The sequence below is a fragment of the Lissotriton vulgaris genome, chromosome 4_1, assembly GCF_964263255.1.
Source record: "Lissotriton vulgaris chromosome 4_1, aLisVul1.2, whole genome shotgun sequence".
Lineage (NCBI taxonomy): Eukaryota > Metazoa > Chordata > Amphibia > Caudata > Salamandridae > Lissotriton > Lissotriton vulgaris.
Genome location: NC_141691.1, coordinates 786568200 through 786640288, shown reverse-complemented (window position 1 = coordinate 786640288; position 72089 = coordinate 786568200).

Sequence of the window (72089 nt, the reverse complement as noted above, 5' to 3'; positions counted from 1 at the left end):
TACCACATGTATCTTTTTTACAGAAAAACAAAAAAAAAGGAAAAAGATGAAATAATCAAAAGAAAAGAAAAACAAAAGAAAGAAGGATTAATCCAAAACATAGTCATCAAATTTCTTGGGCAACTTAACATATCTCTTGGGAGTAACATGAGAATCTAGAATAGGAGAACTAGAAACAACATCATCAACAGGAACAGGTGAATCCAAAACAGGATTAGGTAATGGACTAGGAGATGAGTCACATGAGTCCTCAGGTAAAAGACTAGGACACGAATCACATGAGTCATCAAACCAAACATCATCCTCACCATCTCCCTTTTTATCAAAAAAAAAATCCTGGCCAGGTTTAACCCCTTAAGTGCTGCTGACGGCCAATGGTCGTCAGCAGCGCTACCTCCCCAGTGCTGCGCATGACCATTGAACGTCCATTCAGCACTAGTTCTAATGGACAGCGCAGCACTGGGGAGGAATGTGTAATAGCAGCTATGAGGTTAAGAACAACCACAGAACTTTTACACCACCACCCTCTGCCCTTGAGAAAAACAGAGGAATCAGAAACTTGTTCAACCATGAAGGGCTTACTGAACCTGGACAAACCTTTGGGAGTGTGAGAGGGATTAACAATTCTGACCCAATCACCAATATTTATAACTTTGCTCTTACAATGATGAAACCCATCATGATAAGATTTGCCAGACAACCCCCTGTACAGGTATTAGGAGTGAGATGATAACTCCAAATTTTGTCTTTTAAAAAGTCAAAAATGTCCAAATCACTCTCCAAAGCAGCTTGTATCCCCTCCTTAAAAAATCTGTTGGCCCTCTCAACCTGACCATTAGAACGCGGACTATGAAGAGGAGCCCTCTTAGCAGACACACCAAACTTTTTAAGAAACGCTCCAATTTTACTAGAGGTGAACTGAACACCATTGTCGGACCTAATGGAGATGGGTGCCCCCTCAATTCTGAAGACATTGTCCAGAAAACCAATGACAACATCAGTACTAGGATGCTCCACAAAAGAATATTGTAACCACTTAGAAAAATCATCAACCAGGACAATTAAAAATCTATTCTCCCTGCCAAGACAATCATAGGGTCCAGAAAAGTCAATAGAAAGCCTTTCCCATGGACCAGTAGGAGCCTCACAAACAGACAGAGGTTCAGTGGACACCTTCCAATGCTTGTCAGACCTGACACAAACGGCACAGTTGTTGATAAACTTCTCGACAAAAGAATCCAATCCCGGCCACCAATAGTGACAATTAAGAATCCTCTTTGTACCAGAAACACCAGGATGACCAGAATGTGCCAACCTGACAATCTTTTCTCTAAGGCTACCAGGTGGAACAAATAAATCATTCCTCAACAGAATACCATTTTCAATGGACAACTCGTTCGCTACCTGCGCAAAACTCCTCAAAGAAGATTCAATATTTTTAATGGAAGGCCAACCATTAACCACATAAGACTTGACCTTAGCTAATAAATTATCTTTACAAGCATGATCATTCCATTCACTCACATCAATACCAAAATTGCTAGACTCCACCGCATCCACAGCAGCCACAACACACTCATGCAGGTCAGTGACTTCATCATGGGTATCACCAAGAGGAGGCAACCTGGATAAACAGTCAGCAGCAAAATTCTTACCACCAGGAATGTGCTGAATCTCAAAGTTAAACTCCTGCAACCTTGCAATCAACCGAACCAACCTTGAGGAAGCGCTACCACTCCTGACACCATCCATCATATAGACTAACGGTTTATGGTCCGTCAGCAAAACAAAAGGCCTACCCCACAAAAATTCTTCAACTTCTCCACAGCCCACACACAGGCAAGAGCCTCCTTTTTGATCGTGCTATAATGAACCTCAGCACCTCTAACAGCCCTTGAAATAAATGAAATTACTCTCTCCTTGCCATCAACCATCTGCGTGAAAACAGCCCCCAAACCAATTGCGCTGGCATCCACAGTTACAAAAGACTTCCCCTCAGGATCAAAAGTTTTAAGACCCGGGGCATTGGCGATAAGTTTGATGACACCCTGAAAAGCAGAATCATGAACATCAGTCCAAATAAATCTAGCACCTTTTTTGAGTAATTGTCTAAGAGGCTCGACAACCAAAGCATATCCTTTGACAAATTTAGCGTAGTATTCTCCTAAGCCAAGAAAGGAACGTAAAGCATCCTTGTCCTGAGGCTTACTGGCATTTTCAAGATTACTGATGATGTCCTTTTTAGGAAAAATCCCTTCCTGAGTGATTTTATGACCCAAATAGTCAATTTCTTTAACAAGAAATGTACATTTCTCCTTGCTCACAGTCATACCTTTGCTGCTGAGGATTTTTAAGACTGTTTCCAAAGTGACATTGTGTTCATCAATAGACTTTGCAAAAATTAAAATGTTGTCTTGAAAAGACTGGACACCTTTCACACCATAGAATACATTTTCAATCAATTTCTGGAAAACGCTGGCAGCCGATGCCAGGCCAAAAGGCATCCTCAAGAATCTAAATAACCCAAACGGAGTTATAAACGCCGTCAGATCTTTAGAATCCTGATCCAGAGTGACTTGATGGTACGCTGCCTTTAAATCAATAATTGAAAAAAATGTTGCTCCATTTACAGCAGCCTTTTTTTTCGAGAACAAGGGAAACCCAAAGGTATGTCACTAGGGACCTTGGGCAGTTACGTATTTCAAAAGACAGTGGTCTGTCACAAACAGCTCACAAATGGCACAGATGATCACCGGTCAGATACAAATACATGCCTAGTCTTTGTCATTGACTAACTTGTATGGTTTGTCTCTTTTCTCCCATTTTTTTATGTTTTGTCTCTTTTCTCTTGTTTTTCTCAATATAAATTGTATGTATATGTGTAGTCCCCATAAAATGTTATACTCTCAAGACAAACAAATGTACTCTTTGTCCTGAAGATGATGCCTTGTATCTGTGTATAGGCATCGAAACGTCGTCGACACAGTAGCATCATATGTACCCTGCAAATGAATAACTGTTTACAATGATACTCTACATTTTATCATTGTCTGTTCAATGAGATACTAGCACAGACCGCCTTTGTTTGCGTCAAGTTTACCCCCCTGTTTTGTCTTGTCCCCTGTGGGTTACTCGCTGTACCCACTTTGTAAAAAATCCTTTTATGTTTTCAAAATCTCATAAAATAAAAACCTGTCCGGCTAGACAAAGGTCATACTGGCTACTGAGCGTATGTCTATCAATTTTGTCTAAATCCCTGAACTACTAGGGACCACTGTCTTTTGAAATACCATTTACAGCAGCCAACATTTCCTGTATTCTGGGCACAGGATATGTTTCTACTACAATGTTTTTATTGAGAGATCGAAGATCTACACACAGCCTAATTTCTTGATTCTTTTTAAGGGCAATAACGATAGCCGAAACCCATTCAGAGCTATCAGTAGGTTCTATGATACCTTGAGAACAGAGACCATCCAAATGCGACTTAAACTTGTCTCTCACACCCAACGGTACCATGCGAACTTTATATTGTACAGGTAAAGCTCCTTTTTTAAGTTTGATCCTGTGTGAAAAGCCTTTGACCTCACCCACAACATCTTCAAAGACATTCTTATACTTATTGAGAATAGGAGAAATAGGATAATCTAAAGAAATACTGTGAACAGGCATTTCTCTCAACTGAATAGGATGATCAGATCCAGGGCATACATTGATGCCAAGCTTACCAAGATCATACCATCCAACAATGTTCTGCCCATCAATTGCGACATAAATTTTGGTACAAATTACACGAGACTCAAATTTTAAAGAGTCTTCAAAGAAGCCTAGCATTTTGATCATAAAATTACCAAAAGCTTTTGGATTAATATCAGATTTGGCCAGTTTGACGCCTTTCCATTTTTCATTAAAGAAAACATCCGATAAAATGGTTACAGGCGAACCGGAATCAGCCATAGCTTCAAAGGCAATTTTACCAACATGAACTATCCCTAAGGGAGCTTTGAAGGGAAGAGAAACACTATTTATGTAACTATCAAAGGAATTATCATAAATAGTAATGACCAAATTCTCCAAATCATCATGAACACAAGAAACACTGGTAACTGGTAACCACCTTTCTTTTGAATCCTGCAAGAAGATGGAAGATGGCCAACCTTACCACACTTGGTACATCTTTTCTTGAGAGCAGGACAATCCGGAGAATTCGCCAAATGTGCCTTTGAGCCACACCTAAAACAGCTTAAAATTCTACTAGACTGAAAATTATTCTTACTAAGCATCTGAACAGCACAAACAGAGGTGTCATTAGAACTCTTATTTTCATTAGCAGCAATGACCTTAGAAGACTCAATAGATCGTTCAATCCCTTTGGCCAAGTCAATAACTTCTGCCAGGGTAGGATTGCGACAAGCTAAGAGTTGTTCTTGTACTTTTTTAGCTGCACAATTAAAAACAAATTGATCTCTTAAAGCAATATCAACATAGGCACCAAATTCGCAATTTGCAGCTAACACTCTCAGAGCCGCAATATAATCCTCAACGGATTCATCTGCAAGTTGTTTCCTCTTATGGAAACCAATGAACTGAAAATATTATATGAGTAGGACACAGTAGCAATAGAATAGCAAAGTATATATATCAAAACAGATAAAGTGTGCACATCACTGAAGTAAATAAGAAAGTGCACTAGTCAAAATAAATAAAGTGTGCACATCACTGAAGTTAAAACTAATATGCACCTGTTAAAGCAAATAAAGTGTGCACATCACTGAAGTTAAAAGTAATATGCACTTGTCAAAGCAAATAAAGTGTGCACATCACTGAAGTAAATAAAGTGTGCACATCACTGAAGAAGGGACAAGTTTACCAAACTTTCAGTTTCCGATTTTCAGAATTAATGTTTAAAAAGAAAAAGTGATGGAATCACTGAATTCGCCGAAATTCTCAAAGAAATCGAGTCTGAAGCGCTAGTTGTAGCTTGACAGGCGTCGGAAGTAACTAGCTGCTGAGACTGCACTTCAAACGCTGACGCCGCTAGCACAAACAGATGATCGTCGGAAAAAAATCAATTTTAAAATGGCCGTGGTTTACGTGCAACGTTGCGTTCCAAATGCGTTTCAGCAAGAAGAAAGGTAAACTAGAAATGGCCGTGACATTGCGTGCTCAAAGCGCTGCGTTTCAAGGAGGCAATGCGTTCCAGTAGTCCGTTGTAAAAGACAGACGTCATCAGACTGGAAACGACTAGGAGCGCGAACAGACCAACTGACTCGGAGACGCTTCGGTAAAAGCGATTCAGAGTCCTGAAATTATTTAAAATCACAGTACCTTTTGAGTCCAAATAAAGCACCACTGTCAAGGCACCACTGTGAAAAGCTGCACGAACTGCTCCAGAAGAAGATCACGAAGAAGATCACGACGTAGGTTCGATTCCTTAAGTGGTTTTAATTAAAATTAAAACGCTTAGCACCGCAGTGGGTCCAATTAATTTAAAAATGTCCTCGTCGCCATTGTAAAAAGCGGAGGAGGCAAGAGAAGTTTTAAAAGGGATTTATTTCAAGTGAAACCCAAGGACCCACTGGAGCACAGAGCAAAGCGTCTAAATCAGATCAGCTCCAACCGCTTCTCTGATTTAGAACACCTGCTCACAACACATTCTCCATTACATGGGTAACACTCTACACATAAAAGAATTCCATCAATGACATGTTAAGACTCAAACACAGAAAGAGAAGAAGGATATTACCACACCAAGCATTTCAGAAGCTTTTATTGGATCAAGGGCTAAAAATGTTCTGGGGCGTCTTTTTGGTTTTCGATCCGAGGAGCCGCTCGTAGTTAAGGAAATGTGTACCTTGAGGAAAACACAATATTTGACGCCACCTAGTGATGTTGGTGCAATAGCTGCATCTTGAAAAACTGGCAAGGCCTTCTTTTATTTAACCGAATATATTATAACATGAGCGTGGGACCCAAAAAAGCACAGTATCATGGCAAAATCGGTCCAGTAAATAATACCTCAGGTCTTGCATATGCGAGAGGAGCAAACGGAAATCACAGCTTTTCTGCCACTTAAGGCTGTTATTCATTCCAGATGGTGCTTTAAAGTGGGACAGACGTGGGGGTCCCTGAAAGGAGCTGGGCCTGTATAATTAAGTGCATTGATTAGCATATACAAAAAGTTCGCATAGAGTGCCACCCTCCCCACACTTTTGCATAGATTCACAACTGCAACTAACATACGTGACTATTTCTCTCTGCGTTTTGCAGAGAGGCCAAGGATTGAATGATGACCTATTCGGAAAACCCCTTTGCCCCTAACAAGCACTGAGAGATACGTGCACTACCTTCAGCCACAAATCGATTGTGCCCCATTACAAACTCCTGGATGCCACTCAATCCAAAGTAAGTACTAGACAAGAATAATAAGTTGCCTAAAAAAAAAAGAAAAACGTAACACAACATCATAGAAAAAGCAAAAACTCAAATGGAATGCAAAGTTAAGTAAGGCATGTGAAATATAGGAAGGAAAGACATGGAGTACCTAAAAAGTGTTTACACTCATTGTTTAGAAATCGATCAGTGTCCAATTTAAGTTACTATTGGGACTGAGAACTGGAGGGACCTGGCCCACTTAAGGCCCTGACTCATCAAAAGATATTCATAGGCTAGTGATTCAACGAGGCACAAACTCGCATGCGCACTTGCCTCAATGATGAACTCTAAGGAGAGGACAGCTAGAGATAGCACTGTGCATGCTGTAGCCAGCAGCTCTTCCTGGGGACCCTGTATCTCTGGTTTCCATGTTTGCAACACCACACATGAGATTGTTCATTCAATCCAGCATAGATATCACTGAAATAGCTGATTAAATGCCATCCTTCTCATTTTAAATTGTTCTATAGTTTTGTCAAAGTATTATACCAACTGTGTTGAGGCTCCATGACACATTGTGTAATTCATAGTAATAATTCATGAAAGTGATTTAGTTTTGATGCAAGTGTAAAACTAGTGTGTACTTCGGATATTGCTCCGTATAAATGAACAACTTTCAGTGTAAATGCTGCATTTGTCTTAGCCCTACTTTATACTTAATTTTACCACGCTGCAAGGTGTCTGATTTCTAATTTATTCTATTTACACTAACAGTCCTCACTACTTCACAGTAAGACGAGTATGTGCTTCGGATTCTGCTCTGCATAAATGAACAACGTTTGGTGTCAATGCTGCATTTTCTTACGTAGCCCTACCGGATACTAAACTCTATCAGGCAGCAAGGTGTCTGATTTCTAATTCATTCTATTTACCCTAACACTCTTGCCGCATTAAATCTCGAACACTAGGTGAAATTTTATTTTTATATTACTCATTTTTAATCAGATTATTGTTTATTGAAAAACACAATGTTGCACATAACATTGTACATCTGTGATCTGAAAATAACAACCCCACAAAGAAATATTTTGGATTTTTGAATTTTACCAGTCTCTTTCATGTTATGCTACATCAATAAAAACAATGGTTGTTTGAACACAATTTTGCAACAAAAGTCTTGAATGTGAATAGCACTCAGAGCACAGGAAATTAAAAAATATGAGCTTAACGGTAAGACATTCACGCTGTGTATATGCATTTCATTAAAATGTAAGTGTTTTCTTAGCTTGCATTTCCTCAGCCTGCAGAGCTCTTATCGGTGAGTTCCTTCATTGCCTGTATACTTTTTATTATTATGGAATTTCATTTTTTTGTTTTTAATAAAACCTAGACGGCACTAAGAAAATACTGTTTGTGATTTTGTATTGCAAATTTTATAAGTACTGCTTTATAGTGTCTCATAAAATCTGAGACCTTATAAGTTCCTCATATTCGTTTTCTGAATTAGGACTCAGCCATCTGTCAAATTCTTCTCTTGAAAATAAATATTAGAAGTGTTCATTTAAAAAATAGAGGCCTAATGTGAGGTGTAGTACCTTTAGCAGGCCTGGACTTTCGATTTTGGCATCAATTTGGGGCATATTTATGAGCCCCTATCGCCACAGGAATGTCACTTTTAGCGACGCTCTTGTGGCGATAGGGGCTGCGCCTTATTTACAGGCAGTGTTAAGCCACTTAACGTGGCTTAACTCTGCTTTGTAAATAAGGCACACTTTAACGTTACACTTGGTGTGAAAGGGGAGAGCAATGGGTATCGATGTGGGCGTTTCAAGGCAACACCCATTTATTTTGACACAGCCACATATTTACAAAGGTGGCGTAAATATGGGGCAGCACCAAAAGTATGTTTGCCTGCGTTGTGCAGCACACATGGAAACAGCAAAACACCAATGATTGTGTATTTGAAGCAAGGCGCCCCTTCCTCCACATGAAAAATCATTTAAAAATAATTACATTTTGCATCTTAAAACGCCATTTAAGAATTGTTTTAGGTGCAGGATGTGAGACCTTCCTGCACATAAACAATCACTTACCTCAACGCAGGAACCCTTGCACCTGCAAGTGTTGGCACTAGGCATCTAAGTTTAACACCAGCGCAGGGGGAAACGCCGGGCTGTACCATATTCTTGTAAATATAGTGCACTCCTGCATTTCTAAAGGGACGGAGGGTGTTGTTAGCCGTCTAGGCTTAACCGCACGATTTGCCAACTTCCCTGTAAATATGTCCATTTGTATGTTGATATTTCTGATCCCATATTGGGCCTCCATCAAAAGAAACTGGTCACATATATTGAGGATTACTGCAGAATATAGTATTTCATACTATAATCACTAGAAAAAAGCCTATCCCTGAGGAATAGGCTATTTTTCAAGTGATTATAGTTCAAAAAGGCCCTGCCTAACACTCGTCCTTTTTTAGGCCAAACTCCCCTTGTTACTTGAATATAGTATTGCAGCATTTTTTCTCCAGAATAAAAAAAGCTCTCACAGGAATGTGTACAAAAAAGCCTTTTAGTAATTTGAGCAATTGTTGCAATGCCGCTGAGCAGAAATTTTATTTAGAGTCACCCCGTTGCAGATCATTTTATAGACTTCACTGGATTTCAGTGATATCAATGAGATATAAATGACTCATGTGAGAGTTAAACTAAAACTACAAGAATGTTCAATAAGTATAGCTCAGGCAGTAGTGAGAAAATTGCATACACACTAAAGGCAGGATTAAAAAACATTTTTGACTGGCACTATTTATCGTGCATAGTAGTACATTAAGTCAGTGCTTGCTGTAAATATCAGTAAACATTGTATTATGAAAACAGGATTTGGAAGTGCGAATGTGTGGCTAGATGCTGGTGTACATTTGCTGAATGGTATTTTGTTGCAGCAGAGATGTGATCTGTTTTTTTGCATATGTGATTTTGTGCTCTTTTAATGAAATACGATGTTGTTGTTTAGCTCTGCAGTTGTTGTGTTGCATTCTGTTCTGACTTTTATTATGATGTGCTAAGTTATGTTTCAATTATTATGTGATGTACTTTGTGTTATATTGTTTTCTTTTGATCCGACAAGAAATGCTGATTCATTTCTAAACAAATAGAGCATATGCATTGAACAGTCCTGTAACAAGAAACCATTTACTACTGTTTATGGTGATAAAAGAGCATTCCTACAGCTCTTCAGCTACTTAAGGCACCAGTCAGCCTAATACTGTGGCAGAGCCAGTGTTATAATTTAGCACCCCTTTCTACTCACTTTATGTGATAAGGCCCACAGTCTGTGCCACAGTTTTGGGATGAGACGCCGAAAAAAAAACCTTAAACTAACATAAAAGGGGTATGATAGTTACAACAAGAAAGGGACTACTTCTCACTTGTAAAAAACAAATTCCCAGTCCAATTTAGGCATCGCAGGAGTTTCTTTCAGGACACATGGGAAGACTAATTTTTTGGGAGGAGAAGCCTCACCCACAAGTTGTGGCATGCTTTATCATCGGCAACCTCTCCCCACCCTGGTAGGGGGGTGCCACCAGGGTTTAACCTCAACCTCCAAGTACTAGGAAGAAGGAGGAAGTTCTTAGATTAAGTACAACTAGACAAATGTGGGATCCAGATCAGTTAACAATACCTTGGAGCACCCAGGTGTTTCACCTTTAATTCTGGGGACCCCTGGTACCTCTGAAAACAATATTGGGATGGAACATGAGAACAGTGGCTCAATCCATTCCCCCTAAGCCAACATTAAGTTGCCTCTATCGTCAGCCTATACAGGGCATGAGCATTCTCCAGGAACAAGGATCCGTAGTGGCCTGACCTATTTGCCATAAGACAATATTTAGTGAATCCAAGAAACTTAGGTGATTCCTGCCTGGAACATGAGTATATCACACCTGAAAACTTTAAAACAAGATAGAGAAAAGAGCTTAAAACACTGATTGGAAACCCCAGCACTAGCATATGGAGACATATTGTCTTATTGGGAAAAACAAGTCACACTGCACAGCATGCCATTCAAAGACACATGTGTGATGTGGAAAAGAACACATGCAAAAAGAGCGTACATGCAATTTAGAAGTTACTTATTATTCATACTGGTACTGTTCCATACCCTAACGTTAGCTGATACCAGCTCAGCTCCCCGGTCTGGGAGGAGAAGATTTCTTCTGTAGTCACACACTAGCATAATGAAATAAAAGGGTCATTGTGATCTTTGGGGGGTCTTAGTCAGACAAATAGACCTATGGTTCTCTATACATATTCAGCAAATCCTATCCTAACAACCTTCTTAATGTTAGATATGAGCTCATATGCTCTATTGGGGGAGCCAAGACTTGATAATTATCTTCTAAAAGGCACGCTCAATGGTGTGGTTGTAGGTGTTGATGTATTACTTGCTACTAATAACAATTATCCCTACAGCAACATGCTCATTAGTCTTATATTACACTATACATATGGTTCAATTGTTTTGATATTATGTATGCACCTCAATCTGTATTTGCAGATATAGTCTCCCTGGTGCAGATTGTAATGCCACTGGAACTTTGGTGTAGTCAGAGTCGCAAAAGGATCAGAGTATAGAGCGACTTGAAATGACAAAATACTCTGTGTGTACCATAGCATGGTTTTGTGTGCACATTCGTTTGGATTACAAGCCCACAAATCATTGATGGCAGAGAGAAACCATGTGACGTTTATGAATGGCAAAATGTTGCATTAATGCCAAAAGTACAGTTGGCACTAAATGCCCAAATTACATTCTACTGCATGCACTAAGTTGGTAGGGTGTGAGTCTTGCATCTATACCAGTGGTTTCCAGAATTAAAGTTGAAACACCTGTGCCCCAAGGTATTTTTAAGTGATCCAGATCCCAAAAGTGTCACGTTCCACTTTATCTAAGAATTCCATTCTTCTTTCTAGTCCTTAGAAGTCGAGTCTGCCCTGTCCTACCGGGGTGAGGAGAGGTAAACTATGATGAAGCATGCCACAAATTGTGGGCGAGTTTCCCCCTTCTCAAAAATTGGCCTTACCAAGTGTCGCAGCAGTGCAATCCCCACACATGTGCAGGTGTTGTGCTCCCTCCACCTATTGGCCGATGGTAGCTTCCAATATGTCATTGCAGTGGCTGGAGGTGTGTCGCAGAGTACACTTTCACGTTTCTTCCACAATTTTATAGATACAATGCTACACCATATCCATCAACACATCCACCTGCCAAGGAATGATGAGGACCTTGAAAATACAAAAATGCATTTTTTTAGAAAAGCAAGGTTTCCACAGGTCGTAGGGTGCATATGTGGGACCCATGTGCCCATACGTCCCCCTCATGCATAGAATACATTTTCCATAGTAGGAAAAACACACATTCCCTCAACATCCAAGTTGTCTGTGATGCAAGCAACATCATCACAGACATTGTTGCCAAATATCCTGGAAGCACCCATGACTCATACATCTTCAGTCACAGTTGCATATACCAGAAATGAGAAAGAGGTGACTTTGATGAAGGATGCCTACAGCGTGCCAAATCTCCATGCCCACAGTGAAATGTATTTGCACTTAAATGTCTGTCTGTATGTTGTCTCACCATCAAGAATCTCCTCCCCAGGTGACTTATGCCCTATGGTCATGGATCCTCACGCCATACCTGTTTCCGACCAACGCACCTGAAAGGCGGTACAACAGGGCACATAGATGCACCAGGTCAGTCACACATTATGCATCCTGAAATCACGATTCCGGTGTCTTCACGAGAGTGGTGGGCCTTACAGTAAGTGCCTGAGACAGTCTGCAAAATTGTTGCAACCAATACCTTACTCCACAACATTTCCTGCAGGCGTGGCTTGCCCATGAAGGTGTCTGATTCAGATTTGGGAGATTAAGAACCTGGTCCACCAGCACAACAGCCAAACGAAGGAAGCTCAGCAGCAGAGGAGAGAAGGTGCAGGGACCACATAGCCAGACATTTTTCAAGGTACATTATTACCATTCACAGTCTCCACACAACGAACACTACCACAAAACGTTAATCTGAACAATTACATTTCCTTTTATTTGAAGGGCATGCCAATGGACAATGCTTTACAACCTGTCCAGCTCCATTCACATAACCAAATGAAAGTAGAAATATCATGTGGTTTCTGCACCACCAATAAAAGAACATGCACTTTTCTATACAACAAATCATTTTCGCCTCTACGTCCAGCATGTGGGAATCTGTCATGAGGGATTATTGGCTGTCGACTGCTGCTTCCCACTGCATAAGTGTATCTGCAGTAGAGACACTGCTGCTTCTGGACACCTTGCTGTCAGCTGTCTCTGTGGCTCCTCCAGGAGCGTCTATGTTAGTCTGGATTGCCTCAACTGAAGCTGTATTTTGTTATATTCCTCTTGAAACGTCACTGCTCTATTGGCCCATCTCTATCTGCACAAATGGAATATTGAACATTATATCCCGGACATTTTTGGAGTTCAAGGTGTTAAAAGAACTTCATTTGTTGCCAATGAACTTGCGTTTTGCGCACCGATCACTTGCCACTTTAAACTTGTACTGCACCTCCACCAGTAGCACCTATTTATCAATGTGAGTTACTAATTAATTTTCATCTAGTGATAAATATATGTCCTTCTGTTATCATTTCTTCTGTTTTATTTGTTCAAATAATACGTTGCCCTAGCACATAAATAGGCCCTCTTGAATCACAATTAGATATGAATGAACCTGCAGGAAATAAGTATTTGCTGATATTCTACAATTAACATGGTTCTCAGTTATACAGGATTGCCCCTGTTTATATTTTGCTCCAATGGTACGCCAACAGTCCAGTAGAAGAGGACATGGCACACATAAACAACACACCTGCGAATGGCTAGGATCGGTCCTTTAATTGCACTCAACACCTAAAAACTTAGTAGTCAACAATTAGGCTGAATTCTTTGCAAACTACACAGCACAGATTTGCTATGCAATTGGGCATTAATGTGATCGCAAAACAATTTAGTACTAAATAGCAACACGCAAAACATCCAACGCAACTTGCAGCCTGATTCATCATAGACCCGTTTTGCGAGTCTATAATAGCGATTCATAAGGAATCGCTATTACAGACTCGCAAAACGGGATTCATGTAGGAATCGCAAAAAGATTTGCGATTCCTACACAATCCTTATTTGCGATTAGCACGCAAAACATCCAACGCAACTTGCAGCCTGATTCATCATAGACCCGTTTTGCGAGTCTATAATAGCGATTCATAAGGAATCGCTATTACAGACTCGCAAAACGGGATTCATGTAGGAATCGCAAAAAGATTTGCGATTCCTACACAATCCTTATTTGCGATTAGCAAATTGCTAATCGCAAATAAGGAATAACTCCCCATTCATTCCTATGGGCCAAAAGGCCCATAGGAATGAACGGGGAGTATTCCTTATTTGCGATTAGCAATTAGCTAATCGCAAATAAGATAGCGATTTAAAGGGTGCCAGGGGTGTCCAAAGGACACCCTGTAGCACCCCTTAAATGAAAATTGAAACAGTTGTTGCGCACACACATGTCCAAAGGACATGTGTGTGTGCAACATGCAACTTAGAAAAATGCTTTTAAAAGCATTTTTCTAAGTTTTCGCTATTTACCACGAGGTTTGACCTCGCGGTAAATAGCGGCCGAAATTTTCGAATTCGCAATTTTAAAATGTTTCAAGAATAGCGATTTTCTAAATAGCGATTTTTGCATTTGGGATGATGCAAAAATGATCAATGCAAAAATAGAGCTCGCAAAGGGCCAGATTCTCAGAATCTGGCCCTTTGCGAGCCGATTTCGGCTTGATGAATCAGGCTGTTAATCAAGATAGCTCCTCCTAGGCAGTTTACCTAACTTTCCCTTTCGTCGGATTTATAATTATAATTTCACCTACTATCAAAAGCATCCAGATTTCATAATACAGGGTAGATCAAGTTTGATGTCGTTTTTGCACCCATTTGCGAAACGTAGATCTACAGATCATTTTGTGAATTGGGTCCAGTATTTTTAGTTATGCTTATTTGTTTCGTCTCTTCTTTAGTACACAATAAATGAAAACTAAACGATGCAAGGAAACAGTTTTTGCTTTCTTCATGAAAAGCCCCTAACCACGCTCTCAGGAAAGAGAAATTAACCCCCCCCCCGCTCTGTATCATGTCCCAACTTAAAGCATCTGATGTCACAAAAGAAAAATGATGTTGTAAACCTTGACAGAGTGCATGTCTCTAAGCAGAGCAGTATGTGATGCACTGTCTGTAGAATCATGTAATTGATTCAAATCTGTCTCTCTATTGACAAACTAATTTTCTTGAAGAGCTCAATGTGATCACCCTTGCATACTAAATAGAAGCATTATTGGCAAAGATTTAAGTAGCAAAGATGTCAAGACAAATGCTCAATACTCTTGCGATGGTTGCCAGCTGTAGCCTCGTTGGTCCATTTGAAAGCACAGGAAATTATATATGTAATGTTTTATATTCGAAAAAATGGTTCCATTGCACATGTAGAGAAAGAGGTAAGCATATTCTCAATAGCTAAGCAGAACAACCTATAACTAGAATATTCTTTTGATGGATATAATTTTTCCTGCATAACACCCGCACTGTGCTCATTCCAGGACTGACTGCAGGATTCTTGCATATGTACTACCAAAGGAAGAGACAACACTTGTAGTTTTTGTGGTCGTTGTTGGCCGGAGTTTTATTACTCTTATAAGTACACTCATTTTTGCAATGTCCTGGACATAATTTTATGGCCAGAAAGTCATAAATCATTATCATGAACCAGCACATCATCGGGTGTCATAGATCATTTTGTTAGTCATCATAAATCATTTGTCATAAATCGTTCATTGGTCAAAAATTACGTGTTTGTCATAACTCATTTGCATATCATAGAGCCATAATTCACCACATTGTTCTTCTGGTTTTCATGCCCCCTTTTGCGTGTAGGGGTAGCCTCTCCATAGAGTTAGTCCCCAACTCACTACCACGCTAGGCTCTTTTGTGCCCTGCTGTCTGGTGGGGAGTGGGCTGCAAGTGCTGTCTTGGTTTGCTGCCCCGTTTTGTCAGGCCTACTCACCCTGCAGTAAGGCATCCAAAAGTGAGCAGCCATCATTCTACACACCGCCCTGTAAGTGTGCTTCCATAACCAACCAATGTATCCTTTCCCATCTGCCATGCCGCCAGGGAGGCTTACGTCTTCCTGCGATTCCCACCAGTGGTGTCGGTTTTTATTGTTAGCTGCAGCCTGCCTACACCATTGCACCCCACAAATTGACCCAGAAGACATGCATCCCTTCCTCTGACAGGTGAGCCCCATCCCATGCGTAGAGCTCCGGACGCCCTGGATGGATGAGGCCTTGCGTGATACTCTCTAAGCCATTGGTCTTGCAGAATTTGCTCACCGCGATATTCAGCTTCCTTTTTGAGTATTCAACTGCCTTATGCGACTCTCCCCTTTGCCATACAAGCCTGCTAACCAATTCAAACCAAATGATGGAGGTGCTCTTGAATCACCATGCTGCTTCTGTAAGATCAGCATGGATGGCTAGGAGTAGCTCTTTTCTCCCCAACCGGGCTAGGTCTTTCCCGCCCAGTTGAATTATCAATATGTCTGGTTGCCATGTTGTGTCTCCCTGTAGCTCCACAAGTGCCACTGGAAGTTGGTCCCATCTCATCCCCGGGCGAAGTCACCATCGGACGCACGTGTTGACTGGCCCATGTCTAATGTCTATGCTTGTTGCCTCCCCGCTGCCACCATGAATTCATCCAGGAAACAAATGAGTGACTCACCACCCATAACAGCCTGGGGGCGCTGCCTTCCTGTTAAGGCAATAATCGCAATGTCAGGCGGATATCAGGTGACCGTGTGCTTCTGTGGTTGTGCCCCCTGTGCATTCCCTCCCCCTGTCATTTGCGATGCAGGGTTTGCCTACAGCAGCTGGGCTCTCACGTAGGTCTTGTATGCCCTGGACTGACACCTGCCGATGGCTTTGATTCCTGCCTTGGGCATCCCATGCTGGGCTGTTGTGGTTACTGCCCCAATTCTTAATGAATAGGTACCAAAGGAAGTCGCAGAAGGTCAGCTCTACCCAGGGCCTGGTACATTACTGTGGAGAACTGGAATTTACTTTAGAGGCTACCATCTTTATGCTTGAACAAGAGTCCCTCCCTCGCCCTGCGCGAAGCTATGTAGGTTATTAAGCAGCATACTGTGCAGTATTTGGTGTTCCTGATGCACTCCAGCCAGACCACCTTTGCCGGCCTGGTCAGTTTTTGACCTCCTCGGCCTCAGCTCCTCCTCTGCCACTCCAGGCCTGACATCAGCTGCTTGTAGGCAATGACCCGTAGGGCCTGCCCTAGCTGGGGCCATATCTCGCTAATCCTGAATGCCCCAAAGAATTCTCTCCTAAATGCTGCTCTTAACAGGTTCAGCTTGCATGCGTCGTTTGGAATTTCCTCCAGTGTATTTATAATTAAAGCAATCTTTTAAAGTCTATGGGTTTCCGGCTAGCCACTGTTACCCCTTTCAAGTGCCTCCAACCTTTCATTGCCGCTTTGATGTAATAGGAAGCAGTGGGATCCTGTCCGGTGATTAGCTTGGAGAAGTTTACCACTGCTGCCAGGTGGTCCTGGGCCCAAGACCTTGACCTTCCATTTGTAAATACCGACTGAATGAAGTGCTCCACAGCCTTCCCTGTCTTGCCCACGTCGCCCAGCGGCTGGATGCTTCCTATTCGCATCACTGTCCCTGCATATTTCTTGTAGCAATTAGCGGCATCGTGGGGCAGGGCTTGGTTTACTAGTGTCAACAAGTCCATCCTGTCAGGGACCATAAATCCTCTGGGAAGGGGGTCATATCCCTCTCTGCCCCCAGAGGCAGCTCCCTGAATCTGCTCATCTGTGCACGGGAGAGCGCATCAGCCACCGCGTTCTCCACCCCAGGTACATGGCGCGCTTTCAGCTCTATGTTCCCCTGCAACTGTAATTGAACCAAGAGACGCATTACACTCAATGTGTCAGGGCATATGGCCGTGCCTCTATTGATTGCCTGCACTACACCTTTGTTCTCTGACCAGAGCGTTAGTTTCATGTCCCTCAGTTTTTGCTTCCAGCCCACCAGGGCGACCACGATGGGGAACAACTCTAGAAATGTGATGTTGCTGGTGATGCCCCATTTTTTCAAGCTATCTGGCAATTCCCCTGTGCACCTCTTATCCCCTAGGATTGCCCCAAGGACTGTGAACAAGGCAATCTGCCCGGCCATTACCCAACCTCCTCTCCAAATCAGCATGCTGCTAAACTCTGCTAAAAAAATGTCCCACATGATGAGGTTGGGTTTGACCATCGCCCCCAACCTGACATGGTGGTGTCTGTGCATGAGACGGGCCTTTAACTGGGTTAGGCATCTGGCAAAGACCCTGCCGGCAAGGATGATTCTGCCTGCAAAGTTGAGCTTCCCAAAAAGCTATTGTAGCTCGTGGAGGGTTGCTTTTTCCCCTACCACACAAGTTTCTTATGTCATCCCTAAATTTCCTCACCTTTGCATCCAGGAGCTTGGACGTTCCTGTAACTGAGTTCAGCTCAATCGTTAAAAATGGGACCTGTGTGGAGGGTCGTACGGTTTTGTCTGCTGCCAACCGCACTCTCAGTTCACTTGCTAGGTCTTTAAATGCCAACAGGGTATCCTCACACTCCGCCGACCAGGCGGGACCTATGAACAAGAAGTCATTGAGGTAGTGCAGCTTACCCCCCACGGGGTGCCGGTCATGCAAGGCCCATTCCAAAAAGGTACTAAATTGTAAAAAAATTGCACAGGACACTGAACATCCCATAGGCATTTCCTTGTCGAAGTAAGCTGCCCCCTCCCACTGGAAACCCAACAGGTGAAAGCTATCTGGGTGAACCAGAAAGAGCCGAAATTCAGACTCAATGTCGGCTTTCTCCACGAGGGCACCATGGCCCTCTGCCCTAACTAGGTCAATGGCGTCGTCCACTGTTGCGTAGCCCACTGAGCATACCTCCGAAATAATGTCATCATTCACCGACTCCCCTCCCCCCGAGAAGGAAAGGTGGTGAATGAGTCTGAACTGACCTGGTTCAGTCTTGAGAACTACACCCTGTGGGGAGATCACTAATCCCTTCGGGATCAGGAGGGGAAGGGATCCTTCAATCCTACCTAGGAATTTTTCTTTGGCTATTTTCTGCCTCACTATCTGTGGGTGCTACAGTGCTGATTTCAAATTGGTGTGTGCAAGGGGCCCTCACAAGGTATGACAAAACCTTCCTCAAAGCCTTTCACTAGGATCCTTGCACATTCTTTGTTATGGTACTTGTTAGCTAGCTAGCCCAAGCTTGTGTGTGTTAATGGAGGATGCGGCTGGCAGGTAACTGCTCAAGTCCCCTCTAGTACCCCAGCACCCCTTGTGTCAGTGTTAGTGCTTCTTCTTTTTCTCTTTCTTGTCCCCTGGCTGCTCTTTCTTGCATCTGCACCCTGAGTTGAAACTTACAAGAGGCTCCCCCTGTGATTCATTGGCCTCGTACTTCCAGCAAATGGTGGCCGGCCCGCTGGTGGGTGGGGGTTTCCCATTACTATATGCTTTTGACCAGTGAAATGACCTAGCCTTGCCTTTGTGAAAGGAACCCCAAAAGGGCTGCTCATGCTTTCCTGCCCATGTTTGAACCTCTTTTGCCACAATCATTTTATGTAAAAAAACAGACACGTCCTCCTCGTTCTATTCCCTCTTCAGGTGGGTCTGCATTTTTAACCTAAAACCTTTATCGAATTCTAAACATGCATCCCTTGGGAACTGCCTGCGCGCCCCTTGTATATTGGCTTTGCATACCCAAAGTCCACTGCTTTCAGCGGAAATTTCTCAACAATAATGCAGGCCATTATCCTGAAGGCATCCAACCAAATATTTAATGTTCTTTCTTTCCCATCCTTTTTCCTCTCTCCTGTCCTCATCCTTCTTATTACACAATGTTAGGTCAAGCCCATCCAATTGTATTTCTAAGAATGAGAAAATATTTATGAACTCCTTTCTCCATATTCTCTCCTTAAAAGCTAAAGGGATGAGGCATTCTAGCCCAGTTGCCCTTGTGATCAAGGATGTGGGGCCTGGCGATGGTCTGATGTATGCCTCAGGGGGTTGGTCTGCTCTATCTTGGTTGCTCGCTCTGCTTGCACTTCCCCATGCCTCTATGGGGGTGCAACCTCCCTCTGTTTCCTGCGCCTGGGTGCTGGGATCAGCTAGACCAACCTGCTGGTTCTGTAAACATTCCTGATGCGAGCTGCAGCCCTGACACTCACCCCTTGAGTTATGGTGCCTGCAGCCCCCATACTGGTGCACCCAGGCCATTAACTAACATCAGAACAAATGACTTCTTTCATTTCTGTACTATCATTCCAATATGCTCATTACCTATTGATTTGATACTTCCGCTCATCCCTGCCACCGCTTGGATTGCTAAAGGTAGAAGGTTGTCCCTCTTGGACCCTCTCTTGCCTGCAGGCTTCCTTAGTGCCTTCTCTGGGGCCCTTTGTCTCTTCCGGGGCGCTGGACGACCCATGGCTACTGCTGGTTGTCCAACTCTTCTCTCGGCCTCCTCCTCCATGAGTTTCTGCAGCCAGCTGGCCCCATTCACTTCAGCTGCTTCCCTGATTTGCCGCAATAATTCTCCTAGCTCAGCTGGTTGGTCCCCTCTGCTTCGGTTCACCATCCTAGTCCTGTTTTATTTTCACTTAGATGTTGCTGTATCTTGCAGTGTGGCAGGGTGCTGCCACCTTAAGTATGCACTAAAGCTTGCCCAAATGTTTTATCCCAGGGTTTGCCGTTAGGTAGTAATTAATATGTTGTACACTGAAATGGAAGTGAAAGAGGCCGTGGCAATTTCCCCTGTGCCACATGGTCACCCATCTCCTTCTTTTTCAAAATAGGTGCACCATTGTTTCAGATGTTTTCTTTGTTTTGTACAGCTCAAACTCTACCCGGGTTATCAGAGTTCTTTACACAGGCCCCAGTTGCATTACAGACGAACAAATTATCCACATGATTTAAAAGAAAACCACGATCCTCTCACTCGAACTTGGTTCCCCAGCTGTATAGTCAGGCTGCCCTAGCCGTTAAGTTCCACTTTGACCACTCCAAAAAATGGATGGCCACATCGATTCGGACGTAGTCCTGTGAAGGCAGGGCTGACCACGCCTTGGGGGAACCCACTCGCTCACCGTTCCTTGCCCCGCCTGGCTAGAATGCCCTCTCACCAGGAAGGCAGACGATTATACCTCTTAGTGTTGCAGGAGAAAGTGAGGGCGAGCTCTTGGTGAGGCGGGAGAAAGGGAGGGCACCTGCTGCCTTCTTCTTCAGGACGCTGCAATGCCTTCAGCAATAGAGCGGGAGAGGAGAGTGGGGCTCGCTCACAGACAAATGTCTGATGCCACATGCTGGAACGGCCACACCGGCCCGGAGGAGTGCTTTACAGCGACAGCAAGCATGGAGAAAAGCACCCAGGCCACCACCCTTGGCTTCCCTGGGGAGAGTTGCACCGGGATAGGACTGGTAAGCCCCTAGTCCTCGCCTCTGCTGTGAAGTCTTGAAAACCTCCCTCTCGAAAACCTCTGGCTCTGCTCCCCAGCTCTGTGATGCAATAGTGAGATGTGGTGAGGGTAGCGGTGCCCTATATCCCCCGCGATCCTACTGCCAAAACTGGGGATGCCGTGATGGGGACGGGTTTCAAAACATCACCTGGCCCCCCCATTGGCCAGGTTACTTGGCGACTCTCCGGCACAAGCTCTGCCAAGCGGGAAGTACCCTTTCTGTTCCTGGGCACTTCCAGGTGGCTACAACCAGTTCCTTGTAGGGCTCTGGTGTTCGTTATGGTGCTGTCCCTTGAAGCGCCCTTCGGGGGCAGGCCCCTGCAAGATTCCTCACCGTATAAACATTGTGAAACTTGGTCCAGGAACTTTTTCTTTACAGCAATAGCTCTCTAGGAGCACCAGGAAGGGCCTGGTGATTTCCTTGATGACTTTGCATGCCCAGAATGTGGCACATTGGCCTCTATATGTCACTGTTAAAAATGGGGGTCTTTAGTTGGCAGGTTGTTACCCTGTCCAAGTGATACCCTTCCCTAGTCAGGACCCTCCTAAAATAACCCTTGCTCACCCCCTTGGTAGCCTGGCATGAGCATTCAGGTTTTTCTCAGGGGCAGTGTGTAAAGCATTGGCACATAACCAACAGTAATACCCTGAAAACACACTGAAAGGACACCACACCAGTTTTTTAAAAATAACCATTATTTTATCTATGCAAACAAGGTCTTAAACAATAAAAATCCACTATACAGTTTTCAGAAATATCAATAATCAAAAATAGGCTCAAATTACAGTGCCTTCAAGTTGAGAGCTCCGTCCAGGGCTATCACGGTGTCATGAATAACAAATCCAAACAGTTCTGGCTGACCGTGGAATTGTGGACCACCTACAGTATTGGGAAGACCCGCATAACAGTACCTTTGTGGCTTAAGTTTGGAGTGTCGGATTCGGCAGGCTTTGGGGCGGCAGTGTGAAGTGCAGCGTAGGAGCAAGCGGTGCCATCAGGTTGCGGTGCTGGCAGCGGCTCGGTGACGGTCATCCAGCAGCATTGGTGAAACCAGTGCTGTGGTGTGAAGTGATAGAGCTCGTTGCGGTACGGGCAGGCTGTGGTGCAAGCAATGACGTCATTGTTGCTGAAGCGCTGTCCTCAGCTGACAAACTGGAGTTGATGGCACCGGTGCCGGTAGACCAAGGCTGTGGTGCGGGGTGAGAGCGGTGCATCATGTAACTTACGAAAGAAAAAAAAAGGAAAAAGATGTATTGTTCAGTTAACAAAAACTTACAATAAGACACATTTACACACATTTCGTACATTTCACCCTTATCCATTATTTTTTATTTTTATTATTTTTTTTTTTTATCCTCATCTGCCCGACACACGTCCCTTAGATGCGAGAGGAACCAACCAATCATCTCACTGCCTCTAGGAGCAAGACCCTGAAGATTGAGCCGCTTCACAACTTGGCAGAGAGTTTTATGAATTGATAGGAACAACCGTGCATCTTATGACGATGTCTCAAAGCGACTTAGTGCCAAAATATTCAGTATATATATGTCGAAATCTGGGCAGACCACAATACTGAACTGTTGAGTGGATGGGCTTAATCATCGGATATTGGGGGGAAAAAAAAAAAACCCAAAAGGACCTCACTTCCACTCTGTCAAAAGTTTCCAAAATGTGAGATTCTGAGCTCTACATGATCTTCTCAGATCTACCTTTGAGGTTTCATATAATGAGTTTAACCATCCTGAGTGGGTGGGAGAGGTGGTGTCCACCCAGTACATACATATCTGCCGTCTTGCCAACAGGATGGCGTAAAACAGAAAGGATCGTGCTGCCCCAGTTATGTTCTGGTCTACACCAAGGATGGCAAGTGATAAAGAAAAGGAGATATCGATTTGGATAATTGAGTCCAAAGGAGCTTTAATCTCTGTCCAGAAAGTAGCTAGATGGGGGCATTCCCAGAACATATGAGTGTCAGATGCTGAGGGGAGTTTGCATTTGTTACAACATTTCCCCTCTTGAAATTTGGACAGACGTAGGGGAGTGAGATAAGCCCGATGTAAAGTGAACAGATGGTTTCGTCTAAGCCAAGCGGGTTTTACCAATTTGTATAAAAGGGTGAAAGATTCTGTCCAACTGTCCTCCTCTATTGCCGCAATTTCTCTCCCCCATAGCTGTTTTGGCAGGTGGAACTCCCCATCTATCTCCTCATATATAGACCAATACCAACAAGCCACCTCTTTGCCAAGTGTCAGCGCTCCATCCATCATCTCCTTGTGTTTGCTTTGTTCGCCCTAAGTTGGCAGGGTATGCTGAGACGTGGGTCCCTTGCTCACTTTGCCACTGGATTCAACCTAGCCTGGCTGATGAGGGGTGTTACGCCAAAATCGATCCCAGGATGCTTGTTTCTGATTCAGGTAAGACCTGGATTGGCAGTTCAGGCTAGACTGTTGCCCTGAGGCACACGTCAACACTGATTTGCATATAGCTGTATCTGAACTGAGGTAGTGAAGTGAGCTAAAGAACGATGATGGATTCAACCCAGATCTGTGACTGGGGTTGAGTGTCTGAAAAGTTTCAGCGCTCCAGCCATCATCTCCTTGTGTTTGCCTTGTTTGCCCTAAGTTGGCAGGGTATGCCCAGAAGTGCGTCCCTTGCTCTCTTTGCCACTGGATTCAAGCTAGCGTGGCTGATGAGGGGTGTTACCCTGAAACCAGTCCCAGGATGCTTGTTTCCAGTTCGGGTAAGACCTGGCTTGGCAGTTCGGGTTGGACTGTTGCCATGAGGCCCAGGTTTTGCACATAGCTGATTGATTTGCACATAGCTGTGTCTGAACTGAGGTGGCAAAGTGAGCTAAAGAACGATGATGGATTCAACCCAGAAATGTGACTGGGTGTGAGTGTCTGAAAAGTTTCAGCGTTTCATCCATCCTCAGCTTGTGTTTGCTTTGAAATGTTAAGCATGAACAGCAAATAATAAGGTAAATCAGAATTGGAAAGGTGAAATCAATGATCCAGGGGCAGGACAGTTGATTGGCAATCTGCACTGGATTCAAGAAATATTAAATAAGCACGACCAATGGCTTTATTAGGCAGATCATAGTATAGTTGTCTCTAAAATAATTGAGATTCTCCCCCATGTTGCCTTAAATCCACCTGCTTTTGAAGCTCTGGCTCCACTAAATACTTTATGTAAGAAGATCAGGAAGTTGGGATGGTGCCTAGTTTTCTCAATAGTGAGGAATGTGGAGAGTATGTTATTCCAACTGACTTTAATAAATTGCTTATCAATGCAGTCAAAGCCTTTTTGCTCAGTGTATTAAATGATATCTTAGCTGTGGAGAGGAACCTACCTTCCTATCAATCTGGCATATTCTTAAGGTTTGAAGCTTGTTACATCTGTAGGATATCCTGGGTTGAAGACCAATTGCAATACTTGATTTGAATCACTAGCTATGACTACTGATCTTTGTGCTTAAATTGCTAAATATGCCAGATCATTAGTGAATATGGATCAGAACTGCTAAATTGTGGGGTGTCAAAGTGGAACTTTGCATTATTAGACAGACAAATTTAAATAATTTCAAAAAACAGATCACCTTCAAAATAGGTATGCCAAACGCATTGAAGGTATTTGAGTTTGTGAGAAGCAAATGCTTATTCACCATTCTAGAAGCATTTGCTTTTCCCTCCCAGCACACAAGGTTACTGGTGAATTTGAATCATGACTCCATAACAATTATGGTTAACTCTCAAACTTCTGGTTCTGTTAAAGCTACTAGGGCTACCCATAAGGTGTGCCAAATACTTCCTGTCCATTTCATCCTATTTATTGAGATATTGGTGTCTCATGTAAAAAATTCTGTGAGATTTCGGGGAATTTAAAAAAAACAATGTGGGATATTCTCAAGAACGTGTGATAGTTAGAGCAAAAGTAGCTTAACGCAAACCTTAACATCGCAGTCTATCACGGGAAAATTACTCCGTGTTTACGTTGTATTCTCAACAAAGCGGCACCATGGGATAGTCTCACGATAATGCGTCAAATGACTGCATAAAAATCAATGCGACACAGCAAAAATGCAAAAAACAAAAAAGCAGCGATGTCCCAAATTGTAGTACAAACATCTGCGATAACCAAAGGGAGGCCTGCAATTCCCAAGTGTCTGGTGGGAAAAGCACCATAAAAGCTGAGAAAAATACAGTGAGATAACAATGTACGAGTACAACCTCACATCCGTGATGTAGAACAAATATCCATTGTCCCACATCAAATAGGCACCTCCTCACAAACAGTTACAATGTACAGTGACATGCAGTCTGTATGTAAACTGCACCAATGCGTAAACATACATGGAACACACTGTGAAACCGCATCTCCCATTCACATTGCAAAGGGAAACGCAACACCTCTAGAAGTGACATGTCAATGATCAATCAAGAATGACAGCATGGACGAATGTACAAGCAGTGACTCCCCCTTACGTACATGTTGCCCATGTTGTGGGACTTTAGTCACAGGATGAATCCCTGCAACATGGTGGTAACATTTGACCCCAAAAGAAGGCCTGTTGACACTTGTAGGACACAAATGACAGCCCATATGTAATGATATGGGACAGATATGAATCACCGAAGAGTGGGATTCCGTAATATCTGTGACACACAGAACTGGCATTCGAATAAGTAACACCCTAAACAGCCTCTCTTTACAGAGGTGGCACACTCACCATCTATTTTCAAATCATGAAATTGCTAGCACTACATGTTGCACTTACACTCATCTGAGTGATGTGTTTGTACAGATGAGTGACATGCACACAGGGAATGTGTCTTGGAATACATTTATTTGCACATGCTGTGCCTGTGGTCATTTTGTACTGTCCTGTGATTGCTAAGGACTGTCACAATGTGACGTGCTCATGTGAAGAAATTGTCAATGATGGTGTTCCTTCTGGCTATTCCTGCTGCTGCTGCAGTGGGGTGTGGTCCACCTGCCTCATCATCCACATCATCATCCAATGCATCTGGCACTTGTATCCATGGGGCATTGGTGCGTACATATATGTTGTGCAACACACAACATGCAACAATCATCTTATACACAATGTCTGGGCTGTACAGGAGCCTTCCACCTGTGATATCCAGGCACCTGAAACATGACTTCAACACACCAAATGTGCTTTCCATGATGCCCCTGTTGCGTTTGTGGGCTACATTGTACTGCCTCTGGGCCTGTGTGTAAGGGGCTCAGAGAGGTGTCATCATCCAAGCGCAGAGTGCATATCCTTGATCACCTGTGAAAGTGCAGAGAGACATGAGTCAATAGTTAGTTATGCATGATGTGTTGGTGGGTTCACTGGTTCATCGGTGTGTGATATGTGTGTCTTAGTGATTCATGTTTGACATGTACTGCTTGTAGCAACTGAGCGCCATGGATGTGTATTACGTAGCCTCGTTGCTGCTCCACCATACCCCCAGGCCTATTCACTAGTTTGCGTAGTGCGGTTGCATCACTTGCAACCCTACGGCACACCATTATCATGCTTGTCTACGCATATCCACAAGCCTTACAACAACACTGTGATGTTGTGCACTGAAGGTGGATGGCCACGTGTGTGTAGGCTTATGGTAAAGATATTGCAGCCACAAATGTGAAGTTCATGGCTGGCTGCACTCGCCATGCAGTTGAGGGTAGACCTTTGGCTTATGCTGTGGTAATAGCAACACACACAACAGTTGGTATGTATGATCCCGAAACCCGAGCGGGCTTGCGCTCCATCATTCACCCCTTTGTCGAGCCCGCACTCCGGGGGCATGCTATATTGCAACATTGTCCATTGTGCGACAGGTGACGCCGACACAACAACAGAGACACATGCATTAGTTACCTCCTTTGCAAGGCCAACAGCCACGCCCAAAGCACAGCCATAACGACGCTCGAGGAGGCCTCCCTGCTAGGCACGTGAAAGGGCCCCCTCTAGGCTCAATGAGGATCTCTGCCGCCCGAGTGCAGTGCTGAGGGGGCACCCTGGACCTTGGGGGCCCTCCTCGCACTGTGGGGGCTGTGGGGTCCTGTGTTATGCCCCTGGCCCAGAGCCCCGAGTTGATGACCCACGCCCCAACGCTGGACTGTTGTACACAAGTCAACTCTGCTTACGCAAACAGGGGGGTAAGATACAGCTACCTGGCCCAGGTCTACCCCACTGCCTGTGGTGACGTGGTTGTATCCACTGTACACATCACAATGTAATGTGGTAGGGCTCGGGGCCCTCATGCATACATAATGACCACACGGACACACTTAGATAGTTTGTGGGACTGGCTACTGGCACGTGCACCCGGCCCCTTTTATTGTCATGGTCACATGCCTAGTGACGCCTGTGCTGGATTGGTGAGGGGTGAGTGTAAGACAGCCCTCAGGGCGTGGTTGGTGCTGGCAACAACTACAACAGTGATCAGACAATAAGAAGTTCAAAGTTCAAACAGCAAGGGTCCAAACTTGAACTGCATGGAGTTAGTGGCCCTGGATGTACTGCAACCGGCACAGGCACACCGCCACAGGACGGTGACTTGTGGTGCACTGAGGTAGGGCCACGTGAGCTGAGCGGGTCCTCGTCGATGTCCAAGGTGAATGTCGCAAAGGGTTACGTGGGACAGTGGAAGGTGTTCTTCCAGGGCATGAAGCAGAGGGCAGAACAAAGCAAAAACGGGCAATATGGAGGAGATGAATGCTACAGACTCATTTTTACCACAAACTCAGTATCAGCTACATGATGATGAGGACCACCCCCAGGCCATATACTCAGATGCCACCAAAGTTCAACCAGTGGAGGTTCATGAATGTCGGGGAACAAACTTGGTGGCACAAGAGCTGAAAGGGGATGCAGTCTGCAATAAAGCCAGTACAATTATATAAACATTGCCAAAAACAAATCAAGGCTCAGTTCCAAATCTGTGACCTACTGGACCACAGTGCAGGCTGTAGGCAGTGGACAGCAGGGGCACACAGACACGTCTCGTTCACTCACGATGCACAGAGTTAGTGACACCAGAGCAGTTGTTGGTAGTGTTCGATCACCTCTGTAACGATGATCCTTTTTTCCTCCGGAAGGAAACGTGTCTTCCTCTTACATCTCTCTTTGCTTGCAATGATATGACCTCTGCCATTGAGCAATCAAGACTCCATTCCAAATGTGTGACCTACTTGACCCTAGTGTAGGCCGGAGGCAGCGGTGGAGGACGTCTATGAGAAAGGAGTACTGCGGGCCTGTGTCGCGGAGGCCGTGATGGTCTGAGGAGACTGCCAAGGTCCCGAGCCTCGGGCTTGGAGCTTGCGCCGGCACTTGGTGGGCCCTCATTGACAAACGCCGGTGTCGGCAGGTGAGCAGTGAGGCCTGGGTGCGCAGGGGGGGCAAGACAGGTTCGGGGACCAACTGCCCAAGGTGCAGCAGCCGCACAGGATCGCAGGCAACATTGTTCACAGAGACGGCGTCAGGCTCGTGGCAGGGTGAGAGGCGCCGCCCTGGCAAACACATTGGGCATTCTGGAAGAGAACCACTCCCAGAGCTATGTTCTTTATATGTACACCCCTACGCTGGCCTGGGGTAAGCCGGACCAGCCCACTCCATTCACCCTTACAGGGGGGTGTAACAAGCTACATTTCTGCGATCTTCCCCACTAGCTGGGGTGACATGGTTGTGTCCACTGTCCACTACACTCCAAACACCAGCAGTGTATGTCGACATGGATATGTGTAGTGGGCTGGCACGTTTCTAAGAACACCAGGTCACGTTATGAAAATTAGGACTCACCACACGGTCTGCCAGCAAAGTTCAGTGTCCTTGTTTCACCTGTATTGGAGTCCTTGTCTAAGGCTGCTGACCCTTGACCTTCTGATGTTTTGCCTGGGACTGGGCAAAAATCCCATGCACCTGATGCCGTGCTTCCTGCACATATTCCTGTTTCACCTGTGGTGTACAACCAATCCGGTGCTGTTGGCGCTGGGCCTGCTGCATTTCCCCCCTTAATGAAGGGCTTGTCGCCTCACACTGTAATGCTGAGATCCAATTTTATCAAGAGAATAACTTTATTAGGCGAACAATGGTTGGCAGGTCACCTGAGGAAACACAAATCATGGACCATAAAAGGCAACTAGAAGGCCTGCACACTGCAACTCCAAGATGGCCTCACGCACTGGAGTCGCAAGCCGCGTGGCTCCAGGCATGCTCGTGTTGCAAAGTGTCCAAAGGCAGCATTGAAGACCTGCTCGCATCGAAGACATCACGAATAGGCTCTACAGCTGCTACCCGCAACACCGTGGACCAGGTAAGGTGTGATAGCCGTATTTGAAATTTCAAACTACAGGGTAACTGTTTCTCAAGAGGCCACATTGTAGGGAAAACAGTATACACATGCAATAAATTGTAAACTTAAAATTTCTCTTCAAGTTGGCTCCCTATTGTGACAGGCAGAAATACCAGGCAAATTTCAAGTCATAAACAGCTGACTGACGTTTGAAAAGCCGTAGATAACTGTAAACAGGCAAAAGTGAGGTAAACTGGTATAATTTGAACTCCTCAAGTCCTGCGCTTACACGGAGGCAAAATGAGTAGGGAATGTCATAAAAAAACAACACAAAGAAACATCATGAGCATGTGTACAGTCACAGAGGAAAAACCTAAACAGAAAGAGCATTTCGCCAAACAGAATCACTTCACTCCGCACTGGAGGCAAAAACTCAGGCAGCCACAGATTACCTTGCTTCTTGAGGCACTGTAGCCATTTGCTGTGACACTGTAGACGTTTGCTGTGGTGTAAGATCTACTGCAAGATGTAGTCTGCCTTGATAATATATTACCAGGTGTTGAAAGTACTGGATCAAAGCACAGCACACCTGGGCTGGGGCTGTCCGGTTTAGTGGACACTGGTGGGGCTGCAAGGTGTGCTTGACAAGAATCTTTATCTTGTGTTTCTTGTTTTTTGTTCCACATTCCTTACTTCATAGGTCCATCATCATTAGCTTATCTCCTCTTGGTTGGCACATTGAGCGAGGATAAATCCCACATGTTCAGGAGACATAGAAGATGTAGCCGAGTTGAGTTTGATGTAGTTTATTAAGTCCATAAGTAGAAGTTATAGCAAGCCCCACCAGGAGCAGTCTACTAGCTGCTCAGCCCATCTTCCAAATGACAACACTCACACCAGGCACCCAAGCATTCCATTCATGTCAATCACACTAACATTCTACACAGAACATTCACACTGGCTGAGCAGGTAGTTATAAGGTGAAAGGGAACATAACGACATAACCTGAGGATACTACAATATGTCTGTGTTTTGCATACTTGAGTCTGTCCAGCACATCCATGCCACACTTGGCATTGCGTACATTCTCATGTAGGACCGAGGCAAGGTGGCGGCGGCGTGTTAGACAGCTGTGAGGCAGCTCCCAAACCAACGCTTTGAAAATGGCAAGGAGACAGCAAAGAAACGAAGATGTCTTGTTTAACTAACTAAATAATGGGTGTAAAAGGACTTACCTCTTTCCTCGTTGTTGCTTTTTTATCCCAGATGGTGATTTCGGAGTGATGTCTGGGAATAGAGTGGAGGGTCGACTCTTGATGGCTGCACCGGATCCGAGTGCTCTACAACTCCGTTTTTCATTTTGCACTTCACTGATCGGGGTACTTGTGCTGAGATTAATTGCCCGTATCCAGACTGGAGAGGCAACTACGCAAAAGAAGCAAGATAAACTCTTAGGGCTAAATCAACTGACTCGGCTCTCTGACGCAGCTCCGCCTTCACGGAGTGAACCCTGTGACATGGCGCCGAAAAACGCCGCTACGATAGCTGCTGCCGCAGCCAAGACCAGAGCAGCGAAGCAGGCTCTCTGTGATAGAGAGCTGGTGGCAAAGTGAGGTGGCGCACGACTGGAAGGGGGTGGTGATTTTGCTGAGTACGATGCTGTAACTGGTAAACCGGCAAAGGGCTCCAGACAGCAGCCTAATACGCCGTAGCTGGTCCCTCAGTAATTGAGCTGCTCCGGAAGACTCCCGCTCCCGCGTCTGCTCCGGCCCCGGCTCCGGTCCCTTCAATACAGATACCGGCAGATCTACCATCAACTTTGAATATCCAGAGTGCTATTCCAGGGTTTACAGCGACATCAAGTGGGCAAATCCAGAATGGCAAAACCGGGGGTTTGGAAATAACGGACACTAGTGCAATTACTTCTACAAATGTGGAAAAAACCTCTACGATATCCAATGAATCTACAGAATCTATGGCTGCAGTGGCAGGAATACTAGACTCCAATGCTGGGGCAGACCCTAACGCTGGAATACAAGGTATGGAGAACCTTTCCTCGTGTTATACTCCTGTTTTCTCCACTGTCTCGATAGCCTTATCAACATCACTGACACAGACCACACCGGTAGCCTTACCAGCGCTAGCACCAGTAACATTACTCAAAGCTATACCAACGGTCTGTAATACCCCAGTGATTGTGGCTGAGCAGGATGGTCAAACGCCGCAATATGAGCTCAACCAGGCCATATGCAATGCTCCAGAGAGCGCTTTAGGAGCATTAGAGGCGAGAGATATCTAAAAAAATCTGGAGGACTTACTGGGGGTCCCTGATGGCAGTAAGAAACCCAATGGAGATGAGATAACCCCGACCCTACTGATACTGACAGGGATCCCTCTTATTTTTATTCAATATCAGAAGGGATAGAAGATGCCAGAAGGTCAGATGACTCTGAGCTTGATATTGAAACTAACACTGGTACCGTGACGGAGAGTGACCACGAGGTGAGAACTGCAGAATCCAGGGAAAATAAAAGAACTACCATACGGAAGAAAAGGGCCCTGGGATTGACATGGGACTACTCCCCTTCTATAGCACTGGGTCCTCAAGAACATGCCACCGGCTCTCGTCCGATACAACGGTGCTCTTCACATCAACAGGATGCTACGCTCTCCACGGTGATGGATACAGTCCTCCAGGCTATCGCTTCCCATCGAGAGGAAACATCAAGGGATGGACATAAAGCGCAATTAGCTCTACACAAGGTACAGGGTGTAGTGCGTAAATTATCAAGATCAGTCAATACCTTCAACACCAGAATGACAGAAATGGAAGACCGTATAGTCATCAATGAGGCAGAAGCTACAGCCACACAGGAACAAGTCGAATTACATGAAGCAGAGCTAAGTGATGTCAGATGGAAGCTCGAGGACATGGAAAATCGCCTCAGACCTAATAACCTACGCGTCCTTGGAATACCTGAAAATATTGAAGGTACTGATATCCGAGCCTTCATCATCCAACTCTTTAAAGACACACTTCCTGAGCTCTCTTCATGGAACTGGGAACTTGAGGTGCAACGGGTGCATAGAACCCCATTTACCTTAAAACCCACCAAGAAGCAGGGAAACTATCCACGAGCAGTCCTGGTATTTTTTGGAAACTTTCTTCTCCGACAAGCCATTTCAGATAGAGTCAGGCCAGAAGCTCGGCGGACTAGGGATTCCATCTCCTATTTTGTGAGACCGGATTTCTGCCACACTACGGTGGAAAGTAGGTGGCGTCTCCGACAACTTATCAAACCCTTTATGGAGAAGAAAGCACAAGTCTACCTTAATAATCCAGCCAAATTGAAAGTTCTATACAATGGTCAGACCAAATTTTTCACTTCTGAAATAAAAGCCAAAGAATTTCTAGACAGTCTCACCTAATGGCTTACTAGTGATAAAAACCAGCATAGATGATTCTTTAGTGGCTATTGGTTGAGAAATGGAGAAGACAAGGAATTCGGATACTAGACTAGAGAGTAGTGAGAGGAGAAAAGAGAGCGTATTAGACATTATTCAGACTTTATATGGACATGTTAGGTCAATTCGCCTCTTTCTGCCTCTTTATATTTTCCTTATATATATATTTTTTTTTTCTCTCTCCTTTTTTGGCTGTTTTCTCTATGTATATTTTCAGCCTAGGTCTGGTTTGGGAGTGTCTCTCCATCACCAAAGACTCTCATAGAGTCTATTTGCCTCACTTTGCGGTGGGGGAGGGTGGGGGGTGGGTTGCAGGGGCTTGGAGGGAGGGGGAGGGGGAGGGTGAAATGGGGGAAAAAACTGCAAAAATGAGCTTGATCTACAGTATAAGAAGCTTTAAAGGTTTATTGGTTTCTTCAAATTTTTTAAGTAACTGGAGTCACATATCATTTATTTTTGATTAACCAGAACTGGGAGTGGAATATTAATGTAAATATCGAATTTAAAGTTGGTTGGTGTAGGTGTTGGTGCAAACTACATTGTTTAGACGGTACCAGTTTAATGGGGTATAGTCTTGAATGCGGAGAGTAAAATTGCGATGTTGGAATGTTGCCGGTTTTAATGATGGGAGAAAAAGGGCCCAACTTTTTCAATTATTACATCAGGATCCTGTCGACATCCTTTGTATTCAGGAGACCCATATAGCTGGGAGTGATAAAAATGTATTAAAAATTCCTGGATATAATCTGATTGCATCAACATATCAAACGTCTAAAGTACGGGGAGTCGCTATTTTGGCAAAACCCGGTTTGGGGAGCCCTAGACGCCGACTTGTTGATAAACATGGTAGGTGGGTTGTGGTTCAACTAGAGTCGGATATTACCATCTGTTCACTTTATGGTTCTAATTTGGACGACCCACAACTCTTTATCGAACTTGAATTAGAACTGGCCTCTTGGTCTGGTCCACTAATTTTGTGTGGGGATTTTAACCTAAATATAGGAAAGTTAGTAAACAATAGACTCCCACAGAATTATAGCGGCCGTAAACCTAAAGTCTACAGGGCAGTATCCCATTTGATGGACAGTCATGATTTATTGGATACTTGGGACATGTTGAAGCAGAACGATAACGGCTTCACGTATTATTCTTATCCCCACAATAAGTATGTTCGACTAGACTACATCATGACATCATTACATAAGACGGCCCTAATAGACATAATTAAATCCCCCAAAACCATCTCTGACCACAATGCGCTTACGTTAATTTTTGAATTGGATAGTTTTAAAAGACCTAATATCCAATGGTCATTTGACCGCAAGCTTCTTGTTAACCCAGATTATATAAGTCATATTACAACATGGGCACAATCTTTCTTTGATTGTAATCAATATAGCGCACCCAGATTCACTGTATGGGACTGTTTTAAGGCAGCAATGAGGGGGGAGACCATAGCGTTTGTAGCTAACCGTAAGAAAACTCAAGATAGTATTGACAAACAACTTAATGCAGAACTCATTAACCTGGAAATACTACATGCTAATCATATACAGCAAGGAGTATCAACTTCTGATACACTGCAAAAATTACTGATTTTAAAAACAGAAATTAATAGCTCGTTAACTCAAAAAGCGGCGGAAACATATCAAGCCAATAGGAACAGAATTTATGAAGCAGGGGAAAATGTAGGGAGGCAATTAGCTGTCAAAACTAGGCAAAAACAAACATACAATAAAATAAAGAATATCGAATATGAGGGTCAACAGTACTCTTCCACTCAAGATATTGTAGGTGTGTTTCAAAAATATTACCAAAAACTTTATCAAAATGAAAATGAACATCTACCTACCAGAGCCACAAAAATCTTTCTCAATGAGTGGCTGCCTGAACTAGAGTTATCTAGAATAATCGATCGAGCAGGTAGAGAAGATCTGGAGAAAGAAATTACAATTGCAGAGTTAGAGATTGCACTGTCGGACCTAGCTAATGGGAAGGCGGCTGGTCCCGACAAGATCCCTTTAGAGTTATATAAGTTGTTGGGCAAACAGATACTACCCTACTTATTAGACCTGTTTCTGGGGGTACAACATCACTACACAACAACACTACACAACTAACAACAACACTAACATAGCGATATTCCCAAAAAAGGGGAAACCCCCCCAGCTTCCATCTTCATATAGACCTATTTCCCTCATAAACTCTGACTCAAAGTTATACACCAAGATACTTGCAAATCGGCTGAGGGGGGTTATCGAACATCTTGTATCCCCATGGCAGCTTGGCTTTATCCCTGGGAGGGGTACGACTGATCATACCCGCAGAGTCATCGCCCTATTTGACATCATGGGCGCCTCGGGGGGAGAGATGTCGATGATCTTACTCGATGCCGAAAAGGCATTCGATCAAGTGTCTTGGCGGTTCCTATGGGACATTATGGAATTCAACAACTTTGGCCCAGGCTTTATTAAAGCCCTAAAAGCCCTGTATATCAGTCCTAGGGCTAAATTATCCATCGATGGCTTTGAGTCAGAGTTTGTTGAGGTACAAAGAGGCACTAGGCAGGGCTGTCCTTGCTCCCCGATATTATTTGCCCTAGTAATTAATCCTTTCATTTTAAAGCTTCTTAATTCCCCTCAAATACAACCTGTTAAGGTGGGTCCATATTCTACTAAAATACTGGCATACGCCGACGATATTGCCGTGCTCACAACCAATCCGGCTGATGCAGTAGCAGAAATAGAACAAATAACCCAGATTTTTGGATCTTACTCTGGCTACTCACTTAATAGGGATAAAACCATGGTTCTTTGCACAAATAATATCATATACGACAGCCCCTATAAAGGTAAAAACGCAACTTATCTTGGTGTAAATATATCTCCTGAGGTGAAAGAGATTAATCGGCTTAATTATGATCCTTTGATCAAGTTAGTAAAAACTGATCTTAAGAGGGTAGATAATCTACATCTGTCAATATTAGGGAGAGCGAATTATATTAAAATGAGCATATTTCCTAGAATACTCTATTTATTCCGGGCTATTCCATTGATGGCCGACGGTAGTACTATTAAAATCATCGATTCCATAATATCTAAATTTATATGGAACTATGGTAAAATAATGAGAGCACTACCATCACTAACTCTCCCCTACATAGAGGTGGCCTGGGCATCCCGAACTTGACATTTTATCTTTGGGCGACACTACTCCAACAAATGGGCCCGCTCTTTAAAGTTAAACCTTCCAATCCACCCAACATAGACTCTTATATCCCTTCTATTTTTGAACTTGGATTAGGTGTTAGATGTCAAGGGTTATTTTTGAAACAACTCGAAGCGTCATATTATAAAAAGACCAAATTTAAGGTGATTGGAGACTCATGGAAAATTTGGAAATTTGCCTCTAAACAACTAGGCATACCCAAAATAACTAGATACACCTCTCTATGGCATAGTAAGATCATATCATCATGTTTAAATGATAATGTCTCTAGGAGATGGGAGAATTTAGGCATACATACACTAGGTGATTTTTTTGGACAGAATGTTATTCCATCTTTCGAGGGGTTACAGCGGAGATTTGACATTCCATCCACAGACTATCTAAAATATTTCCAAGTCTTTACCAATATCCGTAACTCTAAACTTAATATTAACTTAGATAGCTTTTATTTTTTCTCTATTATTGAGAAACGAGCTACCAGGATAGGTACCTTATATGACATACTCTCTCAATCCTCTAATGATGATCTAGATCGTGTTGAGCGGTTTTGGGCACTAAAACTTGGAAACCCAGATGTGGATATTGACTGTTCCCTAACCCTTTACACAACATTATTTTTAGCTCCTAACCTTAAAGCACAATATTATAAAACTATTTACAACCTTTATTTTACTCTGTCTAAACTCTTCACTTGGGGACTGCGGGTAGACGATTGCTGCCCAAGATGTAGACAGGGGCAAGCAAATTTAATACACATGTTTGCCGAATGTTCGAAACTAGATAATCTACAGACAATGATTGGAGGATTTTGGGCTCAAGTTTTTGGGCGGAATCTTAGATCCTCCGCTACCCTATGTCTTCTAGGTCATGACGAATCCTTAGGTTACAGTTTGGAGGAACAGAGGATTGTCTTCCTGGGTACTGCCGTCTTTCGTATTATTCTGGCGGCCCGATGGAAAGATTCTAACGTACCCACCTTTCAGATGTGGCTTAGTCGATTTCTGGCCACATACAAACAGGAGATAGCTATATATAGCACAAGAGGTAGAAAAGCTAGAGCCCGGGGTACCCAGATCTGGGCCCCAATCTCCGACTGGTATTCCAATGTAAGATCTCCCCCCTGATAAGAGAGGGACTGATATGATATGATGAGGCAAATTGTATAAATGTTCTCTTTATATTTTCTTCATATCAACTGTGCACATGTATTGGGTTGTAATGTGTTTTTTTGCATTTTCTTCCTATTAACTTTCCTGATGTATTATCGTTTCATTAAGAATTTATTCCTTTGTAAAGAAAATGTTTGATTGAATACTACAGATCATGCTCAATAAAAATCTTTTGAGTACATTCTCATGCATGGGTCACTTGCCTCCTTCGCACATGCCTGTTTCCCGCCTCTCTCCACATTCTGCTATTGTTTGGCTGAGGTGCCATGCAGTTGATGGCTCATGTACATGGCTAGCCAAGGTTAAGTTGTGCTGTCATGTCTGGTGGGTGGGCATGTTGTTTGGCATGTTGTATGTGATTTTGTAACATGTGCATTACCAGAGTTGTGAGTTGCACGGTTGTGGAGTTGAGGTGTGGTGTGTTAATTTGGTACTTACCAATGTGCAGTGCATTTCCGTAGGTGCCAGCCTCAAAGTGCTGGTTGATGATGGACTGTTGGAAGATGTAGGAATCATGCACACTGCCTGGGTAGTTGGCAACGACATTGGTGAAGAGTCCCCGGTGGTCCACTATTGCCTGCACATTGATGGAATGCAGGTGCTTCCTGTTCTAGTAATTGTGTTCAGTGTTGGCAGGGGGCACAAGTAGGACATGTGTGCAGTCAATTGCCCCCAACACAGGCAGGGTGCCAGCTATGGACTAGAAGCCTTGCTTGGTCTCCAGATGTTCCTGCGCAGTGTGGGCGAACTTAAGGTCATGGGGAACCAAGCTCAAGATGACATCCAAGACAGTTGTGTGGAGCTTTGATAGGGCTGGCTGTGAGACTCCTCTGCCTCTGGCAGTTGTTAGTTGGAAGGTACTAGAGGCCAACTTATGCAGCACAGCCAGCAGCTTTGTCTGCGGAGGGATGTTGGTTGTCCACCGGGTTGGTACTGTCAGCCTGTGGGCTATGATGTTCATTGGTGCGGAGGATGGTTGTCCATTTGAGCCTGTAGTGGGCAATGACATCCTATGGTGTTAGGTCTGTGAGGCTGGTGCATTTTCTGAAGGTCCGCTATCTTTGTCTGCACTGCCTCTGTGGTAGTCAGGGGAGGTGCGGGGTGGTCCGGGAGGGGTGGCGTGATGGCAGTGGGTGTGTGGTCCTCTTGGGGCACTGAGCTGCATGATCAGTAGCTCCGTGGAATCTGTTGTTCTTCTGGTGAGGCTGTGGGCAGGGCTCCCTTTTATGGTGCTGGTTGGAGCAGGTGTTAAATCCCTGATGCTAACGCGCCTTATTGCCTGTTTCGGGATCTTAGAGCTGATCTGGCTGGTCATTGAGAATGTTACGGAGTGGTGTTTTCATGGCTTTTTGCACAGGAACGCCTGCTTTGCATCTTATTAGCGTTAGTTACCGGGCTCATCAGTGGTGATGTTTTTTGCAGCTGCTATCGCAAGTAAACTGGTGATGTCGGCTGATAGCTCCAGCTTGTGAATGGGGCGATGAATGTATTGTCACTTTGGCTGCAATAAGGTGCCAATAACTCAGCGAGAAGGTCTTGAGAATATGCCCCAATATCTGGAAGTGTATCAGGAGTGCAGAATCATTATGAACATATGTGTAGGAAATTGGTTATTGGATGATAGGTGTTAAAGCTTCTCAAGCAACAACCAAAATCCTTGCCAGGGTGAATGACAGAAATCACAAAATTAACATTTACTTAAAAGCAGGCTTTATTTAGAGGCACAGTGTTAAGTTTTTTGCACCACACAAACAATAATAAAATGAAAACACAACACAAGAAAAATCCAAAAGCAATCTAGAAATATAGGGTAATTTTTAATAAATAAAACAAAAACTAAATTACATAAATCAAATGAGTAGAGCTGTAGACATGCAATTTTAAAGGTTTAAGTAAAAACTGTGCAAAGAAGCAGAAATTTTTAACTGTAGGTGTCTACTCACACTAGAATGGAACAAAGTCACATGTTCACAAGTCCAAACCGACCACAATGGAATTTATGCTGGATACAGGGTCAAGGTAAGCACTGCTAATAATGTTACCTTCTAAAAGTCCAGGGTGCAGAGTTCAAAACTTCAGGACTTCACAGGATAAGCTCCACTAAGGCCAGGCAAGGGCCCAAGACCTAGGGAGGCATCCTTTGGGTGTTAGGAATTCAATCTAGCAGAGGCTAGCAGGGTATCAGACAGATCCAGCTGCGGCTTCAGGCAAGTCCAGTTGAAGATCCAGGCAGGGCCAGTTGCAGCAGGTCAGCTGGGCAGTTGCAAGAGACTTCTGGAACTTGTTGAATCCCTGCAGCTCAGAACAGGAGGTCGACCAACTAACCTTTAAAGTCACTGTGGTCCCCCTAGGTTCAAGGAGTGAGTCCTCTCTTCTTCAAGCAGCAAGGCAGGCCTCACCAGTAGGGTAGTCCTCTAAATAACAAAGCAGGCCTCAAGCAGCAGGGCAGTCCCTGAAGAACAAGGAAGCCCTAAATCAGCAAGGTAGTTATGAGGGAGCAGCAGGACATCCCTCTGAGAAACAAGGCAGGTTTCAAGCAGCAGAGCAGTCCTTTGAGAAGCAAGGCAGCCTCAAAGGATTAGGGCAGTCCTCTGAGAAACAGGGCAGGTCTGAAGCAGCAGACAGTCCTCTGAAGTACAAGACTATCCTTCAGTAATCATCCACAGGTGGATCTTTCACATGTGGTGTTCTCACGAGTTGGTCTGAAAGTCCAATATTTACATCTGTTGCATGCTTTCAAGAAGGAAAAACTTCACACCACATCTGGTTTGGAATTTCTTACTTACCTAGCATCCCAGGATGTCTGGAGTCACAAAAGGCTAATGTGAAGTTATTTTTGTGTCTGCTGAGGCAGCTCTTTTGAAGTGCAGGTGGGGTAAGTGACAGTCCCACCCCTCCCATCATGTCAGGGTGGTCCCCTTTGTAAGGCTGTCTCGAAGGATTACACAAATACCAACTGCCAACTACACCTAGCCATGTGACCAAGGATTCAGACTACATGCATCAAATGGATAAGGCACAAACATGCCAACTTCTGGAAGTGGAATTTTTAGAAGTGTGACTTAATATTAAGCATGAGCGGGAAATCCGTTCCGCTCGCGGATTTTGCGGATTTTTGGAAAATCCGCAATCCGCGAATTTTGCGGATTTCCCGCAAAATCCGCAAAAAAAATCCCCGAGCGTAACGGGTTCAAAAGTTGAACCCCCACTCATGCAACTATTTTACAATGGCGCCAGCAAGCTGCCAGCGCCGTTGTAAAATAGTTACAAAGTTAGCTTGCACAGGAACCACTAGATAAAACGAAGCAGGTGCTTCCTGTGCAAGCTAACTTTGTAACTATTTTACAACGGCACTGGCAGCTTGCTGGTGCCATTGTAAAATAGTTACAGTCTTACACAGGTCACTCAAGGGACCCCTGCGCCCTTCAGGGCGATTGCATAGTAACACACACATGGCCACTCGAACTAGTTGATGTTCAAATTCAGTGACTCATTCATTAGCCCAAAAACAATCATGAGCGTCTTCGAGGCTGGACAGGTGTGCCTCTTCCCAAATCTACCGTGGAAAATCAGCTGTGATGCTGGGTAGAGCGTAGAGGGCGGCCTTTGCATGGTCGCTCGAACTAGTTGATGCTCAAAATCTGTGACTCATTCATTAGCCCAAAAACAATCATGAGCGTCTTCGAGGCTGGACAGGTTTGCCTCTTCCCAAATCTACTGTGGAAAATCAGCTGTGATGCTGGGTAGAGGCCTTTGCATCCTTGACTTTCATGAGCGCAATCCCCGTGCTGTTCCTGTGACCAGGAGCTTCTTTCTCTTATAATTGTGTTCGCACAGGTTGCTGCAAGTTTGCACGCGTTTTGTACAATTTCGCAATTTGCGAAATTGTACAAAACCCTCGCGAACTTGCAGAAACCCGTGCGAACATAAAAAAAAAAATCCGCGCGGATTCGGGGATTTTGCGGATTTTGGCAATCCGCAAATTCGCAAATCCGCAAATTCGCGGTTTGCCAATCCGCAAAATCCGCTCATGCCTACTTGAAATCCGACTTTACCTTTGAAGAGAGTTTTTAATTATAATTCATTTGAGACCAAACCTAATATCCCTATCTGCTCCCAATCAAATGTTTTCCCTTACTAAATGTAATAGGGAAATCCAATGTTATTCAATAAGAGAGATAGGCCTTGCAGTAGTGAAATTCTTTTTTAGAGATGTTTTATTACCAGGACATGAAAAAGTTAAAAGTACATGTGCAACTTTTTAAATACACTGTACCTTACTCAATAGGATGTTAAGGGCCTTACGTACGGGTGACTTACATGTTTTAACAAGCAGGCTTTAGGTCTGGTAAAAGTTTTATTTGGCAAGGTTGAAATGGCAATTTAAAACTGCACACAGGCTGCACTGATGGGCCAGACATGTTTTAAAAGGCTACATAAATGGGTGTCAAAATAAGTACAGCAGACCCACTAGTGGCATTTATTTTTCAGGTACTGGGTATATGTAGTACCCTTTTACTAGGGAAGTATGTGTAAATTAAATGTGGCAGTTGGGTGTAATATATTTCTACCATGTTTAATGGAGCGAGCTAAAAGACTTTAGCACTGGTTAACTGTGAAAAAGTGCACAGAGTTTTGCAAAGCCAACAAAAATTGATTCATAAAACATGAGGGGTGTATGCAAAAAAGGTCTGAGGGTACTCTGCAGAGAGAGCCAAGTCCACCAATGAACCTATCAATTTAATGAATAACTGAAAGATCAAAATTGGTTGGTTTTACGAATTGTACTATTTAATAGAATATAAATTTTTTGAGCTTGAAATCATTTTGTCTATCTTTTCTCTTGGGTTTTCCAATCATATTCATGGATCAAACATTAAATAACAAAGATGAGGCATTCTATTTAAAGATAGACATGCAAAACAGCTATGGGGATAATTTCAGCATCATTGAGTTCTAACTTTGTGACAGAACGAAAACATCAAGGCTCATATGTAAAGAAAACTGCCACTATGGAGAGGGTAAATATTGATGTGTGCACAAGCATGGGTTTCCTTCCTGCTTTTCTTGTTGAGGAAAACAGGTTGAGGACACAGGCTAATATCCTGTGTGTGGGAAGGGGAGTTCTACTACATAGGGTATTGATAACAAGCAAGCCGTATCTATTCATCACACAGAAGGCATATAATGGAGTAATGTAGCAGGGTAGGGGGTTAGACACAACATTGATTTAAAAATATTGTGTGGACAAAATATTGTTTCAAGAATATCGAGGACAAAAATATTGTGTAGGTAAGTTTACATGGTTAAGAAAAGGTTTTACTGTCCTTAACTCCACATAGGTACCCTTTTGAAGTATATCTTCAATGAAGTATGTCATTTCTTCAATAATGAAGCTGAGAAGGTTGTCTGATAGAATATCAATGATGAAAATATTGTGTGGACAAAATATCCAGTCAAAAATATTGAGGACCAAAATATGGAGAAGGAAAGTGCAAACAGGTTAAGTATATAGTTACACCTATTATCCTTAACTCCACATCTATGCGTCTCTTTGATATATATATATATATATATATATATTCGTTCCATATTCTCTGTGGATGTCACACTGTTTAAGGGCTCGCTTATGAATTTTGTGCTACGAGGGGTTATTTAGCATACAATGAAATTTCAATGTTTTTTGATTTCGATTTTATTATTCATACTGTTTTTTAAAGTACATTTCAGCACTTTTTTAAACACGTATATAAAATCGTTTTACGGGTCGTTAGGATTTATCCTCACACCTATTATTTTGTATGTATATGTTGAAACTGCTACTGCTCTCCTTGTTTTAACAAAGCATTAAGTCCTAAGTGCCCAGTACCTTCTCCATGTCGAGTGATCTCGGTTGTGATATCATCCAATCATGTAACAGGATTTTGCACTTTTGCACTTTAAAAAGTAACTTCTGCCTCATTTACATTATGTGCCAAGGCCTCTGGGCAGGCTGAAACGTTATGCTGCTGGCGAAAATTGAATAAAAAACAATTCACCTTGAACGTGGGTCAGCTCTCGCTTCTTATCTCCGGAGGTCTCCTCTCTAGGGGAAGTACTTCTAGAGGTTTTTAGTTCGAGGTTTTCCGAAGTATTTCCACGGTCGGTGTGGCTTTCCTGACCTTGGAAGCTGACCCCTCCTTCCTTGTGGGCTTCGCGGCAGGAAGCTATCTCCGCCTTAATTGGATTGCTACAGCCGAAAACGAGCCTGGTGCCGAGTGACGTTCATCTCGGGACCTGGTCTGTGCTCGCTGCGGCAGTAGTTTTTCAGCCTGTGTGGATTGTCCGGTGTGGAGCACGTTTGGGAAGACAAACATGACTATATGGTTTGCTGTTTTTCATTCCCGGTGAGAGAACACTTTCTTTGTATTTATTTCGCCATGTCAGCAGATGCGTTGAGGGGCAGAGAGGAGGCGGCACTAGACCTGTTTGACGACTCCCCGGCCGGGTAGTCGAACCATGGTGCAATCACTGAGCCTGTTCAGGAGGGAGGCACAAGCCTGCTCGATGTTTACAAAAAGCTTGATAAACTGATGAAGAAAGAACAGGCAAAGTGGTTGGAGCACCGGTCACTCAGCAGGTATCTTGAGGAGGGATGGACGAGCAACCTGACCGCAACATGCTCAGTGAGTGGGCTGAATGTAATTTACATTCCTCCCGTAAATTAGTCACGATTTTGGTGAAATATGCGGAGAGTGATCGAATGGGACCACAACAGCAGATTGAGACTTTGAATTTGGAGATCAGCAATATGGAAACAGGACTTAGGGGTGAAATGGTAGCTAGATTGCGCAGAGAAGAAGATATCATGAAGAAGCGCAAGGCGTTTAAATTTCAACGAGATAAGGCTGACTATCTGAATGGCCATATTTTCACCTTCGCCAAAAGATTTGACGCCATCAAAGCCGCTGCTAAAAAGGTCAGTTCATCTGTGACCTCAGCCAATGGAAACACCCTGCCGGCTCCTGGCATCTTCTCCTCTGCTTCTGACCTAAGCTCCATACCAGATAGTGGATCGGACACTGAAGGGGCAAGGGCTGACCCGCGATTGGGGTTAACCAAACTCTCACTGGGGCAGGAATTAGATTGCCTACGACAAGATCGACGGGAAACCCTTCGGCCCCGCAAACCCAGTCAAATCGCTCCCAAAGGCTCAACAGGAAGCAGCATCAATGAAGGAGGGCAGGCCACTCCAGAAAAACCCAACAAAAAGAAGTTTTATCCCAAAAAGAAACGGAATTAAATTAATTAAATCCGGTACCAGATACTACTCCGGTGACTGACGGAAACTCTTCTGTTATCAATCTGACTCCCATTGTCCTCACTAAATCTGACATCAATGTCCTATCACTTGGACTTACTTTCAGTCCACCCAGCAATTTCAATTATGCGCAAACAAGATTTTATTTGTTTAAATTTACCCGCAAATTGAAACTTAAAAAGTATTTATTAAACAACAAATACCAGTCCAAGGTACATGAAGCGCCCCCATTGGTAACTGCAGGTGGGTTGATGGCGAGGGATGTAGGCCTCTATCAAAATCTAACCTCTTTGGGCAATGAAACTTCACTTCCAAGCACATTGGAGGATAACTTGGTATTGGATGCACCAAGTTTAACTAACTTCAAACCCAGATCTACCTTCACACCCCTCATGTTGCATGATAATATCGACATCTTTCACTGTAGAAAAAGGTAGGGCTAGGACCTTTCTCAAGATTTGCCCGGCGCTAACCGCCCTAGTACCATTCAAATTACCAAGCAATGAGGCAGGCGCCGGAGACCAGAAGGCAGGAAACAGAAGTTTATTCCGACGGAGCAGAACACATCAGATCAGACAACAAGGTATCGTCTCGAGGTGCTCTAACAAGTGAGCTGAGACTCTGTCTTTTATACTTTGCAGAACACTTGGCACTACAATCATGATATTGTGTAACAAGGAAAATACATCCCCATGATCCTTGTGTCAATCCTACCCCACATGTGTTCACAATAGGGACCCTTGACCTGCTGATAAGAGGGGAGGGTAATCACGCAGCTAAGTGTTCCGTCAACAGTTTAGGATGTGTGCGCCTGATCATAGCCCAGGGGGTGGGGTGGCCAGGATCAATAGTGGATCCTTTGAAGAGGAGTGACTTCATACAATAAGGGCAGTAAATGGTATTTCCCGGCTCAGGCGATGGCCTCGGACATGTGTGGTCAGCCGGACTCGGGGGAAGAGGTCATCAAAGGAGTGGTATTCATGCCGCGTGGACAATCGAGCGCGGAGGGAAGGCTTGTCAACAGAGGGGCATTCATGGAAGGAAAGGAGGTGTTTGGTCAGGCGCGGCCGTGACTCCCAAGGACAGGGTCTTGCAGAGGAGGAAGGTTTATGACTTGTCCATGTGAGGGAGAAGGAGGGGGTCAGGGTGCGCGCAGGGTCAGAGTCGCACAGAGAGAGAGAGGTCTTATGACCCGTACATGAGAGAACAGGGGCAGTCAGATACAGCTGGGGGGCTATGTCAGCTGAGGCGAAGGATGCTTCTTCAAGAGGGAAATGGGGGGGGTGCCTGGGTCAAGCAGGAGGGTTGCCTTTCATAGCAGGGTCGCGCAGAGTGCTGGGTTTCATGGTCTATGCATGTGAGAGTGGGAGGGGGGTGCTCAAATGCACGCAGGAGGGAAGCCGGGGATTTTATAAAAACGGACAGAGAGGCCATGGCCTAAAATGGCTGTCATGTACATATGGGCACGGGCTTTCATTGGCAGAATGATGCGGTCAACATTTCAGGGTATACGTGGTGCCTACAGGGAGGGGGACGGGAGAGGGCAAATGAACGCCGCTTAGGTACATTAATTTTGCTAATTTCCACAGTCGCCGCTTTTAACATAAGCGAGTTCATTTTCCTATCCTTCCTAGTTAAGGGGCGTACATATAAACATGTGGTTGATGAAATAGCATTTGTCAATACTAACATATTGCATAAAAATCATGAACAGTTGATGTGATGGGCAGAATGCAGCACATAGGAAATTGCATTTGTCGAGTTCCTATCATTTCAAAAGCACTACATAGCATAAATGTTTCTGACTTAAAAAATGTGACCAATGAACATTTTGACCAAGTAGTTGAGGGCGGAATTCAGTTCAATATACAAGATTTCTTCGTTCCAGTGTCTTTTAGCAGTGAGCCATCACTGGTAGGCTCTAGTCCGCGTCCTTTCGTTGGCGCTGTTGAGCACCGGCGGTGGAGCTACAGGTCCAGCTCGGGTCTTATCCTTACGCGTTGCAGGGTGCAGTCAGTCCTCTGCTGTTAGACCACAGTCCTGTTCCCTAACCAATCCGTTTAGTGGTGCCTTATGCTCGGCACCTATATTTCCGTGGCAACACCCTATCCCCACCCGAAGGCTGTTCTTCCTTTTTGGCAAGAAGTCACATGGAAAAGAGGGTGTGTCGTTCAAATAGTCGATGGGAGTGAGAGGGCGGAGTGGGAGCAGATTTCCTGGGACACACCAAAGGGACCAAGGGAGCAATGGATAACAAGCAAGCGGGCCCATCAATCGGGCTTGAAAAGAGGGACGGAGGCTCCAGGCACACGTGGGTTGGCGGACAGAGAGCTTCAGGACAGCCCTTCATCCTTTCCTTTACCGCCTTTGAGAGTGCTGCCTCGTCCCGTTTCTTGTTGTGCTGCGGCTCCACCTTTGGTCGAGGTCGCATGTGTCTCATGATCTGCAGCCAGGCTGTGCGTCACGTCCGGCCCTTCTCCTCCGGTGATTGAGTATCTTTAAATGGGTAAAAACAAGTTTTAGAGAACTGGCAGGAGAAGAGATTTTTACATTTGAATTCCACTCGCAATCCTAGCACCTGGCGTTATGCTCATTGGTCATAGTCAGAAGTCTATTACCATGAAGTAAGTAGGTGGGTATTTCTACTGCGTTCGCACCAAGTCTAATCAGCGTTCGTTCATGACATATATGGACAGAGGTCAGACTCTTATCACCTGCGTATTTCAACAAAAACCCCAAGATTGACAACATTCAGGGGAGACTCGTCCTTCTAACCCGAGCCTGAACAGTCTTACATTTCCCTTTAGAGCTGGCTAACTCTTTCAAACAGAGCGGGGTGCAATCATTGAAAGACAGGGTCAAACAGGTTTTTCTCGAAGGGCGGCAGTTACTCATGGTCATCATATATATATCGGGGACAGTAGCCGGGGTCAATCAAGTGGGGCTGGGACGCTTCGGGCATTCGCGCTTAGGTGCAAAGGGGGTGGGGCAATCTGGGCATTGGGGGTCAATCTGGACCTTGGCGCTTGTCTCTAACAATAAAAAATTAGGATGCCATTGACATATAGTCCCCCTATAAATGGCCAGATTTGGGGGACTTTAGTCGTCTTACCTGTCCTTTCCTTCTCAGCCAATTCAAGTTCATTCATTTTGCAGAAAGGAGAGGCAGTAATATGGCAAGGTACAATCATTTTAGTTTCAGCCAATTTCGCTGAACACCTTCGCATTCAATAAATATCCAATCAGACTGGTGCCGGTGGGGCACGATTTTACCAAAAGAGAGAGAGAGAGAGAATAGGAAGACTCTCATAGAGAGTGAGAGTCGTCCGCAATCTAAACGAGCCATTCGGTACACGTATGACATGTAGGGAGAGAGAGAGAGAGAGGGAGAGAGAGAGAGAGACGTGTACAAAAATAGGTCATTTAGTGCGCTTACAACACAGAACAGCAAAGGTTAGGTAACATGCAGATACAGACAGAGGGAAGACATAAATCCGTACATTATACACAAACTCAGACAGGGAAGACGGCACATGTATTACACATATATAAGACATTCACGACAGGACAGGAAACAATTGTTAGCCTACAAGATCTGTTTTTATATGTATATCCTACGTATCTTTACTATCCTGTTTTATCTACGTGCTTAGTTCCTTCTACCCTTCCCCCCTTTCCCTTCTCGCTTGTCACGCCTGCGAGCGTTCCCAATTACCAATACTCACACGTCGGCTGGTTGATCAGTAATTAACCTGGTCGTGCTAGTTACCCATGGTTGAATCTTAAGCCATTTTTCTGTTCCCTTCTTTGGTGGGAAGTTCTCCAGGCTGAGGCAACGGCAAGTATTGATCGGGAGAACAGTCGGACAGCTTGGCTATATCTATAAGAGTGTGAGAAAGGGGGTAGTGCATTTTTGAACATCAGCAACATCTCTAACTTCCTAGACGGGTGGTGCCGTGGCAACCCTCACCCGTATAAATTTTCTTTGTCCTTTCCCTACCTAGTCAAACGTCCAGTTACATTATTTAACACGTCATTTCTAGTCAATTTTTCGTCATTCAGTACCTGTCCAGTTTCTATGTCAGTCCATCCTCTCAGTCGCTATGTCCTAAGGAGGAACAGTCATGTTAAGCCTACGTCTTTTAAAATCTTATTGTTATAACGACTAAACACATATTTCCCCCTTTCCCTCTTTCGTCGGTGGTCCAACCGTCGCTCTTCCACACCTCAGCCGACGTTCTGACGTGTCCTGCAGAAGGGAGGAAAAGAAGGGGTGGGGGGGCAGCATTCAAAGCACATCATCATGCAGTAGTTCGAAAATGTTTTTACCTACCATATACTCGCCCTACCTCCTTGTACCGCATTCCCTTGCCATTTCGGTATTTCAGCCCAGAGGGACCAGTGGTGTCAGATAGATAATCATTGACGATCTGAGTATCTACATGAGCTACTTGGTCGTAACCCTCTTTATCGAGTGCAAGGGTGACGGTCAGGTGGCATTTTCTGTGGTGTCATTTTAAGGGTATCTGAAACACTTTTCCGGCTGCTTGTGGCACATAAGGTAGCTGCTAAATATCTGATCCCTTTTGATCTACATCCTTCATCATACTTACTCTTCGCTCACAGTAGTAAGGCATCCAAAACTCATTAATGCAACTGCTACGACCATGCTTTCTTCTTCAAAATACTTTTAATAAACGAAATTGGTGGCAGTTCATTGCATAAAGTGCAGCAGTGCAAATAAAATCGTATTAAAATTTCCTTACAGAGCAAGCATGATGCCTGTTCAAGAATTCATTTTTAATTAATTCAAAAATTCATTTATCCAATACTCATTCGTTATCTAAGTTACACCAATTCATTTTCCAAATCATAATCAGTACCCACCCTTAGTCAATTCATTATTCAAGCACATACTCAACGCCCTTCATATCTACTTTCATTATCCCAAAAACTGCACATAGATCTCGGGACAACAAGCTGCGCAACCTGGGTGCAACAAAGTTTATTCAAAGTACGTTTCATTTTGCGGCGGCGCCATTTTAGGTGGGGTCAGGCAAGTTCCAGTACAGTCAGAGAGTCTCTAGTCTCGCGTGGTTGGCCCAGAACTTTCCGTTGGTAGTTCAAAAAGTTTTGCGCTATGTGGTTAATAGTTTAGCAAATGTGGACCATGAGTCAAAAGAGTGGGAAGGGCGGCAATAATTTTCCTACCGGGTCATCCTGGCGTTCCTCCGGAACTGAACAAGCCCGTGCCGTGACTTCATTTTAGCCATTTCCAATCCGAGGCTGGTGCCGGCAGGAGTTGCACCGGTGTCGTGGTTCCCAGTGAAGGGGGCGGGGGCACCCATGCGGAGGGATCGGAGCCCCCCGGCTCTTATAGAATCTTCAAGGTTGAGGGGAGAAGGCATGGAGCGTGTGCCCGTCCTGGGCAGAAGACCGCTTTATGATGTTGACCCTCTTTAAGTAAGAGCATTGGGGTGTCGCTGGAAGCCTCCACCTGGAGGGAGGTGGGGGAGGCTCGTTCGCGTCACCTCCCCCTTCCAGCGACCCCGCGCCGTTACTCGGCTCCGTCGTCTCGATATTGGCCGTGCTGGCTATTGAAGATGGGGGGGGGGGTGATCGGCGGCTGAGGCAAGACAGCCCCCCCTTTCCCTTGACATGTGGCGGGACTATCTGGAACTGTCCAGGCGTCGACATGTGGCAGCACTACCTGTAACTATCCAGGGAATTTGACATGTGGCGGGACTACTTGATTCGCCGCCATTCTCGCCTTCGGCTTCTGCCTTCTTCGTGGGTCGGACCAGGCGAGAGACAGAAGGGGGGGGGGGGTGGTCGGTGGCTGAAGCAAGACAGCCCCCCCCGTGGCCTGCAGGGCAGCGGAAGAGGAGAGAAGGAGAGGACTCTGCCATTCTTTGGACCGCCTGCCCAACATCATCTCCTCCCGACCGTGGTCAGGTGAGCCCCTCGTGCCTCGAGGCCTCGCCTTCCGGATGGGCGTAACCGCGGACCTGTTGCACTTTGGGAGCTTCCGGAATGAGGGTAGGTACCTATCGGATTGTTTCTATTTCATGTGATCGTTATTTGGGCGTGGCGGGCAATGAGGCAGACATGTTTAGGGCAGGAATAGGCAACGGAACCTAGCTACCTCGTGGCTTGCCTGCTGTCAAACTTGTCTTCCCTCGCCATTTGTATGTTTCTTATTACGGGTTGTTTCTAGCGTTTCTTATTTTATTTTTAGCGAAGTTGATAACTCCTCAGTGGCCTACTGATTTCGCTCAACTCCTTTTCTTGTATTTTTATGCCATAACCTATTATAAGCTATAGCGACTAGTCCATGCTTAGTGAACATGTCCTTATTAGGGGTGCCCTCCAGTGGAGCTGGATGGTTCATCTCTAATAAGCGGTCCGGGCTAAACAGGCTACCAACCAGTGGGGAGAAGATAGGCATGACGGTTTACACCGGGGACAAAAGTCTGCACTACCTATCTTATCACGGCGGGCAAAGACTAGACAGAATATTTCTATTCTCCGTTGTTTGCCGGCGGTGAATACCTCAAACGAACCAATACCGAATAATCGGCCAATCAAACAATTCAGTGGGGAGAATAAGTGGGCACGAAAAGTTATCGCTACCCACTCTTTCTCTACCTGCAAAGAGAGACCTTGTTCTTCCCTGTTTGCAGACAAAGAATCTCCAGACAATAATCCACGAACGACAGTTCGGGAAACAGTGGGGGAGGAAGATAGGCACGACGGATTACAATGGGGACAAAAGTCTGCGTTACCTATCCTTCACTGTTTGCAAAGAGAGAGCCTGTTTGTTTTTCCCCGTTTGCAGACAGCGAATCTCCAGAGGTTTCAACAAAGCGTAATACTAGTATTATCCAAACAAACAATCTTTTCTTAATTTGTCGTGTTTACACGACCTTACCCGGACCGCATGGACGGTTTCCTGTCTCCTGGATCCAGCGCCCGATCGTCCTCTCTTCTTCGTGATGCCCGTGGCACTCCTGATGGTTCCCAGTCAGGACCGTAGATCACTCGAGAGAGGTCTGTTCAGAACTAGTGAAGGTCGGATGATCGGCTGTCAGACGAGGGTCTATCGGACATGAGCTCTTCCCGATCGTTGCAGTCGTTCACTCTGTCATCGGGACCTCTCCCACTGGATCCACGTGTCGCTGATGGGCCCCACGCTTTGGGACGCCAATTGTAGAAAAAGGTAGGGCTAGGACCTTTCTCAAGATTTGCCCGGCGCTAACCGCCCTAGTACCATTCAAATTACCAAGCAATGAGGCAGGCGCCGGAGACCAGAAGGCAGGAAACAGAAGTTTATTCCGACGGAGCAGAACACATCAGATCAGACAACAAGGTATCGTCTCGAGGTGCTCTAACAAGTGAGCTGAGACTCTGTCTTTTATACTTTGCAGAACACTTGGCACTACAATCATGATATTGTGTAACAAGGAAAATACATCCCCATGATCCTTGTGTCAATCCTACCCCACATGTGTTCACAATAGGGACCCTTGACCTGCTGATAAGAGGGGAGGGTAATCACGCAGCTAAGTGTTCCGTCAACAGTTTAGGATGTGTGCGCCTGATCATAGCCCAGGGGGTGGGGTGGCCAGGATCAATAGTGGATCCTTTGAAGAGGAGTGACTTCATACAATAAGGGCAGTAAATGGTATTTCCCGGCTCAGGCGATGGCCTCGGACATGTGTGGTCAGCCGGACTCGGGGGAAGAGGTCATCAAAGGAGTGGTATTCATGCCGCGTGGACAATCGAGCGCGGAGGGAAGGCTTGTCAACAGAGGGGCATTCATGGAAGGAAAGGAGGTGTTTGGTCAGGCGCGGCCGTGACTCCCAAGGACAGGGTCTTGCAGAGGAGGAAGGTTTATGACTTGTCCATGTGAGGGAGAAGGAGGGGGTCAGGGTGCGCGCAGGGTCAGAGTCGCAGAGAGAGAGAGAGGTCTTATGACCCGTACATGAGAGAACAGGGGCAGTCAGATACAGCTGGGGGGCTATGTCAGCTGAGGCGAAGGATGCTTCTTCAAGAGGGAAATGGGGGGGGGGTGCCTGGGTCAAGCAGGAGGGTTGCCTTTCATAGCAGGGTCGCGCAGAGTGCTGGGTTTCATGGTCTATGCATGTGAGAGTGGGAGGGGGGTGCTCAAATGCACGCAGGAGGGAAGCCGGGGATTTTATAAAAACGGACAGAGAGGCCATGGCCTAAAATGGCTGTCATGTACATATGGGCACGGGCTTTCATTGGCAGAATGATGCGGTCAACATTTCAGGGTATACGTGGTGCCTACAGGGAGGGGGACGGGAGAGGGCAAATGAACGCCGCTTAGGTACATTAATTTTGCTAATTTCCACATCACGAGGTAACGATTACAGGGATCAAAGAACTCCATTCCTCAACATTAAAAACGAAACGGAAGTCTGGAATTTGCAACACACAATACCATAAGCTGGTTAAAAAAGTGCACGCGCAGAATACCATCATTGTGCGCCAAGCCGACAAAGGAGGAAATGTCGTGCTGTGGCCAAGGGCACTGTACTTGGAGGAAGCTTCCCTCCAATTGAACGATGCGCAGTGTTACAAACATTGTGATTTGACTGCTTTCCGGAAAGTACAAAGTGAACTAAACTCTCTACTGTTGAGTTGGAAAAGTGCTGGCTTGCTTAGTCTAGATGAACTAAAATTTCTTAAACAAGACTATCCTGTGATGCCGGTGTTTTATCTGATCCCCAAAATCCATAAGAACACTGTTAAACCTCCCGGTAGACCTATTATATCTGCGAGGGGCGGTTTGTTGGAAAATATTACCCTGTATATTGACTTCTTTTTGCAAGATTTTGCAAAAATGTTACCCTCTTATATACAGGATTCGGGAGATTTCCTGAGAAAGTTGTCAGATATACAGTGGGATGCTGAATATTGGTTGATTACATTAGATGTCTCTGCTCTGTACACTAGTATTCAACATTTGGATGGGCTGAGAGCCATTCAGTTTTATCTGGGCACTAGACCAATCCAGTTCAGTGAACACAATAAGATGCTGGTCACTATGATTTCCTTCTGTTTAAATAACAACTACTTCATGTTTAACAACCAATATTTCCACCAGGTCAGGGGTGTGGCCATGGGGGCCTGTTTCTCTCCCAGTTATGCCTGTTTGCACATGGGCTACTGGGGGAGGCAGGTCCTCTTCGGCACACACCACGATGTGGTTGTTAAGCATCTGGTACACTGGTACCACTATATCGATTATATTTTTTTGATATGGCCGGGTACCAAGCTGGAGGCTGTTGATTTCATTGAGACTCTTGGTGTGAATTCGTTCAATCCAGATTTCACATATAACATGAGCCAAGATCGTATCTGCTTTTTGGATGTTGAGGTTGTGGTGGTAGATAAAAGGTTGGAGACTAAGCTCTATAGAAAGCCTACCGCTGGCAACACTGTGCTGCATGCGAAAAGTCATCATCCTGCGCATCTGATCCGCAGTGTCCCCTATGGGGAGATGCTACCGATCAGATGCATTTGCAGCACTGAGTTGCTATGCAAGGCAGCACAGGAAGACAGTAAGGCAAGGTTTCTAGCATGAGGCTACACAGGGACTGCTATAGACACAGCAATTCGGAAGGCGAATGCCATTCCTAGAAGTGAGGTCCTCTTGCGTAGGAGAGCTGCACCAGCGGAAGCGGCGATGGCTCAACAACCGGCGATACTGATTCTTACTTACAATCGGCAGTATCAATCACTTTGTAAAATCATCACGAAAAATTGGAATCTAGTCTGCAATGATCCGGTCATTGGTAACTTACTGTCTCCCAGACCTGATATCTCCTGTAGAAAGGCTCGCTCATTGAGCGACACTTTGGTCAAGTCCAGCCCGGAAGTACTTGCCAACACTTCTTGGCTTCTAGCCAGTAAGGGCTTCAGGAAATGTGCTAGTTGTAAGGCATGCAAGCACGGGGTGAGCAGGACAGAATATCTAACTCCTTTTTCCAACATCCCCTGGTTGATTAAAAAAACAACTCACGTGCAAAACGAAGTTTGCAGTCTATGTGCTGGAGTGTCCTTGTGGCCTGCGCTATGTAGGTAGCACTAAGCTGCAGGTCCACAAACAGATACTCCAGCACATAAGGGCCATCAATACTAATGATGCAACATACTCTGTTGCACGTCATTTTAACGAGCAGCACGAGAACCAAAGCCATTTGCTCAAATATTTTGTGATCGATGCGGTTTCACCCTTTCGTAGGGGAGGGAACCGCGAGGCAACTTTAAGGGCACTCGAGACCAGGTACATACTGGACCTGGATTGTAAGTCTCCTTTAGGCCTCAATACAAGTGTTGATTTCTACACATGCCTGTAATAGCTCACATCATCCTTCCTTCCAAACCTACCCACCTCTCCAACCCTCAGTTACCCGACAGTTTCTCCGTATCAAGGCATTATGATGAATTTATGACCGCCTGGAGGCACTTCTATGGGAAGTTCCGCTGGTTTGTTGTCTCCTTCTTGTACTCATTTCAGTGATATAAAATGCACTATGCACAGCACATTATAATTTCAAAAAACACTTTATTTTTTTTTGGTATATTTACACACACAGAGACAAGGAAAAAAAGAAATAAAGATAAAAAGATGTATATAGATTCTCTGCGCAGGTTTTTGTTTCCCGCATTCCTTTCCCATGATATCCTTGTTACATGGGTTAGCGACACATAGCCAGTTGGTTCTTTAGGAATTTTTACAATTTGTAATATATGATAATTAAGTGTCCTGAGTGGGGTTATACAATTTTTTAACATTTAAGATCAAGATCTTTCTTGATTACTGTTTTTTTATTGTATCACAATTGCACTGCACAACCAACTGTGGGAAGTACAAGGACTCTTTTTTCCGCAGGACCCATAAACGTTACCCACTTGGGTTGAATTCGTTCCATATTCTCTGTGGATGTCATGCTGTTTAAGGGCTTGCTTATGAATTTTGTGCTATGAGGGGTTATTTAGCATACAATGAAATTTCAATGTTTTTTGATTTCGATTTTATAATGAATACTGTTTTTTAAAGTACATTTCAAGACTTTTTTAAACATGTATATAAAATCGTTTTACGGGTCGTTGGGATTTATCCTCACACCTATTATTTTGTATGTATATGTTGAAACTGCTACTGCTCTCCTTGTTTTAACAAAGCATTAAGTTCTAAGTGCCCAGTACCTTCTCTATGTCGATTGATCTCGAGTATTGATATCATCCAATCATGTAACAGGATTTTGCACTTTTGCGCTTCAAAAAGTAACTGCTGCCTCATTTACGTTATGTGACCAAGGCCTCTGGGCAGGACGAAACATTATGCTGCTGGCGAAAATTGAATAAAAAATAATTCACCTTGAACTTGGGTCAGCTCTCGCTTCTTATCTCCGGAGGTCTCCTCTCTAGGGGAAGTATTTCTGGAGTTTTTTGGTTCGAGGTTTTCCTAAATATATATATATATATATATATATATATATATATATATATATATATATATATATATATATATATATATATATATATATATATATATATATATATATATATATATATATATATATATATGTAAAATGACATGCTTCATTGAAGATATACTTGACAATAATCAAGAGGCCACAGCTACACAGTGATTACAATTTGGATACGCTCCATGCGTGTGAATATTCATAGTTTGGCACAAGTTGCCACCACACTCAAATGTATCCAGCGGGGGCAATTTCTTGGTCCATAACGTTTGTGATGCATGCCTTTGAAGTAAAATAAAGTTGCTTGTAAAATGTTTATCCTCTGGTTATTCCATTGCAAAATACTCTTCCTGTGACTATGACACCAAATCTCTATCTACCCCACATGATAACAGCAATTCTACAAGCATGATGTCTCAATTAATTTAATAACATTGACATTCTGCAACTTGCTTTCAGAGATCTGACTGCAGAAAGCTCTCACTTTAACTGCTTTCTCTGCCCTTCCCGTTGCCCTTAATAGCATGAACACAGCGCAATATATCATTAATTTCCAGAGTCCATGGACTGGATGTGTCTCAAAATGCATAGATTCCTTACTGTCCCTCCAGCAACATGTATCTTTAATCAAGCATTGGTCAAAAAAGGTTCATATTTCTAGACATTTTCATGATCACAACCACCCCATCAGCAAACTTGTGCAGCCTGTCCCAATGACACTCACTCAGTGTCTCATGCATTATAATTTTATCATTAATGCAGAAAGATTAAAATGTGTTAGCATCAGAAGGGACCGATGATATATCCCCAAACACTTAATTAATTGAAAGGAGAAAACAAGCAATTAACACTGTTAATTGAGTCTGGATACCTTTGATTTTAAGATATTACACATAGAGGTTTGGGAGAAGAAATTTCTTTCAATGCTTATTTTAAGTTGCTTCATGGACACATTAATACTATGGGCACTGAGTATTGTTATGTTTATACACAACTGTCAGCTTCAGAAGGAGAGGGGATTACAACCCTTTTTTATACCCCTCTCATATGGTATATCTTTTAGTCTTTTACTTAGTCTTTTATATGGACAAAGTCATTTTGAGTATTATTTTTCAATTTATGATTAGTTTTTTCTGAAGTCCTTTTGCTTAAATATTTGAATCTGCATGCAAAGGCTAAACAGATGGATCCAGTTTTTAGGATATTTAAGTCTGCTGTGAAGTTGGATACTGCTTATGCTCATAGGAACAATTTGACTTGCTCCCTGATTGATGTTGAAAAGTAATGTATAGATAGAAGGAGGGCGATGGATGTAAAATGAAGGTCAGGTCAAGATCAAAAGTACAAAAATAAATGGGCTAAGGAGGAATTATAGCATTCGGAGTCAGGGGTTTACCCACATTGACTTTAGAATGGAAACAAAAGAGTAAGCTACGGGAAGGTATGTGACCCATACTCAACTCATGAGAATGAGTGATTGTGACCACATTTTTGGTTTTAAATGAGAGTCTGAACAGCTTCTAGTAGAAAAGGATATCATTATTCCCAGAGTGTATTACATTTACAGGGACCATGCATATTTTATATTGCCTAAAAATTGGCACAGGACTTGGTATTTGGGTATAGTCTGTCTGAAAATGTATTATATGGAATATTTCAAAGTTCCAGTGTAGGGGTCATCTGGCAGACCAAAAGGTAGCAGTAGTACTTTTGAAATTGTGGGAGATATTTTTGGGGCGATCACTGACATCATATCGACTACAAAAATATAGGCATTTAAAATATCGACTCCAAAATATTGACTACAAAAATATCGAAGTCCTATCTACAAACAGGTAAGTACAAAAATATCGGATCAAAAATATCGTTTAAAAGTATGTACTTTATAAAAAAATATCGAATTTATTAAAATGAATGTAAAATTAAATAAATATTAAAAATGAATAACTAAAATATACTTAAAAATACTTAAATAACCCTAAAAATATTAAATAATTATTTTAAGTTATAAAAAAATAATACAATTTGATTTGTTAAAAATATATATATATTAACATATTATTATTAAAAAATATACAATATTATTACCGTAGCATAGCAAGAGTGTTAAAATTACTATTCCCACTCCAATGAGTGTGACAGTAGGGAAAGCGTTTGATAGCGGGAGGGTCAAAATTACTATTCCCACTCCAGTGAGTGCAACAGTAGGGAAAGCGTTGGATAGCGGGAGGGTCAAAATTACTATTCCCACTCCAGTGAGTGCAACAGTAGGGAAAGCATTGGATAGCATAGGGGTAAAAATTACTATTCCCACTCCAGTGAGTGCATCAGTAGGGAAAGCGTTGGATAGCAGGAGGGTCAAAATTACTATTCCCACTCCAGTGAGTGCGACAGTAGGGAAAGCGTTGGATAGCGTAGCGGTAAAAATTACTATTCCCACTCCAAAGAGTGCAACAGTAGGGAAAGCGTTGGATAGCGGGAGGGCCAAAATGACTATTCCCACTCCAGTGAGTGCAACAGTAGGGAAAGCGTTGGATAGCGGGAGGGTCAACATTAATATTCCCACTCCAGTGAGTGCAACAGTGGGGAAAGCGTTGGACAGCGTAGAGGTAAAAATTACTATTCCCACTCCAGTGGGTGCAACAGTAGGGAAAGCGTTGGATAGCATAGGGGTAAAAATTACTATTCCCACTCCAGTGAGTGCATCAGTAGGGAAAGCGTTGGATAGCAGGAGGGTCAAAATTATTATTCCCACTCCAGTGAGTGCAACAGTAGGGAAAGCGTTGGATAGCGTAGGGTTAAAAATTACTATTCCCACTCCAGTGGGTGCAACAGTAGTGAAAGAGTTGGATAGCATAGGGGTAAAAATTACTATTCCCACTCCAGTGGGTGCAACAGTAGGGAAAGCGTTGGATAGCGTAGGGGTAAAAATTACTATTCCTACTCCAATGAGTTCAACAGTAGGGAAAGCGTTGGATAGCGTAGAGGTAAAAATTACTATTCCCACTCCAGTGGGTGCAACAGTAGGGAAAGCGTTGGATAGCATAGGGGTAAAAATTACTATTCCCACTCCAGTGAGTGCAACAGTAGGGAAAGCGTTGGATAGCGTAGGGGTAAAAATTACTATTCCCACTCCAAAGAGTGCAACAGTAGGGAAAGCGTTGGATAGCTTAGGGGTTAAAAATACTATTCCCACTCCAAAAAGTGCAACAGTAGGGAAAGAGTTGGATAGCGTAGGAGTTAAAATTATCAATCCCTCTCCAAAGAGTGCAACAGTAGGGAAAGCGTTGGATAGCGTAGGGGTTAAAATTACTATTCCCACTCCAAAGAGTGCAACAGTAGGGAAAGCGTTGAATAGCGTAGGGGTAAAAATTACTTTTCCCACTCCAGAGAGTGCAACAGTAGGGAAAGTAAATACTTCATATATTATTTTTTAAAAATTAAAATAATATCCATAAAAAATTAGTTAAAAGTAATTACCAATTTAATATAATATAATAATTAATCAATTAAAATTACAAATTAAATTTAAATATTACAATTAGTTACCTATTATTACAAATTAATTGCAAATTAACAATTAATTAATTAACAATTAAAAATCAATTAACAATTAATTCAAATTAAATACATTTAAATAAATTTAATTATTTAATGAACTAGAAATAAATTACTTCCCACCCTATAAACCCACAACCCACTACAGAAAATAAATTAGTAAAATTAACATAATTAGCAATTAATTTAAATAATTAAAATTAATTGCCAATTAAAATGTAATTAATTACCAAATATAAATTCATTAACAATTAATAAAAAATGAATACCAATAAATACATTTACATATTTAATTAATTATAATTAAATTACTTCCCACCCTATTCCCCTATAAACTCACAACCCTCTACAGAATTAAATTACGCAAAAATTATAAAAACAAAATTCATTAATTAAAATAAAAGATAATGTAAATACACACTTTTTACACATATAATAACATAAAAAACACTATAAAAATTCGATATTATTAAAAATTCGATAATTTTAATAACCTATATTATATACTTCGATATTTTAACTATCTATATTTTTAACATTCGATATTACATTACTTACCTCAAAAACGATATTTGTGATGTCTATATTCTGTCCATTCGATATTTTGTCCATTCTATATTTTAAACTCGATATTATGACCATTCGATATTTTTTACTCGATATTTTGACTGTTTACCTTTTGGGGCAATGATAACTTCAGTTGTGGTGGTTTTAATGATATCAAGAGAATAAGGCTTTATAGTAGATAAATTAGATACTAGTACACCTGGATCATTGTTAGCTGTGAATACTGAGATGGTAGCTATCAGCTCTATAGCTGTACAGAATCACATTGCATTAGATATCCTTCTCGCGAAGGAAGGCGGAATCTGCAAAATGTTAAATTTCCACAATGACACACCTATATGCCCAACAAGAGTGATGAGATAAAGAAGTGTCTTAAGAATATCACTGATTTGAAGGAAGACCTAAAATAAGTAGAGGCTACAAGTGTCTGAGAAGTGACTGGGAGTTGATTTGCTGCAGTAGGCAAGTGGTTTGGTAATATCCGTAGTGAAATTCTTGGTGCCATATTGTGATCCCTCATAGCCATTGTTATTTGTATAAATTATTTATTTGTAATCTTTTTGGGGTAGAAGTGTTTAAAATCAAGGAGTGAGGAGCAATATGAGAGGGGAGTTAAAAGAAAAAGGAGGGATGTTGAAATGGAGAAGAGTCAGTGTAAGGTTTTGTTATGATTTGTAAATGTCCCCTGATATAGGCTTAGGTTGTCACAAACCGTTCACCTAAATTTTTTCTGCCACTATATTACATAACTGTTTTGGTAATGACCTTTTACCTAGTTAGGTGCTGCTTAAAAGGTGTGTGGCTTTCTCCAATTACTAGCCTAATATATTATGCATGAAGATTCTCAGATCTCAGAATCACACCAGGGCTACCATCTTCTGCATAATAACTATGTATAAGGGAAATCCCTTTTTTCATCCTCGACCGACATGACGCAGCAAGTTAGAACCCCTGATGGTACCTTTTTAGGTATATAAACACCATAACTTTGATGGGGCAGGCAGAGGAGAAAGACTTCCATGCTGACACACTGACATAAGAGGCTGAAACTCCTGCACGCAGACACACCAGCAAGCAGTGGTCTGACATCCTTTGTGGGGTGTCCATCTTGAGACCAAGACGGGGTCCTCATGTTTCTCACTTCAGGTAATGGGGTTGGCTTCATAGGGGGATTCTTGGCTTCAAATTTACATACATGCTAGTTACATTTAGGTACATCTAGTTAAGGGTAGCATTGTAGGAGTACAGATTATTTCTAAAATACGTATATATGCTTACATATGCTCAATTGTTTTAGCACTATGTTAAAAATCTACCATCCATTTACTCTTCTGGTGCTTTTAACTATTTATATCTGTTTCTGTCTTATGGTTGTTGCAGCACACATGGTTTAACATAGAATGACGCTGGCTCAATAAATGCTTATTGAAAACATCCCCATTTTTTATTCTGTGTATTTCTCTGAGACTGAGTGAGGATGAGTGACTGAGCGAAAAGCACTGTACTGTTTCCACGATCCATGAGGGATCAGGGTTGTTGTGTTCGAGAGTTGCCTAAAATTATTATTTCCTTGGCAAGAGGAATTCATAGTGGCACTGTGAGATGAAGCACTTGGACACCACCAGATATAACAAACTGAAAACATCAAGGATGTGAGCTGGTCTCAAGGGTTGATTCATGTGATTGAGATGGCTATCCTAGCAATCAGAGACTGGATTGGATTGGATTGGAGATTGGATTGGATTGGAGCATAATTTACACTCCTCTATTCATACATCATGCATATACATTCATATTATCACATACAATGTATATATTAAACATGAGAATATAGAATATTTATATTCAAGTAATGAATGTATGTATCACATTTAAACAAACTAATAGAGTACATTCTTTACAAACCACTAAAGTTTTATGCATATGAGTATATTAAGGTGCTTAGTTGACTGTCAGCCGAATGCCTGCTTGGTTCTTTCTGCGGCCAGTGCTGCCAGCCCCCACAGCCAATCACATTGCCAGGAGGCGCTTGAAAATAAGGAGCGGGCTCGGGCAGCGTGGGTGCCGCTGTCAGCCACCTGCCTGCTTGATTCTTTCCGCGGCCGGAGCCGCCAGCCCACACAGCCAATCACAGTGCCAGAACGCGTTTAAAAAAAGGAGCGGGCTCCCACAGCGCAGCTCCCGCTGTCAGCCACCTGCCTGCTTGGTTCTTTCGGTGGCCGGAGCCGCCAGCCCACACAGCCAATCACAGCACCAGGAGGCGCTTGAAAATTAGGAACGGGCTCCTGCAGTGCTGATCCCTCTGTCAGCCCCCTGCCTGCTTGGTTCTTTCTGCAGTTTGTCAGAAAAACAATGGTTCCTGTGGTCTAATAATTATCTAATACAGTGTCAGTGCATAGCATGATAGCAATTAATAAACGTCGAGGGTTTGGAGGGGATGTCAAGGGGAGAAAAGGGACAGTATACCAGGATTTTTATCAGCAAAGTTTTTTGTATTTCAAAACAATAGTTGCTTCTCATCAATGTTTTTGTAATTCAAAACAGTGGTTACATTCATATAGAACCATACACATAGTATTTCCAAAACAAGTGCAAAGTGTCCCAAGTGTAGTTGTAAAAACCAAAGATTAAATACGTAACAGTGAGTTCATATATACAGTGGTTTTCTGGAGGTATGTACAGGGGGAAGGAAAATGACCAAGAACAATGATACAGGAAATGATTATGCAGTGACTATCTTGAATCATAGGCACTGTTTTTGTGGTTCAATTCCTATGGCGTCAACGGCGTTTCGACCCTTAGGGATGGGGATCTCGTCAGGATTGATCAATGGGGGACATCTACGGCCATTCTACACATCCTTGCCAAGCCATCATTAATTAGATTGCTGATCACTGCAGTGGTGAGTACTTTCCACTTCATGCCACAATAATTATACTTTGCCCACTCTTCCGTGCTCCTACTTACTACCTTTGTCTCATCCTTGAATTACAAACAGTACCCGGCTGGGCTCACTGTAAGTGGTTTTAAATTAATTATCACGCATGGGTTGCGATCACCGACCATCCATGACTAAGGTATGAGCCGGTCCGCTGGGTTTACTTATACAATTGATACCTTACACTTAGTATATACCCTCACCACCTTTTTCTAATTCACCCGTAGATGTCCCCCATTGATCAGTCCTGACGAGACATCCCCTCCAAACTCTCGAGGTTTATTAATTGCTATCATGCTATGCACAGACACTGTATTAGATAATTATTAGACCACATGAACCATTGTTTTTCTGATAAACTGTTCGCCCTGGTTCCTCTGTGAGTAAGGTTACCTTGTTTCCCTCTTGTGGTTCTTTCTACAGCCAGAGCCACCAGCCCACACAGCAAACCACAGCGCCAGGAGGCACTTGAAAATCAGGGGCAGGCTCCCGCAGCACAGGACTCGCATGGGTGTACCCGGGCCATGCCTGGGCAAAGCCCAGGCCAAGGACGTGGCCATTTACGCTCATCAAAGGCCGAAAGAGGCTGAGCCAAGTCTCTGAAATTTGCTGTGAAACGCTGATAACTGGGGTAAGAGACTGAGACTCAAAACACTTTCTTGTAAAACAAACCCCCATTTTATACAGTGGAATGGTGGTGTTATCTTGTAAAACCTAATACTACATCACAAGACATGGCGAAACATAAGCTTACGGGTGCTGTCGCCAGTAGTAAGAACAAAACCGCAAGTCCAAATGCTCCTATAACCAACTACCTTAATAATGCAATGGGTTTAATTAATAGCAGGATTGAAATGTGGAAGAACACTTAGCGGGCACCAAGAATGCACTAACCACTGTGATAGATGACACTATATTGGGCCTGCACCAGAAGCAGATTTGACCAACAATGCCCAAATGAAAATCGTAACAGCCCTGATTCATAATACCCATGGGGCCCCTTGTGTATCAACTGACCCATTGGAAATACTGGTTTTATCAGAGGACACAAGTAGTTCTATTCCACCAGTAGCCAAAAGCTGCCGGCTACTGAAAGGAAATGGTGATGATTCAACTAAACATTCTCAGCAAATGCTCTCTAAACATTATGGAGGGCAAAAGGCCAATACTAGTAATGACTGTTCAATTAACACCATCGCTGCTGATGGTATTCCCCTCCTGTGCTGAGCTATCTGTAAATCCCATTGTTCATGACGAGCTCAGCTCGTCATGAGCACAGCTCAACCGTGCCTCATGACGAGCTGAGCTCGTCATGAGCATCGAAGGGGTTAAACTGGATTTAGCTTCAAAAAATTTACTTGGGAAGATTGACCTTGTTGAGAAAAATCTCCTTAAGGTAATAGGGAAAAATAAGAATGACGTAGCATCAGATCCTGAAAGTCATCACAGATTTGTCATCTCACTAGAATGTACTATCTGATAAAAATCCATCAGACACAGTGGGAAAGGATAATACGAGAGACACTGCTAGTAATAAGACTGTATGTGTCCCAGTGAAACCCGCATCTAGGTACATTGAGAAAAATAGGGAAAGAATCGTAGAGAACATAGTCAAAGAAACTACAAAAAGGGACCTGCAGTTAACATCATCATTCCGAAATGTGACAAAAACAACAAGTCCTCCACGTTCTACAATTAGAAATCAGGATAAAATAATGCAAAGATCTGAACCGAGACACAACCACAGTGGTTCCCTTCATCTACCACCTGAGGCTACACCTTACACTATTATCTAAGAGATGTTCCAGAATTGGAGGATGGTGTTAATGGGGGTTGGGTAGACCTGAAGAACAAGGTTTTGCATTGGTTCACAAAACACTCTTACCATAACCCGAATATTCTGGCAAGGAACATTATCATGGTGAGAAGAGTACCATGGGTAGGGAGATCTCAGAAAATTAAAGAGGGAGACTGTGTGGTTGTCTCTTTTCAACACCCGGCAATTGTTGCAGTCTTGCTTGAAGAAATACCTAAAGATGTAGGAGTGTCAGCCAATAATGGGAAAAGAGGTATTACCGGGGTACCGCTTGGATATTTTTACAGATCAATCATGAGAAACCCAAACGAGTATGACACTTGGTAATTGGTAGCTGGTAGGTATGGACCTTTGCCCTTTTCTAATAGATTTTCAGCTCTCAGAAGAATCAGTGATATAAATTGACTGCACTAGGGTGCTGAACAATATTTTAAACAAAACTTTTTCCTTGTTAATAAAGGCTTATCATCAACATTAAATTTACAGGCCCATAATCTGATTGTAGTTTCATGGAACATCGTGGGCATTAACTCAAAATTGGATGCTAAGGTATGGCCTGAATTTTGGAAAAACTGTCAAATTGTTTGCATACAAGAGACTTGGCATACAGAACCCTTTTCTGTTGATGGCTTCTCAACAATTGATACACAAGCAACTCCCTCACAAAGTGAGCGGCAAAGGGAGGCCTAGTTGTTTTACTTTGCAGTTACATGCCCGTTGACATTGAAACAAGTTTATACTGACTCACCCTATTTTCAGTTTTTGTAGTTAAGTACTATTGATCACAAGTGTTTTTAATAATTTCTATAATAATGTCTTTGACAATAACAGAAATCAAGTAATTTTATCCCTTGAGAAGGAGCTTGACCTGTTTCTGAAACGGATCAAAGGTGATTACTTCTTTATCTGGGTTGGAGATTTCAATAGTAGGAAATGTGACATTCTCGAAGGGAAGCACTGTGGATATGAGAATGAGTTCAGAGAAAGCTACACCCATTTCCCACATAATACATATGGTGAATCAATTAACTGGGCCTTGTATTAATATATTTTGGAAGTAGTGGATCAGACGCTACCGGAGAGACAAGTGGAGTTACCAACTTTTGAAGGGCATGGCCAGTGCTCCATAATCGATCACATAATAATCTTGGCATGTGGTCAGAATCAGATAGTAAAAATGGAGGTGGAATAAAGATGCCTAAGCGACCATAAGTCAGTATTCCTGACTATCAGATTAAATGATATTCCTTGTGAAGAACCCTGCTTAGCACCAAGCATAAAACCTCAGGGAGAAAAAGGCATTTTGATCAGATGGTCTGGGATAAATCAGATTGATTTTGTAGAGAGACTATTGAGTGATTGCAAAAATTATTAAGAATTATGTAAAAGGGGGGATTCAACAAAAAAAGATATCATTGGGGCTTTCTGCAAAATAACCGCAGCGATTTCCAGGGGTCTAAAAATTAAGAATAAAAAGAAAAAGATAGTTAGCTGGTTTGACTCAGAATGTATGGAGGTGAACCACCTATTAAAGAATGCTTTGAAAATTAGACCAAAAGACAACAAACAGATCAAAAACCGGACAGTGGCAAAAAGAAAGATGGAGATTCAAAATGAAGCATGGGAGAAGCTTCCACAGGCAGCTAATACTAGGGACTCCTCCCTTTTTTGGAAAACGGTAAACCACCCCTATTTTAAAGACAGTAGTGCTATAAAAATTCATAGCCTAGTACAACTTCAAGAGTGGATTAGCCATGTTATGAAGGTTTTTAATTCGGATAATGAATATATTACTGAATTAGATGATTATACTTTTTTTCTATACATTTTGACACTTTGAATTTGGACCCTAGTACTGCAAATGAAGTCAAATCAGCCTTAGAAAAAAGTGCTAATGGAAAGGCACCTGGTGTTGATGGTGTTTCAATAGACATTTTTTAACTAAATGTGGGATTGTGGGGTCTGTTGTTAGAAAATGTGTTTAACACTATTGCTGAAGGTTTGATTCCAAGAACATGGACAGAAAGCATCATTGCCCCATTCTCCCTTCTCGATACAACATCTAAAGCAATGTGCAGGATATTGCTGAAGAGCCTGGAATTATAGGCAGGGGAGAATAAAATCCTTACTGAAACACAATACAGCATCAGAAGGGAGGTAGGGACAATAGAACAGTGCATTAATTTGCACCTCCTTATCTCTAAATATACAATCACGAAAAAGGGTCACTTTTACCTTTGTTTTGTTGACGTTGCTAGTACCTTTGATTTAATAAATCATTCAAAACTGTGGCAAACGTTGATTAACATGGGGCACCAAATTACATTGTTATTATCTTTCACAACTGTATAGTCTTGTGAGTACAAGAGTGCGTTGTGGGGTAGGAGGAGAGTGTACATCAAGTTTCAGGGTAACCCTGAGAATTAGACAGGTTTGTGTCCTTGCCCCCCTCTTATTTTCCATCTATATACCTCTGCATCCACTCTATATAAATAGAGTGGATGCAGAGTTACAAAATCTAAGTACTGATGCCCCAAGAGTAGGCAAACGCTCTGTTCCAATTTTACTCTATTGGACGACGCAGTTCTTTTATCAAGAACTGCAAACGGACTACAGTCCCTGATAGAAATATTTGCTGCATTTACGAATGATAAAGATTTAACACTAAATTTGAAGAAAATTTCTCGATGGTGTGTGGGTAAGGGAAACCAAAAAATAAAGATTCACCATGTAAATAGAGTTCCTATCAAAGCACCAAATACATTTGTAGATCTGGGATTAGTTTACAATGCGAAGGGACATTGGAGAACCCAGATTGAACAATGTAAATTAAAATTTGTCAGGTCAACTGAGGCAGTCTTAAGATTTTTGAAAAGAATCGGTGATAAACCAATTAAGGAAATCATGACTTCATGTAATAGCAAGTGCCTTAGTGGAACCTGTCTAGGAGTAGCACTTTGGGGGGCAGCACATTGCCTAACCCTTCAAACCCAAGAAAATAGTTTTTTTACGAAGATTGCTTGCTGTACCAAATTCCACTCCCACATATAGTGTATATAAAGAAATTGGGGCACAGTATATTAGTGATTTCATATGCACCATAAGTTTAAATACTTGGTATGGGATATGGAGCAAAGCGGGTGCAAGGTGTAAATAGAAACTGCATTGACCTTGACCTTGGGAGTAAAATCCTGTGGCTGATATATATTAGAAATCTTTAAAAGGAATGATTGAGGATGTTGATCTATAAAATCCCTCCCAAATACTTGAGTATGACAAAAAGAATTAAAAAGTAGCTTGGTGGACTCACGTAACTAGTTGAGGTAAGTAGATGCCAGCACGAAATCCTTGACAAAGGAATATTTTGAGAGAACCTTTGGGACTGGGACACAAAACTATCTATTGCAGGTCACAAACACAACACACAGATTTTACCTTACAAGACTACTTATGCGCGTGGCTCCTTTTTTAATAGCCTTTCCAAAAATGGGCAAGTGGAGCCAAAACTTGCGAAAGTGCCCTTGTGGTGGCAAATCAAATCAGACAACGTTACACTTTATTTTCTTCTGTAACTTTTATAGAGAGCTTAGGAAGTGGTTTTTTATGACCTTTGTTCTCAAAGGAGAGGATATTTTTATGTAGATCTGCTTTCTAATATATCTGTAGCATAGGTGATGTTAAAGTCAGTAATGCTGTGGTGGTCTTCATTCAGAAGGCAATTAAAATAAGACACAATAACTGACACCTTGAAGCACTTGTCTAAGAAGAAACTGGGGCATAATACGATGAATGATGATTGTTCTGCATACTTAGCTTCAGTATAAATATATGCCTTACCACTTTGCACTTTAATATTTGCGCTATATTGTCAAATATTGAAATGTTAAACACTACAGCTAATTTAAAGATGTACTGAGTTATATATATTGTGATAGAAAATTGTAATCAGATATTTTGCACATAAAGTCTGTCGGGGGTTCATTACCATGCTTTTCATCATGAATTGTTATTTTAACACATTTTTTAATCTTGTGATGTACAGATGTTTTATGATTTTTGGGATGCTTTTATGGTTTGTGATTTTTAAACCGAATAAAGCTTACTATTGAATGATTGATTGATTGACTGTTGATCCACCTATGCTTATTCACATTTAACATTGATTATTAATTTCACTTGGTGTGTGTATTTCATATTGTAATTCACATCCATTTGGATTCCAAAACGTTTTACTTGACAAAAGGCCTTGACTGAAAATGCTTTCTTTAGTTTCCCAGTGTGTCAACTTTTTCTTGTGCAAGTGTATTATGATGCCTCTTGTTAGCTAGAGAAAGACTTATTGTTTGAATTAGACGGCTGATGGTGAGGCATGCTGGGAGGAAGTTAGAAATTAACTCAGAGGAATAATGGTCGAAGAAAGCCTTCTGTTTATTGCTTACCAGGGTACCTATTACACATAGGGCACACTTTGCCTGTATGGGCCATGACACACCTTAAAATAGGTGTGCTTGATGCAAATAGGTATAGTGTGCCCTATTACATTGAATGAGCAGCCCCGAGGGCAGCTGTGAACTTGTGCTGCCCTAGGGGCAGTGCATTCAAGTGAAAATCAGAGTTGCTCTGATGTAGCTGCTCCATATTTCACCATGGGGATGGCCACCCGCCTGCACTTTTAAGGTAGATTAGAGATCCCCTTGCAGGCGGGTGCAGTGAGTGACTGCACCTACCTTCAAGGGGATGTCTGGGGGTGTGTAGGACCCCACTTACCCCCATCCAGAGGGATGCCATCAGGGGTCGCATTGACAGTGTGCCACCTTTTGGGTGGCGCACAGCCAGTGCGCTTCCTGACAGCTTCTTTGCCTCTGCACCCACGTTCATAATACAGCACTTGTGTAGAAGCAAAGGGATTCCCTCAGTTGCATGGGGCCATGCCACCACGTAAATGAGGGAACACCCTAGTGCCAGCGCTATCCGTGTTACAGAAAGGGCCGCACAAGTGTCTGCTGCGCTTTCTGTAATACCAAAGTGCCCCGGAGGTGTGCAATCTGGCGCACATGCAGTTGTGCCCCTGGGGCACATTCCATAATAAACCCCAGGATGATGGGGAGCTCAATGTTGGAAGGTGCACTCCTAGTTCCGATGAGCCAGTGACTTAGGGAGTATGTTTACTACCCTCAAGTTCAGTTGTTTGATTGGTTCTTTGTGGTAAAAAAGAGATAGGGCCATTTTTGATGTTACTGATATATTTAATTGGTGTTTCCATAGCTAGTAAGGCAGACTTCCTCTTGACTGAGAGGTAACAGATCTCTCTCTGCTGGGCTTTTCCCTGAGAGTGAAGCTTCATTTTCTGAACTTCTACAGAAGAACTATTCTATGCTGACACCTCCTATGCTCCCCAGATAGAAATCCCCATTAGTTATCCTGTCCTTAGAGAAGAGAAGGCAAGTTTCTTGATGGAACACCTTATTGTGACAATCTGTGTCATTTGTGTTGTGGCCGATACTATTCAGTATTTCATTTTATTACAATGTAACTGAAACATTTCAACCTGCAATCTATATTGCTGTGTCGTGAACTTTTACTTTCTAGATATACTGGATGGATTAATAAACTAATTTAACCTAAAATGACAGATTCTTGGTCCTCATTGTGCAGTCACATTGGATTCGTAAAGTGGAAATGTATTTCTGATGTTTACTCCTATACAGCGCTTCAAGTCGACCAATAAAGGTCCATACAAGCAATGGGGAAAGATATTTGATGATTTCATCAAGGGATTGAGGTGTAGATAGCAGGGGCCATCACCACACTAGCACTTGTTTGTAAACAAGGGCACTCATTTAAGACAGCGCACCCCATGGTGGCGTTGTCTCAATATTTTTACCTCAGCTCATCAACAACCTATTCAATATACTTTGAAAATATATAAAAGATGAGGGTGCATACCATATTTACATCATCAGATGACCTGAAAAGGCATTTGGCAGTTCTAACAGTGACAGTCACCCACAGTGGCTTCCCCCAGAATACCTCGGACACTGTCACTTAACATTTTTACAAATTAAGTAAAATAAAAATAAATTGATACTTGTATAGGCACTTGTACGAATACCGCTGTGGAACCCATACTGGCTTTCCCTGTGAGGCGTCCACTCCTGGGCACCCCCAAGGTGGAGGCCAGACATCCTCAGCGTTGTGGGGGCCGTTGTGGAGATTAAGCAAGCTATTGCCCAGAGTTGCAGAGTGAGACTCCATGATTGGAATAGGCACCGAGGCAAGAATTATCAGGTCTGTGGAATTTTGAGCCCACGACCCGCCGAGGCGGGGAATTGTACCCTGGTCCCGGGCTAGACCTCTGCATCAGGGTCTGCCGCTCTAATCATTGAGCCACACTTCTCCACAGTACTGCCTGCAACTCATATTACCGCCGCTTTTGAAATAAAAAGTCGATCGTAATGAAGGCTATACTCTGAAACCAATATGATCACCATTCACCCTCTAACCAGAAAGGAATATTTGCTTTCATAAACCACCATATTTCATTAACCACCACTCAACGTTCCTCATTAACAATGGATTACAGAGCCCTTAGTATCCATGGCATTTATATCTAATTAATTGTGTTTAATAGATGTAGTACTTTTTTTTAAGCTATAAACATTATGAGACATTTTCTCGCAATTTTATCTTCAGCATAATCTTGTCTAATTGCTATCAAAACAAAGGGCTATTCTTAGAATGAGTAACGGTGTGCTAGCTCTGGGCCTTGGTCTTAATTGCACTGCCGGTGCCTTATTTCTCGTTTTTGTGGCATAATGAGCGATTTTACTACTTACGACCTGAAGTGTGACATAGACAAATACCATCCACAATGAGAAAAGTTATAAGAACGCCTTGGAGATGTTCAAAGGATAGATAGGCCGAGTATTTCACCCACTGACAGACAAATCAAACAGTTGTACAATAACATAAGGTGTATTTCTAAAGTGAAAGATTCCCCCCCTGACACTGAACTAACATGTTTATTGTTACTCAACAGTGTTCATTTTATCGACATCAGAAGGATGAAAGGCTGAGTGGATCAACTTGGATTCGAGTTGTCACCAGGAGATCAAACATTGATCCTTTTTTTAAAAAGAATTTTATATACATAATACAGACATTGCTATAT